Source organism: Solanum lycopersicum, chromosome 2, assembly GCF_036512215.1.
Source record: "Solanum lycopersicum chromosome 2, SLM_r2.1".
NCBI lineage: Eukaryota > Viridiplantae > Streptophyta > Magnoliopsida > Solanales > Solanaceae > Solanum > Solanum lycopersicum.
The window spans coordinates 34,546,631-34,618,719 of NC_090801.1; the positions used below are offsets into that span (position 1 = coordinate 34,546,631).

Here is a 72,089-nt window from a genome sequence, read left to right on the forward strand (position 1 = left end):
AATATTACGGTTCGCTTGACCATCAATTTGAGGATGACAGCCAGTGCTAATTCACTTGAGTACCCAACCATTTTCAAAAATGCCTCCAAAAATGAGAAGTGAATTAAGCACCTCTATCCGATATGATGGACAAAGGGACCCCATGTAACATCACAATCTCATTAATGTATATTCTTGTATAATCCTCCCCGGAATAAGTATACTTGATGGGGACAAAGTAAGTGGATTTTGTCAATCTATCCACATAACCCAAATTAAATCATTTCCCTCTATATTCGAGGCAACCCAACTACAAACTCCATATTAATTTCTTCCCACTTCCAAGTAGAAACATCTACTACTTGGGTTCGACCACTCGGTCATTGATGCTCGACTTTAACTTGTTGGGAATTTGGACACTTAGCTACAAACTCTTCTATGTCACTTTTTAAACCATCCCACCAATATACCTTTGTAAGATCACAATACATTTTTGTGGCACCAGATGAATAGAATATCGGGAACCATGAGCTTCTTCTAAAATTAGTCCTCTCAAATTATCATCTGGTACACACAATCTACCTTTGTACCTTAGTACATCATCCCCTCCTTGGGAGATGGACTCATTAAACTTGCTAAGCACTAATTCTTTCAAATCCATTAATAGTGGATCAAAATGTTACTTACACTTTACCTGAATGACTAATGATGACCCGGAGTTATCATGAACCATGAAACCACCATTTGGAGAATCTTTCAAGCGAACACCCAATCGAACCAATCTATGAACATCTTTCACTAGTTCTTTCTTACCTTCTCCCACATGAGACACACTACTCATGGTCATACGACTTAAGCATCTTCAAGCACGTTGACCTTGCCGAGGTGGTACAGAAGACTCATGTCGTGATCTTTCAAAAGTTCCAACCCTTTTCTTTGTCATAGATTAAAGTCTTTTTGAGTGAACACATATTGAAGACTTTTATGGTCGGTGAACACATCCACATGGACAAAATAAATGTAATGCCTCCATATTTTCAAGGTAAACACTATAGCCGCTAACTAAAGATGATAAGTTCGATAATTATATTCATGCAGCATGAGTTGTCTATAGGTATAGGCTACCATCTTACCATGTTGCATAACAAGACAACCAAAACCTACTCGAGAAGCATCGCAATACACCACAAAGCCATTGGTATCCTCCGATAAGGTCAACACTGGAGCGGAGATAAACCTATCTTTCAACAAATGGAAGCTTCTTCGACAAGACTCCGACAAATAAAATCTAACACTTTTTTAAGTCAAGATAATCAAAGGAGAATAAGTAGATGCACACCCATCCACAAGTCTTCTATAATACCCAGATAAACCTAAGAAAATTCTCATATCGGTTGGAGTCAAAGGTCTAGGCCAATTCTTAACATCTTCGATTTTCTTAGGATCGACCTCTATACGCTCACTTGAGATAATATGATGAAGAAATGCCTCCGATCTCAAAAAAATCAAATTTTCTATACTTCGAAAAGAGTTTATGTTTCTTGAGACCTTCAATACGACCCTCAAATTGTCTGTATGCTCACCCTCATTCTTCGAGTATACCAAGATATTATCAATGAAGAAAATTACAAAGACATTAAGGTAGTTTCGGAACACTCTATTCATAAGGTCCATAAAATTCGTCGGGGCATTAGTGAGACCAAAAGACATCACAAGGAACTCATAATGACCATACCTAGTTTGGATTGCCCTTTTAGGTACATCCTCAACTCTTACCCTAAGTTGACGATAATCAATGCACATCCTAAGGGACCCCTCCTCCTTCTTAACGAACAATACCGGAGCTCCCCGTAGATAAATACTACATTTTATGAAACCCTTGGGTAATAAGTCCTTGATTTAAATCTTTATCTCTTTCAACTACGTCGGAGCCATCAGGAAACGAGGGATAGAAATGGGATTCGTATCTAGTAATAAGTCAATAAAGTCTATTTCACATTCTGGAGTAATTCCGTGCAAGTAATTGGGAAAGACTTCTAGAAAATCCTTCACTACGGGGAACGACTCGAAAGAAGGAATTTAAGACTCGAGATCCTTGACTCTAACAATATGGTAAAGACACCGCCTAGAGATCAGTTTACAAGCTTTTAGATAGGAAATAATACGAACTCCAGGGATTAAGTTACCTCCATCTACTCTAAGACGGGTTCAGTAGGAAACTTGAACTTAACTACCCTTGATCTATAATCAATAGAAGCAAACAAGCATGCAACTAATCCATTCCCCAAATGACATCAAAATCAACCATATCAAGTTCTACCACATCCACCCATATATCTCTATTTATCAATGATATAGGACAACCCCTAAATACTTTTCTAGCAACAACGGAGTCACCATCGAGTTTTTAATCGAAAATGGTTCAATCAAAAAATCGAGTAGAACATTAAATTTTTTAGATACTAGAGAAGTTACAAATGATAAAGTAGCATAGGGGTCAAGTAAAGCATATACATCAATAATGAAGACTTGCAACATACCGGTCACCACATCGGGAGATTCCTCTTACTCACCCATAGCTCATTGACAAAGGTTGCTGAACTCTTACAGTTTTGCCTCCCTCTTCTCCCTTGGAAAGAACCTATCAAAGAAATACCTTCTAAACACCTCCAAATTTATAGCCCTATTATCTCTCTATTGGCTATACCATGTTTGAGGTACATCCTTGAGTTGATAGAAGGATAACTCACCTTTGACCCATAGAACACGGGGTCCAACTAACCAATTTTCTTGAGTAGTCATGGATTGAGATTGAGTAGTCATAGTTTGATCCAAGTTTAGAAAAGCTGACCTTATCTCTCCATCCGTCATAGGTGGAGGAATGATAGGAGGTTGGTCTTGTGGAGGAAGTTGGTTTCCTTGTGGAGGAGCTTCGTTCTCTTGGGGAGGAATTCCTGCATTAGCCAAATCTTCCTCCACTTTCCTTGTGGCTGACCTTCTTGTAGTCATCTCCTACAACATAAATAAAAGGGTTGGAAGAATAGGAGACATAAATTTACCCCTCTCGAGGCATAACTTTCAAGATTTACCAAAAAGATGAGAATTCCTAAGCACCACATATGCTCTCATTCATAGGTGTGGCATGCTTCACAACCATGTAGAAAAATCTACGTAGACGTGCTTTAGTGAGACATCAATCCCAAGATTGTTTCAACCTCATGCTATGATACCAAGTTTGTCACGACTGGGGAGCACCCACTAGACATAACCGGCGGCGGCCTCGGAGAGGACTTAAACTACCCTTAGCATTCGTCATAACATAACATAAGTAAAAAAACAGAAATTTAAAACTTTTTACTTATTAAGGTATAAATAGACTTTTCACATATCATATATGGATTTCACCTAGACTCCTCTTTATTTAAAGCTTACATAGGCTTCTCGTTTAGTCAACATAATCAATACAAAAGAATTAGTCTAATACTTTGTCTAACATTAAACCATCTAAACCGAAATACAACATTCGGGCATCGACCTCATAAAAATTCATACTGCCACATTGGGCTTACAAAAATTATCTTCAAGAATAGGGAACAAATGAATGTGTTTAGACAATAGAAATATTACTAAAGTAGAACAAATGGCACCATCCTCAAACTTGGGAACCAACTAAAAACATGGGGAAAATTCCAAGTCTTCTTGCAAAGCAACTTTGATACTTCAATGGCCCGAACCTATATTGTTTGATAAATGGGAAAGAATATGGGTAAGTACAAAACTACATGTACTAAGTATGGAAACATATGCAAGTAAAACCATTGAAAGCATGCTTAAAAGGACATTTAGTTCAAAACCATGTTAAATAACTTTCAAAAACCTTTATGCACAATTAAGAATATATACAAGAAAAAGATCACATATTCACTTAAGACAAGTCCATATACAATACAAGACCAACATCATCATAAAGTCAAATCCACATGGATATTATAAACATAAGGTCATATAAACAAGAATGACATCATATCAAGATCATATAACCATAACAACTCCAAAAATAATGACATAAAAACAAATTATGTACGAGAGTTCATATCATCACAACATAGAGACCCTTACTCACGACCCCTTCCAAAGCCTACAAGTGCAAATCTTTTATGAAGCCCTATAACCCTACATAATCAATGAAAATAAAGCAAAGGATCATAAACAGTGTCTATATTTCATATATCTTCATATAATGCATATTCATACTCATGTATATCAATTTAGACCAAGATCATGTTCATCAATGAAACTAACATCATATAGGATCATTAACATGTAAAGTCGACTTATACATTTCATTCATACCATAATTACAGAGGAAAAACATCCTAGGACTTCCCTCAAGATCAACTTGTTACATGTATAAGTAGAGTCCCATACCCCGACCTACACTAAGTAGAACCCTATAAGTCTCCCTAGTTAGTGTTCACATTATTACTTTCATTTATACTTTCCGAAACAATCGCCTTAACCGACAATAGACCATGTGTGATAAACATGGAATCCGGTATCATAAGACCCTTCACCGAAAGAAGGTGGTCTACTTGCCATGGTAGAGACACAATATGAACATAACATTTTAGCTGGATCTACTAGCTAGTATTCCATAAAGGAAACATAATTAAAGAACTAAGAGATATATATTGCACCATCATTATGCAGAATTTCATTATAGTCACCATCTCATGAGAAACTTCATGAACATAAATTCCCATATTGGGAGGGGACACCTCTCAAAACTACGTCACTTGGTGCTAAGGTAAAGTCCTTTTTTGAAATGTTTGTTAAGCCTTTCTTAATCGTCATATCTTAGTATAGGTCTTAGCAGAATAAAACTTTGTATATAATGTCATTAGATCATTAATTATTGCATGACAATGTCCTTTCATCACAACCCTTCATTTGAGATCAACACTTTATAATCATATCATAGTAAGGCACACAAGTGATTTATATTATCATCATACCCTTAACATGATCTCACAATTCACATACTCAAGTCATTTCATCATATCATCATCTTCTTAATATAATCACATAAAATACTTCAACTTCATACTATTATCAAGTGTGACTCATCATCATTGAAGTAAAGAACTTAAGATCACAAAGTCATTCCACATAGCCTTCATAATCCTCCTTGAAGATATTACTTTCAATCCAACCATATTCATCCATGAATGTACTTATTAACATCATATATTAGTAATTCATACAAGAACTAAGTCAATTGCATCATCACTAATTAATTCCACCTCAATTCATAACATAGGGTTAGGGGAAAAGGGTTCAATCATGATTTCTTCATTGAACTAGGTCAAAGACTAACAACTACCGCAATTCATACCATATCTAATCATAATCTATCAATAATAATAAATGTACACCAAAATAAAATAAATTTGAAAGATCAATTACGAAATATTAATGAAACCCATGTTTTTCACTTCTTTAGGAACCAATTTTGAAGAGCCTTTTGGGAAAAGAGATCCCAAGAGTGAATAGCTTCCATACCTTAGGATTCCTTAGTTTTTTATGAAGAAAATATTAAGACTTGAAGCCTTAGTTATCCTTGATCTTGGTCTTCAATGGAGTTTTTGAATTGACAGAGAAAGTAGAGAGAAGTTGGAGAGAATGGGGTATAGGAAATTTGGGGTGTTAGATTAGTTTAATGAGGTTTAGTCTTTATGCAGTCCAACAGCAAACTTAATTAGTCACCCCATAACCCTTAATTAATTAACTAACCAACCAACTAATTAAGTCCCTAACTTAAACTTTAACAGTGAAATCAACCCCGACAAACGGTCGGTCGATTCGACCACGGCTAGTCTTGCTGATTCGTGGTGTGGGATAAATACTTGTCATTTTGGACATTTTGGGGAAATGGTTAATTTTATACCCACGGATCCATCTACGGAGCGTTGATCAAACGACGGCTCGTCGTTTATCTCTAGATGCACACTATCCCAAATGATAGTTTTGGGTCAAATGGTAGGGTTCTCTCCAAGGACCCTTAGGGTTGTTCTTGGGGAGTCATACTCGAACATTTCGACCCTAAACACACTCTTATATGTATTTAACACGTTTTTACAAATTTTCACTAAGGGTGTGTTTGGTATGAAGGAAAATGTTTTCCATGGAAAATATTTGCCTTGAAAATGTTTTCTTGGAAAACAAGTAGATTTTAAACTTGTTTTCTCAAGTTTTGTTGGTGAGTAGAAAATATTTTCCGAAAATGATTTTGTGTTTGATTTATGAATGAAAAATATTTTTGAGGAATATCTTTTATTTTTATTAGAATACAAAATAATTTATGAAATTGAAAATATTTTTTAAAAATAATTTTCTGGGGTAGTGGTGATGGGGGGTGGGGTAGTAGGGGGGCAGAGGGAGGGGGTAGGAGTGATAAAATAAAAATTTGAAGTTGATAGTATTTTTAAAAAATAAACTTAATTTTTTGGGGGAGTGGGGGTGGGGGTGAGGGGGCTGGTAGGGGTGGGTAGGGAGGCTCTCCGGGGGAGGGGGGGAGGAGCTTAAAAATAAAATTTTGAAGTTGAAAATACTTTTAAAAAGCAAAATTAATTTTTTGGGAAGGGGGTGGTGTTGGGGGCGGGGGGAGGGGGGAGGGTGATCATAGATCGGGTGAAAGAATAAAATTTTGAAATTGAAAATATTTTTTTTAAAGTGATGTTTTCCCCCCAAAAAAATGTAATTTGAAATTGGAGGAGAGTTTTGGAAAATGTTTTCCTTAATTTTTTAAGGGAAGTCATTTTCCTTAATTTTGAGGAAAATGAATTGATTTGGAAAACATTTTCCATAACTTTTGGTCCAACCAAACATGAGAAAATTGGAAAACATTCATATGAAACACACTCTAAGTTCTCACTCTTAAAACCCCATAAAACATACCAAGGCACACTAGCACACATTTCACAATTATCCAGACGTCATGGTCGTTTCTTAACGTTTTTACTCAAACAATTCCTAATTAGTTTAATTATATTATTTAGGATTATGAATAATGTTTCAACTCTTACTCCATCATGTGAGGATCTAGAACAAGTCATGGACTTTCGAGTGTTACACACACACACACACACACACACACGCACGCACACACACACACACATATATATATCTACGATTCCTAAAGTTTTCCTAATTGATATCTTTACTTCGTTTTATAGATTTTTGTCTCATCGTAAGAATAATTGTGAGGGAGTCACATGATAGCCGACAATTCATGATCAATGAACCTTGTATGGAATCTATAGCCCACTGTCAATACAATGCATGAAATATCATAGTCTAGGCTAAAAGGTCTGTCACGGTATGCCCCCTAAGGTTCTCGTATGATCCTCTTGTAGGCATGTATCAATTATGCCAATCCACGATATGAAATTCCAACAGACTCTATCTGAATTATGTGCACAAAATAGTGTCGCACGTAGTAGTCAAAAAAATATCGACCCAACGCTACAAAATAGGCTATGATCTCAAATGCATGTAAAGACTTGTAAAAATTAGCTAATGAACCATGCAACTCATGATACAATTTTTGATTATTTTCTTTAACTTAAGAATTATATATCTATGTGACCTATATGCCTATAAATAGTTGTAGCCAACTACTTCCTTTAAATTTATGTGACATTTACACCCGCTAATTTCTAAGATTTTCAATTGAAGACATATATAATTGTCATAAACCTCAAAATTAACTAGGATAAAATAGAGCCTAAAATGAGTTTTACGTGTCAATAAGGTATTAAAATGATGAATAATAACTTTAGAAGTCAATTTTAAAGAGTTTGAATGTCAAATGTCAAAGAACGACCAAGATGTTTAGAAACTAGTGTCACATCCTTGGAGCACACCCTAGAAGTAACATGGCGTATTTGACCTCTCATAGGTCTTATACAAGCCCATAGTCATAATTCATTGCATTGTCATAAGTAAATTTACAAAAGAAAATTTATAACTTTTCATAGCACATCATATGGTAGAACATCACTTCGATTATATAAAAATATATGTCATAATACATTGTTAGACTCTAAGTATCTTGTTCCATCTTAGACTCAACATCATAGAATAGATTAGGGACACGGCCCTTTTACATCATAACATATTATTTAAGCTACTACAATACATTGAATATAAACTTGACATAGGATATCCTTGGAACATAGGGATTCTTTTCTTGAGCTTGGGAAACACATATCAAGCTCTTCATCTTAGATACATCCTTTAAGCAACCATAACCTACACTTTGTGTAAAAAGGTATAGAAGAATTGTGTTAATACAAGAATGCACTAAATATGGCAACCGTGCAAAAACATGCATTTAAAAAGGGACTTTTTACTTTGAAACCGTGCATCATGCCTTTTTGTGAAAATCTCATAAAACCATGATACAATAGCATTTATTTTATTTACATATTTCATATAGGCATATAAAAAAGTCACACATCATATAAAACCGCACATTGCATTTAAGGCACAGAATCACCACTTTACAGTAAACACATTTACAATTACAGTGAACTTATTTCATTTTCATAGTGAACTCTTTCCTTTTACATTAACTCCTTATCCTCCCATGTAACCCTCCAGTGACTCTTGGTGCAATGTATAGACAATGACCCAAAACAATATCTAAACTCAAGCATCACTTTAAGGCCACTAGAAAATCTTGCATAAAACCTTCATTAACCGAACAGATTCATTCTTAGAAGTATTTCATGCAATAAGATACATAAATCACATATGACCCAACATACTTTAAGGACCACTTAGAAAGACTCATTACAAGACCATATAAAAGTCAAGACTTCCAACACAATCATAACAAGGCAATATTCACAATAACATACTTGGACTTCACCTCATAAGCTTCATATTTAACCCTACTCATAATTCCTTCCTAAGTCTTCTTGTGCAATGTACATGTTAATCCCCATAACCTCACACATACTAAACAAACCTACAAAGAAACTACAAGCCTTAACATGCATTTCGTACATCAACAAGATCTGCATAGACACCCCTTCATGTATAGCAAGACTTTATCATATAGTCAATAATACCCATACTATGCATACAAGGTAGGGAAACATCATATAGACTCATACCATGCATATCATCACAATAAGTAGACAACACTACGTGTCATACAATGGGACTATAAACATAATCATATACATTAGAACACCTTTCTAGAACACCTTTCTAGAACTCCTTTCAAGATCCACTTGTGCATAGGTAAAGTCCCATACCCCCACCTACATTAAGAACTTCCCATAGGTTATCCTAGTTAGGGTCCTAGTCATTTACTTCCACTGTCCATTTTACTTTAAGGAAACTATAGCCTTAACCTACACTAAGACCATGGGTGCTAAAGATGGAATTTTGTGTCGTAGATCCTTACACCAACGGAAGGTGTCCTCACCTAAAAAAGGTAGAACATTATTATACGTCCTAGCATCCTAAGTGAATTCACTTTTCTAGATCCTATGTGGCAATAATATTTTATGGAAATAGGAGATAGGTCTTCCCTTTTCATACCTCTTGGTAGTTGGGGCCTCCTCTCATGAGAAAAAATGGGTGAATATTCCTCAAAAGGGAAGTCAGCACCTCATGTGGGTCCATAGATGAGTATTCCTCCGAGGGAAGTCAACACCTCTCAATGTCAAGTTCACTTAGTGTTAAGCTAAGTTCAATTAATTGAAAAAGTCTTTATTATCATTTATTTATAAAGCATAGGTTTAGGATATTGACTCCTCATATACTTTTAGCATATTCAAGCACCTATCAAGTTTTAGGGTACCCTTGAGAACACATTTCAAGTGTCGCTCTATTGACTAGATCATCATACATGTGTGTATGCATATATGTGGGCAATACTTTCACATAAGCACATTTAGACACTATTCATATTCATAACATACTCATGCATTCCTATTCATGTACATAGAAAACCAAACCTAGGAACTATCCTATCAAGGTACACATAAGCAATGCATATGCAAGGGCTAATACCCTTGACCATGCTAGTACATCTATCAAGTCATCATAGTTAAGGGATACATATTATACTTCATAAACATATAAATGACATACATAGTAGTAGACGTTAGTGCATATGAAAATTATCATTTTATTAGACATCATGAATATATACTACTTAATAAGCATGCATGAGGTTTGAGTGTGTATACATTGGTCAACATGATCATATAAAGGAAACAATCCTACATTTAGTCAGCCACCTTACAAATATCACAATATACATTTAAGCCACTTAAACCATAGAAAACTCATATATAGAGTAATAGGAACTATATACCACACACCAACCATCATAGCCTAGGATATATAACAAATTCAACATTGAATCTAAGACTCCTAATCATGCTTAATACAACACATTCATGTTAAGGTTCATAGTTAGGGAGAATACTACACAAGAGTATTCAAACATCAACATGAAGACTATACCTAGCCAGTCATTCGAATGTAGAGGAAGCATCATCAATTTAAACTAGATCATAAACTACCATTAGAGAGTAGGCACAATACTTCACATTGTGTGATCATCATAACCACACTCGCAAGGTACAATTTTCTTAAAGTCCATGATCCAAACACATAATAAAAAGGTAAACCTCGCCAACATAAGTGGACCATGTCATACAAAGCCATACAAGGCTATATTAACTAGCAGTTCTATAAGAAGAGTAAAGAAAAGATAGACAACTTAAAATTCCTCCAAGCTTTCATCATCATTGATCAATTCCCATAATTCAACATAAATACATGTATAAAATAGTAACTATAGGAATCATTGCATAAGCTAAATCATTCTTTAACTTACATAGAATAAAGATCATATTGAAGCTACATTAGCAATCTATAGAATATAGGAGAATTATAGACTATTCTCATTCAAACCATAAGACCTTGATCCACATGGATCACTCATCAACAATTCACCATCAATATACAATTTAGACATTAGATATAAGAAATTCAACAGCTTAGAATCATAATTCAATCCATAAAAAGTCATGATCACAATACCCATAATATAGGCTAATTTGAGAATTGAAGCGAACATGGGTTCATCATTAAATTGGATTGAAATTCATCTTTAAAATAGTAGATAATCATCAATTTATCATAAACATTCTCTTCAAATCACTTTGAGAAAGACCCCATGGCTAGATTGGAAATTGTGAATTTTGATGTTTGAATCATATTTGAAAATCTTTGATTGATTCATTGGATGAATGGATAACTAAGGATGATGTAACAACCTGAAAATTACTATGCTATGTAATGCTTAAACATACCCAGAATGCCTAAATTAGATTGGGTTCACACGGCTTGTTGCGCATAGAACCAGACCTCAGAACCTATGCACTAGCCAAGATAACCAACTTAATGAGTTATTTGAGCTATGCAAGGTGACAATCAACCATGTAGGACACCCGAATTGAAGAGATTCACTCGGATGAGCTTTTACCGGACTTGAAAAGGGTCATCTTAGGTTTGGAGGGTCTATGGGTAAAATGATCTTTTGCAGGCTAGGGGTAGTATTGTAATTACCCTAAGTATTTGATTAATTAATTAATTAATTTAAAGAGGAGGGCAATTCGGGTAGGGTTGGCCGAATTTAACCCTTTTTCATAAGTTAAGCTTCACTGGGGTTCGATCCATGGTGGAAGCAATGTTAAATTTATTAATTTACATTAATTAGCGGATTTAAGAAAGGGAAAAATTAATAATTTCACCTAAGCCTTTAAAAAATCAGATTTTTATTAATTTATGAGGAGTCCTAGTTTGAATAATTCCAAAACTAAATATCCTAATCCTAAGCTACCACTCATTCTCACGTCTCTCTATACTTCTACCTTGATCACTTGCACAATTATTCTTCAGTAAAAGAAAAGAAAGAACAAAAAAAAATAAAGTTCATGAAGAACTTGAGCGCTAAAACTCATAAGCAAAATAAGCTTCAAAACGAAAACCAAAAACAAAATTCTCGACGGATTGTTCTTGTGATATTGGTGGTGAGATGTCGGTTTAGTGGGGGGGGGGGGTTTGCAACATGTAGGAACATCATTGAACGACTTCAAGTATGGGTTTTCATCCCTCTTGATCCCATTACAAAGAGACCCCTAAGGTTCAGTCTATTTACAATCGAAAACAAATGTTGTCCCCATTTCATGACCCTGACATTAGATCCTTTGAAAGATTCAAGTATGTGTGGTTATGAGTTATGGTAGATGATTTCAAGACTTGTTGTGATTACGTGTTTGAATGCGTATTCGGAATTATGTAAAAATGAAAGAGGTGTTCCAAAAATGTGAAGTTCGTTAATTTGTTTATGCATGTGTGTGTTGTGAATTAGACACGGTCTGAATATTGATATTGCCATGTTTCAATGTTATAAATTATGTGTATACGAATATGTTAAAAATGTGATGATCATATGAGTTCAAAGTTGCTGAATGAATGATAATTCTTGATTGAAAGAAACCTTTAAAATGCACCTAAGGATCTCCCTAAAAACTACTCGAAATGTCTTAATGTTTAACGTGAAAGAGGGTGAGAAAATGGACTGCAAAAAGGTGACCAAATTTCCAGCTTTTCGAAAATTTGGTTTCCGCCAACTTACTTTAAAAAAATTTAGTATTAAAAAAAAATTAAAATGCATAAGGTCAGTGGGATTGAACCCAAGACCTTACCATTTTCAAGTTATAAAAAAATTAAACAATAAAATGAGTTATGTGGGGATGAAACCAAAAACCTCTTGGACGAATGTGAAAGTAAGGAAAAAATGTTAATAAAAATAGGGTGCGGTTGTTGGGAATAAATCCCACATCATCTTAGTCTAAACGAAGAAATCAAGTAGAGAAAGTAAAAGAAAGGAATGTGGGCATGGGCATTCGATCTTGGGTCCCCTTGGCCAAAATATTTAAGACAAAAAATCAAGAAAAAGAAAGAAAGGAAGTGTAAGTGTGGGGGGATGGATCTTGGCTTCCCTAGCAAATAATTTTTTGTCAAATTTTTTCTTTTAAGAAAACTAACTAAGTGTTATACAAGGGATTTGTAATAGGGTTCCCTTGCCCAATTCCGTATTGACACATAAGTCATACGTGAATAAATGATTAAATGGATGGAACCTTTAAGGATCAGAACTGAGATCTTGGCATACTTACAAGATGCATAAGTATTGTACCAATTAACCATGGGTAACTATGAATCACTTAGACAAAATACGAATGAAGCCTCATTGATTGTGTGTGTGGACTCATAAGTCCAGCATACGTTTATAAAGTATGTGAACCTAAGATGTTATGTGACGAATGATGTTACCCCAGAAGGGTTAAGTAAGAGTGTGAAACACACTAAAAGACCAAGTGCATTGGCATATGATGAAATGAACATTCGCGTAGAAAAAGGTGAGTAATTATGAAGGGCAAATGTGCTAAGGCTAATGAATGTGGTGACAATATGATAAGAGGCTAATGTGAAATAGGAGAGCAATATCAAATGAGCCCAAGTAAAAACTATCAAAACATACTCATCGATGAGAGTGTAAAGTTAATAAAGAGACCAGTCTCTATGAACGCTCTAATGAAAGTATTGAAGTTAATATATACTTAATACTAATCATGAGATGAGAAATCATCTAATGAGATATGATGTCCTCATTCTAGAATCCATCTTCTATGATGTATGAGATGAATGTAATGGAACTTTATACTGAGCACCGATAGGATAACTATGAGTGGTGATTCCTTCTTTCGGGAAGGCAGAGGTTCGTGTAATTCTCATGAGATGATATTGCCCATCAATACAGGTATGGGTCTCCTTATATCTCCTAGTCTTTGGACCTATGCAGCTAACATATACATCTAGTAGGGTTCAACTCCCTATATATGCTAGCATGTTTTGGTTTCACTTTGGCCGGTGATTCCACCTTTTTCGGTGTGGGGTAGACACTGGATTTCATGATAATTAAATTTTCCAAAGAAATAATTAGGCCAACCTTATGTAATGCACACAATGAAATGAACGATACCAAAGGTGTTTCGGTAGAATAATCAAGAGCTGAGCTAGAGTTATGTAATGACACTACGTTATTAATAATCATTGCACAGTTAACCCAATGAGAGTCTTAAAATACATCCGAGGTATAGCTGGTGTTTACACTACCCTATGAATTAAATGAAATGAAGTACGTATGAATGAATGAAGCAGATCCTGTGTTAGCTAAAGAAGGCTCCCTAGTTGAGGTCGCATATGTTGAGCACTGGTTTTGGAAAGTCCTAATGCTATGTCCATGGTTCCAGGGTCTCATGGCATATGAATGAATTAAATGAAATTATGATATGTGCTATATGCAATATGTTATGTGCTATATGAAATATGTTTTGTGTTGTGTGCAATATGTATGTATAATGATGCATGTTACTCTCATGGCATGACTTTCCTAATCCTATTTTTGCAAGTTCACTGACTTGACTTTCCATAACTCATATAGTTATGAGAGAGCTATTCTGCATGTCTATGCTGTGTGATAGCATATTCCCATACTTAGTACAAGTGTGTACTAATTCCATACATATATGTACTTTTAGGTGCAAGTGCAGCTTTACATTAGAGCTTACGAGTTGACGCAGAAGTTATCTGTACGTGGAGCTTTCATACGGATTTGGTAGGACCTCATGCTTTCGAGGATGCTTATTGATTTATTCTAGATTAGACATAGGCATGAGCTAGTGGAGTATGTTCCAATATAAATTTTAAGTAAATAAAAGTTCAAATTTTCCGCAAAAATTAACCTAGATAAAGTAACGACGACATATGTAGGTTTATCTCCGACCTTTGAGAGGTCAACGACGCCGGTCTCGTTTGGGTTCTTGATTCAGGTCATGACAGATGAAGGATAAAAATACCTTATTTATTTAATACCCATGAGAAATTTGAGAAGAAACCATGAAAAACTACCCCATAACTTGAACTTGAGTTTCCCTCTAACGGAGGTTTGAGAAATTTGGAAAAGAAGAGTGATTTGGGATTTTTGATTTTCTTTTTGGCTGTTGGGGTTTCGGCTTGGAAAAGGGGTTCAATAAGTCATAAAATCAGTTTATAACCGTCCCTTTAAGTTACAAAAATACCCCCATGATTATTGGAACTTTTAGACATGTCAAAATTGACTTAAGAATGACGCTACATGATCTGGGAGTAGGCTGCTACGGAGAAGCCTCCCCATTCTGTCCCAAATAAAATTTGAGTCGGTTAAGTGCGTTTTAGGTGCGTGTCGCGATAGCAAGGTCCAATTCTTGGACATGCTCGCTGCTTTTGGTAGACTCTATTCCAATGTTTGGGTCCTCCATTGGTGCCCTTCGGGTGGTCCTCCGAGAGTCTTACTCGAACGTTTTAACACTTAACATGTATATTTAGGTACTAGGTTCAACTACACTGACTTTAAACTCCAATAAGCACATGAAAACAAGTCCAACATACAAGGACACACTAGTACATCTAAAAGGCTAACTTTCGAACTTCTTTGATGTTCTTGAACGTTTGACCTCCAAACTTCATATAAATTAAATCACTGCATATTATCATCATTATAACTCATATAAGGACATCATGAGCCCATGACACACACATAAGCACATAAAAACACCTAAGGCCCTTAAGTGACTAGTCCGCGAACGTCTTGATCGTCCCTTGACGTTTGACTTCCAAATCACTTCAACTCAAGTATACATAGTATAAAAAACTTATTCAACATACTTTAAAACTTTTAGGAACACAAGAGGCTCAAATAACCTTAATTCTTTTTTGGGGTCTTACAACTAGTATTTTGGCGTGCTAATATGTCCTTTTTTGTTATGCATGTTTTTAGGTGTTGTTTAGAGTATAAATTCACTGAGGATGACCCTAAAACCTAGAGCTAAATTTTAAGGATCAAATATTTTGGGAACGACTCCAAGGACCAACCAAAGGGTCCTTGAGGAGGACCCTAGGTGTGGCAAGAAAGCTGCCAAGGCAGCAATCAGATAGCCTGTTATTGAAGTTACCTGCGCGTCACACATCCAACACTTAAAGAGAAATATTTTGTATTTAGATGTGAATTTTTAATGAACCATTCTTCGTTAAAATTAATTCCAGAACCAAGATTTTAAGGTGTCCTTGCGACGCGCAGTCATGTCCCAGATTTGACCGCATTATTTTAAAGTCAAATTACACTTGGTTAAAAAGGTCTAAGTAGTATAGGGGTGTTTTGGTTACTTTGGGAGTTTATTATAAAGTTTTGTGAGTCTCGTTTAATCCCAATTCACCAATCAAAATCAAAACAAAAGGTCTCCAATTCTCTTTCTCCAAAAAATTCCATTGCTGAAGCTTTGAAGCTCCAAGGAAGAAGGTTAAATTCTCCAAGTTTCAACCCTCATTTCGTGGTCTTTATACCAATAAGGTACGATTATTTCATCCTTTATTCTTCTCTCATTCATGTATCCAATCCACAGTCTTTTTCAAAAGGTTTCAAAAAGCTTAGATTCTCCTATTTCGAATTCTAAGAATGGGTCCTTGAATCAAAAGGTTTTAATGGAGGAATTATGATGTTTTCAGTATTAGTTGATGAATTTATTCTAAAAAAAACTCCATGGTCCCGTGGACATCCTAAATATCTAATTTTAGCATGTGAAGTGGGTTTGGAGAATGTGATTGGATATTGCTAGAATTGTGTTTATACTATGTTATATTATGATTATCTACTGCCAATTATTCCTAATTTTGATGAATTGTTGGGAGAATTGAATAATGTTGATGAAGGCTTGGATGAAGGGTATGTTGATTTCAATTGTTCTAGTCTTCTTGAATTGATATTTTATGGTATGGTCCACTTATGGTGGCGGTGTTTACTTGATGTATATGTGAATTCTTATTATGGACTTGAAGACGTTGAAAGTGAAGTAAAATGATGTTATGAAGTATATGTATAGAGATATCTTATGAAGTTATGAATGACTGTCTTGAAGATACTATGACTACTTAAAGTATGACGTGAATATGAAGTATGATTGTGTGTGGACTATGATTAATGTAGTATAATCATGCTTAGAAGACAATGTAATGAATGATGGTGTTTATCTAAAATGTTTTCGCACGTATACGCAATACGCACACACAAAATAAATAAGCGAATGAAGCTACTGAAAATGTAAATAATGAAAGTCTATTGAATCATTTCTCAATATAACTCTAATGAATGAAAAAGGGGATTTAAGGGTGGACTTTCTTCGTGACTAGAGATGTACTGTCTCGTAGAAACTTCACTATTCCTGAGAGTTTTCCAATGAATAAATTATAGGTTGTGATGTAGTACTTAGAAGCAATCTCTTAACCTATAGCTAATGAATATATAGAACACTTTGGTGATTTAAAACTAGCACCGAGAGGATTTGACAAAGGGGTGGATATTCTTCGTGAGTAGTGATGTTGTATCCAATGTAGCTCTTGAGATGAGTACTCTTTGTGAGGTGGGATGTAGTATTTAGAAGCAGTCTCCTTATCCCTTAACTATGCGCCCGCATAGGTCTAGATATAGGATATCCATGTAGAGGCTAAAAAAATGACCCTACCTTAGGCAAGTTGGATCCCTCATCCGGTAGGGGTTATTACTAGATTCCATGTGAAGTGCTCATGGTCTATGTCGGTTAATGCTATCCCCCAAAAATGAATGTAATGAACTAAGCCTTCCTAAGGGCGTACTCCTTAAGGTAGGTGGTGGAATGGGAAACATCTATGCATTGCACAAGTAGACATTTGAAGGGAGTCTTGGTGTGTCCCTGTAAAGAAAATGAAATGACAAGTTACTATATTATGATTAATGAAGAATATTGAATATATGTTTAATTTTAATGAAGTATATTGATCATATGTCTAATGTTGATTAAGTCTATGTAAATGACTGAGTGTGATGTGCCTAGTCTATAGTGATTGTTAAGCAGAACTAAGTGGAAGCAGTAGTATGAGATGTTACTTTCACATTGCAGTAGTGTATCTTAGGGGTTGTCTTAGAGGTTGGTCTTTATATGAAGTTCTTAAATGCATGAATGTTACTATAGTAATAAAATGTTGACTTATTGAAATGAGATGAAGTCTCTATAACATCCGCGGAGCACCACCTAGATGTAACCGGCGTCGTCGTCCTCTTTGAAGAAAACTAGCCTCTTATCTTACATCATTACATTCATAGGTCAAAAAATTCCGAAATTTCAATAACTTTTTATTACTTCTACATTGAGGTTTACATAGACGTCTATATACACATGATGTTCATATCGAGTATACATAAGCCCTTCGCATAGGAAGATTACGTAGTCTTCTACTTTTATTGCACATAGATATATATGATATAAGACATTTTTATGCTAGATGTCTCATCTCATAACCATAAGAAATAAGAGTGTATCAATTGGGAATATCCCATACATCAATGTAACAAAGCCACATATAGGCTATACAATATTTAGTACTCAAATGAAAAGAAAGAACATAGAAGTCTTTAAACTAGAACAACATCATAAGTTTCATAACGGCATTGCCCTCGGAAAGTGAGGACCTACCCAACTTGGATGAATGAGAATTTCAAGCCTTCCTTCAAAGTCATCTTAAAAGCCCATCAACGATCGGAACCTAAAATGTTGGGGGAAAGGGAGAAAATGGGGTCAGTACACCACTTGTACTAAGTATGAGACCATATGCACACATATCATGAAATCATGCTTAAAAGGGACAATTTATTAAAGTATGCAATTTACTTTGAAAAGCCTTATGAACATTCAAGAAGACCATACCAATTAATAAGACATATTCATTAAGTCAAAAACATATGCATCACAAGACAAACAATACTAAGTCTAGTCAAGTTAACATGCATTTCACATAATTGAAGACATACTCAAGGGAACTCTATCATCAAGTTATAATATCAACAAGCATGAATAAGAAGAGTTCATTACAACATAACCAAAGAAAGACAATTATGTGTGAAACCTCATTAAGTCAACAAGTGCAATGACTAAGCAAAGCCCCATAACCTTACTCAATCAAGTAAACTCAACAAGACCTATAGTGAATGTCCAACTTCACATGGTATATCATTAAGAGTACATATCATCATAATTTAGCAATGGAGATCAAAACATGTTCAGAAGTGAAACAAATTATTATGTACTATCATCAATGTGCAAGATCATCATATACATACCATGTACCCTTATAAACATATTCATATATAATAATAACCTTTTAAAGCTTCTTTCAAGGAAAACTAGTGCAAGGCATAGGTAGAGCTCCATACCCCTACCTAAGCTACGTCAACCCTCTTAAGTGACCGTAGTTGGTTTGTACTTCCTTTTAGTTTATGGAACATTTGTTTTAACTGACATATACCACAAAAGCTAAGTGTGGAATCTGGTGTTATAAAACCTTATATAGATAGAAGGTGGTCTACCGGAAAGTAAAACCAAACATAAATGTAGCTTTCTAGGTGGATCCACTGGCTAGTCTTCCTATGGGGGAAACATAGTTCAAGAACTAAGAGATAGGTATGAACTATCAACATGCCACATGGCATTTGGAGCCTCATCTCGTGGGAATCCGTAGGATGTGTATCCCTCATAAGGGAGTCAACACCTCATGTGGAACTATAGGGTGAATCTTCCTCTATGGAAAATTAACACTTATCATAGTCAAGTTCACTCGGTGCTAAGCTAAGTCCCTTTTTGAAATGTCCGTCATTAATAATCATAACTTTGTTTTAGGTCATAGGAGACTAACCCCTTGTATATTATCAGAATTAGGTCATTAGGAATTGTATGAGAATCACCTTTCAATACATTCATGTTAGTGAGATCAATACTTTTCAACATATCATAGTAATGCACATAAATGAATCAACATCATCCTTTATCATTAAAAGCTTAATTATGATCTCACAATTCATAAATTAAGACATTTCAATTAAACATCATACCAATCCTATAAATCTTAATATAAGGTATACTTCAATAAAACATCATCACTTAATCACAATTAACCATATTTAAAGTAAATAGTTCAGATTACAAGACTTACCAAGTCTCCCTCATAATCCATCATCAAGGTCTTACCACCAACCCTTAACTACAACCAATCATGGGTGTAATATCATCACACAAAAATAACCAACATGCACTAGTTCATAGCTTAAGATAAAAGACGTAGGTCAAATTCTTAATCTACTTCACAACCTAGATCAATTACTCAATCACTAGCATGATAGGACTACAATTAATTTTAATCTATTCATAATTGATACAATAACATCATAGGATTGTAACTCAACCAATAAAAAAATTAATACAACCAATTCTACACAATTTACATCAAGATCACAACCTACGGTTAAGGGGAAAAAGGTAATCTTCTATAATCTATACCAACACATAAATGAGTAGTGTAATATAGTCATAATTCATCATAATTTAATCAATACAATCCAAAGATCAATTTCGAGATTGGAAAAGACCTACATGAGAACTCATCTTTTCAAATCAATTTGAAGGAACCCTTCGGGGAAAGAAGTCCTAAAGGTAAAAGGAATGCCATACCTTAATCATTGATGAATATTGATGGAAAAACTTTTGTGATTGCATCCCTATAACCCACCTTAACCTTGTGTTCTATTGTGTTCTTCAACTTGAAAGAGAGATAAGAGAGAAGGAGGACAATTTGGGTTTGGGTATTACGAGGGCTTAGGTTAGTTTAATTAGCTTAGGGTCTTTATAAAGGTCATTAATCCACTTAATTAGGCTTGTATAAACCCCTAACAATTAACTAACCACCTATTTATTTAACCCAACCTAAGATAAAACGAGCAAAAAAACAGTTCACTCGCCAACAAGACCCCGCCTACGCCCTGTTTGTTCATCGACGGACCAAGGGACCAACCATCCTGTTGGTCCGTCATTTAATTCAAAGACTTTACAAAATCCTTATTCTTCCAAGATTCAAAGTTTCCATCGATTGATCCAATCGACGCACCGTCAATTAGATCACGAGTCGTTGAAGGAAACCATTTGTGGGCACTGCCTCAAGCATCCTTCGACCCAAACATAAAAGTTCTCCTCAAGGGACCTTGATTGATACTTGGAGAGTCGTACTCAGACTCTTCTACGATGAATCGACTCTAATACGTGTTAAACCCTTCCACCAAAATTCATCAATTTACGAATCTTAAAACATAGTCAAATATTCTAAGGCACGCTAGCACCTCATTGAACTAGTTTCTGGATGTCATGGACGTGCCTTGACGTTTTGATTCATAAACTTCCTAAATGACCTATATTCATTAAAATTTACCTTAAAACAGTGTCAAAACGTTTTGATACCTATGTTAGTCTCTAGAACACGTCTTGGACTTTTGGAGTATTACATCATCCTTGTCTTTGGTAGTCTTAAGTATCATCTAGGTGTTTATTGAAGAGGTTTTATAGGCGGTCTCTTCTTGTCTTATGCAGGTCAGTCTTAGGATAACTTTGGATATGAGGGTATAAATGAGTAATTGTTTTATTGATGAAAATAAATATATGTTGAGAATTATGAAAGTATACATTGTATGTTAGTGATGACTTATATCATGTCTTGTACACTTGATTCATGAGGTTTTATCAAAATAGCATGAAAAGCATATTTCAAAAAATATCTTTTTTAAAGTAATTGCATATTGCCATATTTAGTAGATCATTTGTTCTAAATCTATATTTTTCTATATTTCTAAAAGTATAGGTGAAAGGAAGTGAGGATTTCTATAAGTTAAATCTTGGGAAGTAGAGTTCTCTCAAGATTGAATTGTCCTTATATATTCGAGGACACGGACTATGCTAGTTTTCTTTCAATTAAAAACATGTATGTGACTATAAGTTTCTTTTATATGCAACAGTCATGACCCTATGATAATAAGATGTGTCTAAGATAGCTTATGATGATGAGAATTTGTTTCTTACATTTTATGAAAGTGTTTTCTTATTTATTTTTGTGAAAGTTTTTATCCCGCACTACTTATAATACCAATATTATGAATGAAACCTAAGAGTCTTGAACAAGACCTTCCGAAAGGTAGACTGTAATATCCCTAAAACGACTTAGGTGAAGCTAGAGACTAACATGTTTTTAATGAGGTTAAAAGGTCCTTAAATGGTTTATAATGTGTTTATGAGGCAGTGACTAAAGTATTAGGTGAATTGGAAGTCAAACGTCAAGGGACGATCAAGACGTCGACGACTAGTCGCCTATATGCCTCTTGTGTTCTTATGTGCTTAAGTGTGTGTGTTTTATGAGCTTATTAGGTCCTTATATGAGTTATAATAGTGTTTAAGGATTTGTGCTAAGTTTCACAAAGTTTTGAGGTCAAACATCCAAGATGTACAAAAACCAGTCAGAGTTGAACTAGTGTGTCATAGTGTTTTGTAGTGAAGTTTTGGGAGATGGTTTGAGGGTGAAATTGAGTATTGTTGGTTCCTACGCGTAGACTTACATGCAAAGGTTTGAAATGTTAGAGAACAACGCTGAGGGGACCAGCGGGGGTTTCACGAACCATTGTATCTCAAAATTTTCTAGAAAAAAAATTTGAAAATGCCTCCGCGGCGTGTAGAAAACTCCAAGATTTGGTCGCGTCATTTTTAAGTTAAATTTTAGTTGGTTAAAATGTCTTATAAGTGAAGGGGTCTTTAGATTAATTTGGTGATGAATTATTGACGGTTATTGAGTTCTTTTTGTACCCCTAAAGTCACGAATCCAAGCAAAACTCTCAATTCAAAATAAAACCTCTCCATTCTTCTCTCCAAAACTCACTTGTTGAAGCTTTGAATCTCCAATGAAGAAGACTGTTTTCTCAAATTTTCTCCATCAATTTCGCGGTTTCATATGATATATTAATTTATATTTTTTCATCCTTGAAACTCTCTTCATAAAGTATCCCAAAATTCAAAGAGATTTCAATGTTTTTCAAATAAGAACTTGTCCAATTTCATGATCTAGCCATGGGTTATTGCATAAAACATTTTGAATCATTGTTTATCGATTAAACTTATGTTAATTTGAACATTTTATCTAAAATCTTCATAAAACCATGCAAAAACATAATCTCTTCAAATATGCTATATTATAGATGTTGTGATCATGTCACAATGCTTATGAATTCTAGTATAGTTTTCTTTGAGCTATTGAATGATGTAACAATTGTATTGGATTAATTTATAGGTTGTCTTAGATTGATAAATCTATATTCAATTTATTTACATTCATTTAGTATTATGATTTTTGTATTGAATTGATAATCATGACAATGGGTAAAGGTCTTTTGGTATTGTATTGGATGATTTAGCTATGGATTGAAGTGGTGAGAATGAATTAGTGGAACGCTGCCCTAGTTCTCTTTATATTATGTAATTTAGGTCTTGAATTATGTTATGATTGGTATGGACCATTTATGGTGGAAGTGTTATGTGCTTTACTTGTGAATGATTTGGCCTCGTCGTCGTTACTTTATGTATTAGTATAATCGTGGCCTTGTCGGCAACTACTTGATATATTATGATGGTTTGTTTAGTTGACATATGTGAATTCTGATCATATCCATCTACTTGTGATTAAGGTGAATATATGTGTTCTAATATTGATGTTGTTGGTTGATAATGTTAGACTATAACTATATCCGTAGGTGTGTAGTCTTAGAGTTGATGCATAATTTCTTCCTACTTGGTTATAATAGTATTATGAGGGTTTTATTTATTATATTCTAGTAGTTAATAGGTTAATCTAAAGATGATGTTGGTTATTCCTATGTGCTTCTATAATAATATGCTTTATGTGGAAAATGTTTGTGTCTTGTCTTGGTAGACTTGTGTCCCTTACTTGATACATGTACATTGTGAATGTGAGATTCTTGACTTAGTATGCTAAAGCCTCTTAGTTTTGTATTTATGAATGACATGTGGTCTTGAACTTAGTGAGAAAGTCAAATTATGTGGAACCCTAAACCTAATTGAGAGGTTATGATATCCTTAAATTTGAAAGTCATAATGGTAGTATCCTTCTTGTGTGAATGGTTGACTTAAGGTTTGTTGGATGGAACGGCATGAAATTATCATTAGGAATGTCATTAAGTTGTCCTCTTTGCCATCAAAAAAGGCAGCCCTTGGGGACCTATTCGGTAGGGTGAATGTGATTGGGTTATGAACTAAATATGGTACATTTTCATGTAATCCTTCATGTGAATTACTCTATGATAACAAGGCTAGCACCGAGTGAGTATGTAAGAGAAGTATCTCTAGTTAACAATGAGTCTAGAGTGCAAATAAACCCTTCATATTCCTTAACCATGTGCCTATATGGGATGTATTCAATTTCTACCATTGGCAAGTAGAACACCCTCCATCGGAGTAGATTACAACTCTGGATTCCATGCTTAGCTATCATGGACTATGTGAGTTATTAGCTATTATCACCATATGGGATACTTACTAGTATTGGAGAAGTTTTATGAAGTTTAGGTGGTGGAATGAGACGTTATCTAGACATTCTACAATAGGCTTTGAAGATGTTAGTGAGTGAGTCCCTAGGTATTCTCCAAGACCATTACTTGAATGTCCTTATGTGATGAAGGTCTCTTTAATAAACTAATAAAGATAATGACTTAACTAAGAAAGTATATAAATGAATAAGTACCAAGCCTAGAGTAACTTTAAGAATTGCCTAGTTAAAGTGTGAAAGGGGCATAAACGATGGTCTCTTCATATCTTACCTAGGGAAGTCTTAAGAATGACTCCAGATAGGATATTAATTAATTAAATGGGAACGATCTTATTCTAGGTAGTCTAAAGGATCTCTTAAGTGTGTGTGAATGAATTGTATGGGCGGTAACTTCACAACTCACTCAAGTGAGCCTTAGAATCACTTTTGGTAGGAGAATCTCATGTTATGTGTTTTGGTATATATTGTATGTATATTTATCTTATTATAGATAGTCTTGAGGATCAATTAAGTGTGCTTAGAGAGGGTGTATGGCGGTCAATCTTTGTCTTACTTAAGTGAGTCTTACGATAACTTTTAGTGAGAGGGTTACATGTTAAAAAGGGTTCAGTGTGAAGTTGAAGAACTTCACTGTAACATTGGACTTAGTTCACTGTAATTTTCCTTAAAATATGATAAAATGTTTAAGTCTTATCTTATGTATTTCTAAGGTGCTAAATGTTGTTCTTATGCTTATACTATGATTTTTTAATCAAAAAGAGCATATTTCCATTAAGTGTCCGTTATCATGATTTTTATGCATATGTCATACTTAGTACATGTGTTCATACTAATTCCATACTTTTATCTATCTCTAAAGTTATTCATAGGTGAAGGTGCTTTTGGGAGAGAATATTTGATTATAGGAGCTATCAAGAAAGTTCAAAGTATGTCCTCATTTGACTAGAGGGCATATATGTCTTTGATTTCTTTGATTAAAGTATTGTAATAGACTTAGCAGTACTATATTGTCGATTGTATGGGTTGTGTCCCAAGTGTATTTTGAGTGTAAGATTTGATGACATGAGATTTAGTATTTCCTATGCATTTTATATGAAAGATATTTTGAAGGACTATTCGAATGTTGTGAAAGTTTAAATTCCGCACAAATTTTCATATATGTATATGCTAAGAATGTTACTGAAAGGGCTTGACAAAACCTACGAAAGGTCAAATATGTCGTGCTTCGATTCGCGAATGCCCTAACTCCTAGGGGGAACTCTCGGGTCGTTACATAAAGTATGTCGTGTAACGCCTAGGGGTACTCTTGGGTCATTACAATAGTTATGTGAAAGATATGACTACCTTGAACAAAAAAGTGTACTATTACTCTTGACCTGTAGGACTCTAACATGAGAGGGTTTATAAAATAGGAATAACTTGATTTCTAGTATCATTTAATGTCTTATTACATTTATAGAAAGAACATGTGACTTCAAGTCCTGCCATAGTGATGGAAAAGGTTTTAGACTTACTATCTTATGTCGTGTCATCAAGATCATTTTCTAACAACTCTAACTATAACATAGCATCATAAAATGGTACTAGAAGAAGCTAATCAAGAGGCACAACATCATTGAAATCACAATAGTAGTTTATGAGAGTAAAGCTCAATATTTACGACAGATAAATGACATATCGCCACACCCTTCTCTTTTTCTACTTTCTAAGGTGGCTTATAAATTGTCTACAAGTTCAACATTACTTCCAAATCCTTTTAACATAAATAATAATCCCCTCTATAATTAATATATAAAATTGAACTAATGGCTTCCAAACACCATGAGTTATTTGTTAACGGTATCAAATTCTCTTGTAAGATAATTTCTAAAGTTGGTAGAGAACTACTGTCATCAATGAAAATAAAAGAAGCTCAAATAAACATTTAAAACATACTCTTTAGTAATTTAGACATTTCATCAAACACTTGGCTAGCTACAATCTTCCAAGAACTATAAAATTCAGGTTTTTTTATATCTGGTCTTCCATTTTATGATAAGCATCTAGTTACTGCCCCAATACAATACCATCGATCCACCCCTCATTTAGTCAAAACAATAGCCAACACGCTCTTCTGCAAACTCCTCCCTCACCAACAACATCAACTACAATGAGTAAAATATGGACTCACACCTTCCTATCATGGTCCCGTGAGTCATACCCCTAAATTATACTTAAACCATCATGAAATACTATTTATGGAGAAAGAATGAAATTCATACCTCTACAAACGAGAAGAGCAATCTCTGTCTTTTTTATTCTCCAAGAACAAGCAGCTTTTTTCCTTCAAGAAAACACTTGGCTAAGTATATCTATAGGTGTATGGATAGAATGACACTTGATTCTTGAAGAAATCAACTTACCTTAAGCTTGGGAGGATTGAAGATGAGAAACACTTGAAGAAATAACTTAAAATCCGTCATTACACATTCAAGAGTATATGGGAAAAGAAATCCCTAACTCCTAATATAAAAACAACAAGCATTTCCGATTTTATTTAAAGTGCCACATTTTTCATAATGATTAGGAAGTATGTGTGTCTACCGTACAATATTCATAATATTTTACTTCAAAGTCGTATTAACAAGCAATTTATATTTGTATAAACTAGACTCAAATACCTTTTATTAGGTAGCTGGTAGTTTCTCTAACTCCCTATATATTACGAGACATGCTTGTTCAAAGTCAACTGATAAATGAGATCATTTGAAGTATCCCTTCACAAAGAACAACTTGAACCTCTTCTTTAATGATCTCTTTGGCCTAAAAAATTTGTTTCGCCTTTAAAATGACTTTATATAATTGTTACATGATATAGTTTACCATATTTTAACTATATTTCCCCGATATATCCCCTATGCATTGGTTTTTGCGAGTAACAAATATATTTAAGTTATAGGGTATTAAAGTTCTAATACAAAAATTGTAACAATCTAACCCATCGGTTCATGGGGAACCTTTTCTAACACCTATATATAAGAACCCTCAGTCTCCAAGTCAGTCACAAATCAGTCATGACATGTAGAAAATAAATAAAACATACTCTAACACTCCTATATTTTTACAAAATTATCATAAATTGATTAAAAACTAGAGGCTATTTACAAAATACACCAACTAACACTTCCCAATAATTTAGTCTAAATATGTACAAGAGCTACTATAACAAGATACATTGTATGACAAAAAATTATGACACAACTCTCACCATAAGGAAGGAAGAGTAAAAGTTTTTGTAGTTCACCATTGTTTTTACCTATGAAACATCACTAAATTTTGCAACCAGACTATGTCAAGTGGTATAACTATAGTAGATACAATAAATACAAATGACACATACTGTTATACAACATCGATCAACCCGAACCTACCACATAATATTATACAAATGATCAGGAAACATGAAACGTAAATATAACTAAAAACCCAAACCATCCATTTACCTCACTTAATATGACAATACTTTTTAAAACCAATACACTTACTCCCAACTCTAACTTTTACAGATCCACCATAATACAACTCTAAGAATTTCCAAGCCTACTTGTTATGCCACTCCATATCATATCATACCCTAACCTCTCTACCAAATAGAGAGTTTTGTGAATACCCACACACTATTTCCTCTACTAACCAACCAACTACTCTCCCTCGAATGTCAGTGCCAATATACACTGGACCATGACCCATTTTAGTAAACCTCATGCCAGACTCTTACTAAATAACCTTAATTTATATTCCCTTTATCATTTATGTTCTAAATAGTTATTAACCGTAACTAGTTCCCTTCTTGAACAAAATACCCGACTCATTCCATGAACTTGTCCTAATAACCACAACATAGACAACTCCAATCCCATATATACATAGACTAAACTCCCAGTCTATAATCTAATTTGATATGCACCACTTAAACATGTAAGAAATAATGAACTTACATACCATTAATATCGGTCAACACATATATGCCACCTGTCACAGCTTTATATAAATGACAAATTACAATTCTTACCTTAACCAATGCATGAAACATGTACCATATTGTCATAAATGCACATACACGGTCCTCTCATGGACAAACATGCACTAATTAAATTATGAATAAGTAAACCCAGTTCACTCAAGAATCAACATGTAAACATGGTTCTCTCATAAAAGCCACAAACAAATTGTTAGTGTACCGGAGTGGTAGACCAGCCAACCAAAAATAAGTTATACTAGGTATGGTATCAAAACCATCTATTAGTCTCTTTTACTAGCGTTTTACATACACAACCACAATCACAATGTACAATCACACTTGAACTATTAGTAACTAACAAATATATTTTATGATATTATCAACATAGGTCATTTCACGTTAGTCCTTAGTTTCATGTCATTCATAGTACAAGTAATACTACAAAGTAGTAGACATGCCTATTTTACATACATGGAAACGCACAACTATCCCCTACCCGAAAGATTCCAACCTGAATAATTTCTAAGAAGATTGAATCTTCCATAATTGCACCTCCCGGGATTACACCCATCAATGAAGTAAAACAACCACAATTAGTTAAAATCCATTATCAACCAAGCACCCTATCCTCTTAATCAATTGTCCAGATTGTGTGCATGAAGGGTGATACATGCAATCCCTGACTATCTACTAGATATAATGTAAGTAGAACGAGTCTAACAACTTGTTTAAGGAAAACCTAGCCTACATGAGTTCCAAAAAATTGTTGGTAAACCTCGACTGTGAGTTTCCAGCTCTGTGAGAGTAAATCGTGATGAATGAGAATCAGAATTCCTTGGGTTTTCACCTTTCTTCCACTGAAATCTCTTCCCTTCATTACACCCTTGCCTTGGATGACATATAAGGATTTTTGGAGCAGCCTCATCGATTTTCTCCTTGTTAAAGGTGGAAAAAATAAAACACGGCATAACTAGAGTCACGACTAGCGAGCACTCCCTAGACGTAATCGGCATCTTCGTCCTCAAAGAGAACTTAGACTAGCCCTTAGATTTCATCATTACATATCATATAGGTTATAAATGTGAAAAAATTGAACTTGTTCATAATGAAGTATACTTAGACTTCTCACATATCATATATAGAGTTTACATAGAATTTTCGCTTATCAAGTTACATAGACTTCTCGCTTAGGAAATATATTCATTTCATAAGATACAGTCTAATAATATTGTCTCACATACAAACATCTAATAGAGAATAACAATATTGGGCATAGCCCTTACTTCAATACAATATGCCACATATAGTCTTACAATAAAAGTCTCAAATGAAAAAGGCAGGAACACTTGTCTTTAGACATAAGCTACATTAGAGCTAGAATAGAAGAATGGCAACATCCTTAGACTTGAGGACCTACCAATAACTTGGGAAATATGTCAAAGTCTTCTTTCAAAGTGGCCTACTATACTTCAATTGCCCGAACCTACATTGTCTGGGGAAAAGGGAAGGAATGTGGGTTAGTACAAACCACGTGTACTATGTATGGAAACATATGCAAGTAAAACCATTAAAATAATGCCTAAAATGACTTTTTGTTCAAAACCATGCTAAATCACTTTGAAAGACTTTTATGCACATATAAGGGCATATACAAGTTTATAGGCATAACATTATTGAGACATGTTCATATCCAACACAAGACAACATCATTATAAATTTGTATCAACATGAATAACATCTTCATAAGATTATATCAATCATTCATGTGCTAGAGTTCATAACATCAAAGCATACAAGAGTCTTATTCACAATCTCATCTAAGGCATACAACTGCAATGCTCATGTGAAGCCTCATTACCACACATGATCAAGTAAACTATAAAAGAGACCATAACCAATGTCTACATTTCATATATCTTCATATCATGCATATTCATCATCATATATATCAACTTAGATCAATATAATGTACATCAATGAAACCAACATCATATAGAATCATCAACATGTAAAGTAAAAATATACATTTCATTCATATCATAAGTACATAAGAACAACCTCCTAGGGCTCCCCTCAAGGTCAACTTGTGCAATGCATAGGTAAAGTTTCATACTCTTACCTACACTAAGTACAACCCCTTAAGTCACCCTAATTAGTGTTCACTTTATTATTTTCATTCATTCATTTTATTTTGAGGAACAATTGACTTAACTGACAATAGACCATGTGATCTAAACATGGAATTCGGTTTCATGACACCCTTGCAAAGGTAGAATAAACACATGAACGTAACATTCAATGTTGTTTTACAAGCTAGTTTTCCTATGGGGGCAACATAGTTAAGGATCTAGGAGATATTTGTTGAACCCTGTTCATGCCCATTAGCATTGGAGTCCTCATCTCATGAGAATCATTGTGAACCTACCTTCCCACATTGGGAAGGGACACCTCTCATATCTAGTTTAGTGCTAAGCTAAAGTCTCTTTTTGAAGTGTCTTTTAACCTTTCTTCATCATCATATCTTAATATAGTACATAGGAGACTAATCCCTTGTATAATAATGTCATTATATTATTAGGTATAGAATGAGAACTTCCTTTCAACACAAACCATCATTAGTAAGATCAACACATCATCATCGTAGTAATAGGCACACAAGAGAATCACCTTCAACCTTGCATCATCATACCCTTTTCAAGATCTCACAATTAAACATATTAATTAACATGCCATCATATTCATCATACCATCATCTTCCTATTCTATTCACATATTATACTTCAATTTAACTATTATCATCAAGATATAACCATCATCATTAAAGTAAAGAACTTAAAATCGTCAAGGTCTTACCACATAGACTCCAAAATCTCCTTTAAGATCTTACCATCAAACCAAAAATATTCATCCATAAATTGAATCTACACAAGAACTAATTCAAATGCATCATCACTAATCAAATCAACCTCAATTCATAACCTTGGGTTAGAGAAAACGGTTCAATCGTGAATTCTTTCATTGAACCACGTCAAATACTAAAAACTACAACAATTAACCATTATACAATCATAATATCAATATAAAACCAAAAGAATTCAACATCTAATCAATTTGGAAGACAATTCACGAAATTAGATGAAAACTCATGTTTTTGACATCTTTAGAAACTAATTTTGAAGAGCCTCTTGCGGAAAGAGATCGCAAGAGTGAATATCTTCCATACCTTAAGATTACTCAAAGAATGATGGCTAAAACATTTAGTCTTTAATCCCTACTGGACCTTGAAGCTTGGTCTTCAATGGTGGGTCTTAGAATAGAGAGAGAGAAAGTAGAGAGAAGTTAAAGAGAATTGGGTTTGGGAATAATGAGGTGTTAAGTTAGTTTATGACTTAGGGTAAATTATATAAACTTAACTAACTTAATTAACCACCCCTTAACCCTTAATTAATCACTTAACTAATTAACCAACTAACCTATTTATCTACAAACTTGGTAGTGAACTCGAGTGACAATCGATGAATGCCCGTCTACTATACGTAAACCAATCAACAACCCCGTACTGGCACTCCGTTGTTTGATTCATAGAGTGAGTTTTTGGAGACATTTTACAAAATGGCTAAGTGTTTATAAACAACCACCATCGACAGGCCATCGACCCATTCATGGCTCGTCGATTGGTTCTGTCCATAGCCACTGTCAACTGATAGTTTTAGTGTCAAATGTTAGGGTCCTCTCCAAGGACCCTTAGGTTTGTCCTTGGGGAGTCGTACCCGGACATTTCGACCATAAACATGCTCTAATACATTTTTAACACCTTTTTACCAAATTTGACTAAATTCAAACTCTTAAAACCCCTTGAAACATACCAAGGACACTAGTTCATCATTTACAAATCTCCGTACGTCATGGTCGTTTCTTAACGTTTTAATTCTAACACTTCCTAATTAGTTTCAATACATTAATTTATTCATAGAAATAGTGTTTTAGGGATTCATTTTTCATGTGAAGCTCTAGACTAGATCATAGACTTTCGGAGTGCTATGTCTAGGATTTAATTTCGCGTCATTCCACTATATATGTTGTGTAAGAGATAAATTGCCACAATCACAGTGGAAGTTTTCCTACTATAGTGGGTTGACAGTGGCCCATTCAATTTAATATAATTAAATTTCTTCATATGCTTAAAAAATTTTAATTTGACAATATATTTTAACAATTTTGAGATTTCGCACAAGATAGTTCTGATTGACGACGATTTTGGCTAGTTATAGAAAAAGGCCAGAACTTATCACATATGTTAACAAATGCCTAGAATAGTAAACAGAGGGAAATATACGTAATTAAGTAAAAATCTAGTAATAAATTACTTAACATAGATATAGTTGCAAATATTTTTAATTTGCCACTAATGTTTCATCCAGGCGGTTATTAATCGACAGGCTCCGTGAACTCAAATTGTATCAAACGGTAACTGCCCTCTATCTTGCCAGTTTTCCTTCTTATACAAACAATATATTATATCTCTTCTTACTTCTCAATGATTTTAATCTAAAATTCACTCAAAAATATCAGTTTTTAAAGCTTCAGAGTTGTCTATTTCCTTCCTAATTATGTTTTCCTAATTTAGGTAACATATATTGAGTTTCATTTATTTTATATTTTTGTTTGTATATTTTTGTTCTTTCATTCAAATAGTTTTCGTCTACTGTCTTAATTTTAACAGCTAAATCAATATGAGCAAAGTTCTAAGGGTCGAAATATTTGATGAGTTCAAAAAAGAAAACAAACTTAATTACATCTAGTAATAATGAATAATAAATAAATTTTGATAATGATGTTGATTCTAGGTTGATGGACGATGTTGAAAAATTGAAGTATTTGTATTGTTTTAATTTATGCATTTTTATATCTTTTTATAATACTTTGTATATTTTGATGATTTCATTTGTATTAATAAAATCTCATATTATATTCTACACAATTTTATAAATTAGTTGATTCGGTGTGTATTGCAGCTCTGTTGCTTTTTGCATTAATTGTATACTTATTTGTTAGTTCTTATTTCATTATTTTTGTGATTTTAAAATTTAGACTTTATTTTTATATTTTTAGCTATTATACACAATTACTTGGTTGTATTTATGCATCAATTATATATATATTAGATGTCTAGAATTTATCGTTTGTATGTTTTTTAAAATTATTTCTTTAAATTATATGTGTGTGTGTGTGTGTATATATATATATATTTGTATATTATCAGCAAGTATTTGTATAATATCAGTATTTGCATATAATTACTTGTTTGTATATTTATCTCACTTGTGTATGTAACATGTTGAAATACAACTTGAATTACTAGTCGTGCAAAAACTTTTAACATATACAAATACAAATCATATGAAAAATAAAATTAACCCCTAAATCAATAAATTTAAAGTATACTTTTGTTGTTGTATTAGTTTGTAAAACCCAATATGCTAGAACGATCAAATTGCAGATTTCCAAAAGTTGTAGGTGTCACCGAAGGAGGCCACCTATGGATTGTAGGTTGACCCATGGACCGTAGGAGGGGTCCGTGATTGTCCACCTACAACCTGCCCATAATTCTCATAAAAGGGAATGACCTACGGTCAGACCTACGAACCTTCGGTAGACCACGAACCTTGGTCCAGGTTTGTGGATCGTGTCCCTCAGCCTCAATTTCTTAAGCCTAATAACGGAGTGACTGGATGAACTGTCGGTCATCCATGGACCATCGGTCAGGCTCGTCGTTGGCCCCGTCAAATTTTAAATTAGGGTAGTTTTAGTCTTTTCCCCTATACATTAGAGACCTAAACTACATAGTTTAATCCTTAAACTATGTCGTTTTTGTCAGTTTAACCCTAGTAAATAAATTAGAAATTACCCTAAACAATTTATTCTCCAAATATTGACTAACCCATAGAAAAAAGGAGAAGAAACAGTTCGCCAAAACTCATCCATGAATGCAACAAGTTCTCTTCAGTTCCAGCCCCAAAATCTAAAGATTTACCCGTGAAATTCTTCAGCGGGTATGTGAGATTTCACTAGTGGGTTCCTTTCACCCATTAGGTCGCTAGGATTCAGTTAGATTCTTAAATCCCTGCATATTTTTTAGACCAAGGGTTTTCGTGGTCTTTAGAGAATTGTTATGATTAAGATATTGTAGTGCCCTCATTTAGATTATAATATTTTTCTTAACCATATTTCTTGGTTCCTCGCATGAAATTTAGAATCCTAGTTGTGTAGATTCTGTTTAGTTAATGAATTATGATGTACCGTTGTTTCACAGTGTGTCCAATGCTTTTCCTTTAGAGTTGTGTGTGTAGAGCTTTTTTTGTAGTAGTTTTACATGATTTTATGTTTGTTTTGCAAGAAAGATGTCTAAAAATAAAACACAGAAGGGAGATGAAATAAAGTGCATAAGCGACCACAAAGTCCATCGGCGGTCCCTAGATGGTGACCTTCGATTGAAGTTCAGGCAATCGGAGAAACTCGGGAAAAGCTGACAGAGTGTGGGACTACGAAGAGGATCGATGGTCCGACGATTGATTGACGGACCGTTCTTTCGAATCGTTAACAAGATCAGAGATATTCCAGTAACCTAAGTTGATGAAATTCTACGGATGGAGCAATGAAAGGCATCGATGGACCGTGTTGTTTGTCCGTCGATTGAATCAGATATGATGCCATCTGAAGGACAAAAAATGATTCTAAGTTTGGACTTACGGAGGCAGTCAATAGTCCTTCGTTTCATTGACGGTCCGTTTGTGGGGGTCGTTGATTACAGCCACCTTTTTGGGGTTGGACCTTACTGGTATTGTTCTTTGTTTGTGTTTGGAAATCGCGTTATGCAAGTTTAGCAATAATTCAATTTCCGAATTTGGTTTTCAAGTGTTATCTTGTTATTTCAAGTGAGTTTTCTAGATTTTCTTCGAATTTTCAAAGTAAGTTCATGTTTTATTGTTTAACAACTATGAATTGTGTCGTTATATGCATGTGTAACTAAATCCAGAACTAGGGTTGTGGGAACCATGAGTGATTAACAAAGTAAACGTAGCATCATAACAATTCTCAAATAGGTTATTGCATGTCTTGATAATTCTTTCATTTACAAGTCTTTTTAACGAGTGCACGCGTTAAAACTAGCATTGATGCTACTTGCCGAACCAAAAAGGTAGTAATAAGAAAAGAATTATCAACATAGATTTAATGGGATACTATCTAATAGGCTAGTCTCGATTGGTGCGAAGTAATAACAAAGTGATACATCAAATATGATACTTAATATGAAGTAAAGGTAACAGTTAGTAGATTATACACACGTAGCCGGACCAAGGTACGGAGTGAAATGTCGTACCAAGGATTTAGAGATACCTAACTTATCACTTTGCATGAAAAACACTAGGTAAGAATTTTTATAGCTAGGAATACGGCGTTATGAACCTGCGGGAACACATACACCCTTGTGTCTCCCACAACTTGATAAAAATACTAAATATTTACTACTGTTACTTGTTTTACTTAGAGATATTAAAGAAGTTTGTTTCACAAAACCCCTCCTTTAATAACTTGCTTTTTTAAAAAAAAACTTGACTAAATAGAAGTAATTGTACATTGAAGATAAGTCTAAACCATTTTCCTTGTGGGATCAACCCCAACCTAATAGTTGGATTCTTTACTTGATACAACTCTTATACTTCTTTAGGGAGGTGTAATTTGAGTATATCAAATTACACTAGCTAGGACATATAGACATATATACACACCTCAGTTTTCAAATGTTTAATTATCAGTACTTTAATGTTGCATTTTCAGTTAGAATTTGAGAAATTAAAGTATCCATTATATTTAAGTTATGTTGTATTATACATATTTCCAGTTGGGAGTAGGCTTAACACCCAACAAGATTAAGGTCTCTGATACTCATAGTCCTAGAACAACGGTTTCCCGTAAGTTTATAAGTCCCCTATGTGGGAATCAGTTGATCATGACAGTCATGCCTTTATACCCCTAGCAAGGTATATTGGGTCCTCTCGAAAGGGCGTATATATCGTACTCCACGTTCGGCTCACGTGGTTTATTGTTGCTTAATTGTAGCTCCCACAATTAAATTCTAGTGCATTTGACTAGGTTTCCAATATATTGCAGCGTTGAGCAAGTTATATACTTGTTCATTGCATTCAACATAGTTCATATATAGTATATTTTAGTATCTTCATCATGTAAAAATTATATTATTTCTCATTATTTTTTGTTAAGTTATATGTTTGTTTAGTTTTATTCCATCCTTTATGCTTGTTACCTTCAAAGTACTGACACATACTTTGTGCTACATCTTTTCGTGATGTAGATACAGGTTCTCAGTAGAGGTGTCAAAATGGTCCAACCCAACCCAACCCTAACGGGCAGGAGAGTTAAATGGGTTGCGGCGAAATGGACCTTTTAGTAAAAGGGTCAATAAGATAGCAGCCCAACCCAACCCAACCCTAAGAGGGCTATAGGTCGTGGCGAGTTGTCCCTTCAACCAAAAAATGAACAATATTACTCTCTTAGAATGAGTATCAAAGAGAATTGAATGTTGACGTCTATGAACAAGACATCAATACATATAAATTTTCATTGATGAATCACACACTTCAGCGAATACATACATATATATATATATATATATATATATATACATATACATATATATATATATATATAATATTTTTAAATATTCATACCCCACGGGCTGGCCTTTGAGGTTAGCAAGGTGGGCCTACGAGGCTAGCGGGTCAAGCGAGGCTGGGCTAAAAAGCCTCCTTTGCAAATGGGCCAAAAAAATTTGGCCCAACCCCAATTAATTCAAGGGTTGTGTTGATCCGTACTTGCGGGTCAAGTCCATTTTAACGGATCTTGTGCTCAGCATCCACATCACATGTAGATCAGTTCACAATCTAAATTCAGCAGCATCAGTGGTGAGTCCTCATACTTCGAGAACAATAAAAATGTTTTTCATTTCAGTCTTTCATTTAATTTCAATGTTTTTCTAGAGTAAGCTGGGGGCATGTCTTAACATCTCTAGTTCGCTAAAGGCTTATTTAAGACATATACACATTTAACTTTAGTATTCTGAGTTATAGTGTAGTTTCCTAAACTCTTTTTTAGTATTTATATATACAAACAAGTTTTGGGTATTCCCCACCATTATTTATCTTATGTTTTAGCTTTCACACAATATCTCTTTAATTTAGTAAATTATAGTGTGCTTATGATATGTCAGCTCAAGATTATCTTGGGGTCACTCGTGATCCTAGGTCACCGTGTTTACGTCAATGGGGTATCCCGGGGCGTGACAAAGTTATACAAATTATAAAAACACAACTTATTAGAGGTATCTGTTACACATATCATCAAAATTCTAGGAATACAAATATATTTTGTTAAAAATAAAAATCAATTAGATCTACAAAAACGCAAAAAATAAAATAGAAAAATCAAACTATACAAATACAAATTAATATGATCTAAGTGAAATTTTGAAATGCCATTAACGACATAAACATAAAAAAATTAAAAAGCGGCCATAATCCCTTCGATCGAGTAGTAAAGACCAACGGAAAGGTTGAACAACACCGTGTGTTCCAAAACCTAATTGAGAAAGAGCGTTAATTGTTATGTGTTTTATGGGGAACCAAGTTTGCAGACCCATGTTTCCAATTACAACAAAATGGGATTTACTTTCAGTAACTTCTTTCACTCGTTATGTCATATCATTTTACGTTTCAACGACATTTCCACTTTTCTCCAAATGAGAAGCTTTGGCAAGACGTTCACTCACTCTCTATGATGTTTCATCTATTGTGTTCGTTGTAGTAGAGCGAATAATGAACCAATGAAAGATAGCTCCATAAAACATAATAGAAAAGAGATTGACATCCGACAACTCCTTGTCCTTTCCATTCGGAGGTGGCATTGATCCATCTAACGAGAAACTACTTCGTCTTTACTCACTTAGTGTACATAGGATTTTAGGACTTATTTTTATGTATGTGAATTGATTGGGCTAAAGAGATATAGAGCTTCTCGAAAGAGGTAGTCAAGATAATAGCTAGAAAGTTGCAATTCGGTTAAAAGTCAGTAGCACGATAGTTATTCCTCGGTCTAAGATTCCACCTTGACTCCCGGGAACCAATACATAGAGAATTCTCCCAACGATCAGAAAAATAGATTATAGTTTTGTTCTGAAAACCATTAGAATTTTCAGGTAAATTTATTCCACAAGCTGCAGGAGTTGTTGATTGATAGGTGAACCACTCTCTATACAGAAGGAGTAGTGGTCATCGATAAGGTTTTCTTACCAGTAATTTATTGTTTGAATTCCTCTATTTTATCTATTAAGGGGAAAGACATATTACTTACCATAAAAAGAAGATTGATATCACACAGAAGGCCTGATATAAGGACCGACTACTAAAGATATTGAATAAAGCATTGATAGATTTGCAGAGGAGAAAAACTTTGGTTCTTCCGAAAGGTACTTTTCATGCTAAAGTGAACTGGGCAGTACCAACTACAACTAGAAAGCGGTCATTCTTACCATTGATACCATTCATGGTTGTTTATGTTAGTAACATATCCAAAACGACTTTGTTTTACTCCTTGATTTGGTTATAGCACAAAAATACAAACAAAAAATAAAGGGATAAAAATACAACTCAATCTCATATTCATATAATTTTGAACAAAAATATAAGAACGGAAAATCAATTGGTACAAATACAATGAGTGATTTGTAACACCCCTAAAATAGTAGACCAAGATTCGCATGTAGATACATCATTGCTTAATTACTATAACATGTTTTATTCTCATTTTGGGGGACTTGGAATTTTCCGATACTTAAAACCTTGTTTAACATAAGTGTTATCATAAGTTAAGGTATTGTATGAGGGTATTTGCATAACTTGACTAATTAGAATTCCATATAAATGGAAAGTACTGGTATCAAGTATATACATGTAGGTGTATATGCATGAATTTTGGGTAGCACACGATAATTTGGGAAGCACCCTTTTAGTGACAGTTATACATGTGACTAGCCTTACTTCTGAGACTATATTTTGACACCTCTTCTAGTGAATTTCGTCCCACCTGAAGTATAGGAACCTTAGAAAATTATCTAAAGAGTTCTTATTCATAATCAAGAGAAAACCTAAAACCTTTTGGTTTGAGTCTGACACACACATTTCCTCTTGGTATGTGAGAAATCTGCTTTTGAGCTAGGTGGTGTTTGGTATTTTATGAATATCTCTTTTTATAGATGTTATTTTATAGTGAAAAAATATTATTTGTAAAACTAATTTGTATGCCCAATACTCTTATGCTTATATAAAACACTAATTTGTTGTTATTGATTAGAAAAATAGGACACAACATAGGTCAACTTCTGTCCAGCTTCTGGAATTAGAAATCATGTATGTTCAACTAATATGGTTTTGATTAAATCTTTTATGAACAAAATATATTTTGAGGTGATTCTAATTATTAGCAAGCTTGAAAGATGTACCTACATCTTTCCTAACGATTATAAAGTCTAGTTTTGTCGTTTTCCTTTACAAATCTAAATTGCAACATGAGATATTAGGTTGGCAAGAATCAATGTTCTAGGAGCATAGTCGTATTTGTAAAGGATAAACATACTTGTAATGATTATCATGCATTACTTTGATATTATTGAGATACTAGGAATTAAAGAAGTTATTTTATTGTATTTTTAATGTTGCATATACTCGTGAACTAGTTGAGGACCTTGATACGTTGGTTGGTCTAAGGTGTGAACTCTTGAAGTGGTGTTGGACTGTTTCTTTGCCTAAAGCACTGAGGTTTGTGCATAAACTTGAACTTGTAATATTTTTACACGCTTGTATATCTGAAAGTTTATCTTGGTTACCTCTTGTCACATTGCATTGTCGTGTTGTTGACATTTTTGTGTAACTCTCCCACTTCTACGGCTTGTTTGATTAATTAGCACTTTTATTGGCACTTTGTCCTTCTTGTGGGGCTATGACTTTGTCACTATTGGCATGACTCTTGATTCATCATTTTCCATCTTGACTCTGGATTTTTACTTCATTTTAAAGTAAAGGAGTTATCAATTTTTCAATACAAACTAGATAGCCAATTTTAATATAGTTCTTCGTTCTCTTGATTATTGGGATTTGACCCTTCTCGATACAGGGCGTCGACCCTTCTTGATACCTGCTCGTGCTTGGTGTGAGGAAATAATGTATATACTGGGCGAGTCTTGTTATTGAATCTCTTGAAAAATAGTGCTATGAGGATTGTTGACATTTTGGATCTTTAAGTATCCAACTTGTTAGTCTTTGTACATTGTTTACTTGATTTACTGATTATGTTTCAATTGTGCTGCCCTTGACTTCAGAATGATAACTTGGTGAATCGGAGGGCTCCAGATCTATAGTTTTTACACCACTACTATATGATTTGCGATAGTTGTTTCTATCGCAGTGAATGTTCAAGAGGACGCTTGAAGTTGGTCATTGAAGATGGAGATTATTGAAGTATTAAAGAAGATCTCACTTTCATATAGGCATATATATTTTGTATAAAACTTGGGATTTGTATAGATATATGTATTGTATATTTACATGAAATTTTGATGCCTGATTTGATTATGTCAGAATGGGTGGTAATATAAGTATGGCTATACGTTTTTATCTTTTTTGGGTTGTGTAAACCCAAGTCTTGTAATATAATAATTTACCATATGTTTTGAATGTTTGTGTGAAGCATGAACCGACTGATTTCATTATACAGAAGTTGGTATTATTCTTGTTAATTCGTCGTTAAGTATGAGGACAATATATGCATGAAAAGCTCGTCGATTATTTGCTAAACAGATTTCGGGAGGGTTTCCATCATAAGTTAAAATTTCATGCCATATCGATTTTGACTTCAAATAAATGTTTAAATGGGCAAAATGCTCATCCTTAACTAAATTATTCATTTTAAACCTAATCCCTTAACTAGAGGAAATCAATTTGCTCTTCGTTATACTCTTTAAAATGTCGCAAGTATTAAATTATGTTTCTTGTAAAGTTGTAGTATTTATAAAAAGGGTCACTACAACTGTCGGTATCAGAGCATAGGTTTGTGGTTCTAGGACTTTTGTTGTGAATTACTAGTATAGTTATTTGATTTCGTAAAGGTTCTATTTAGAGTTCATGTTCACTGATATGATTGTCATATTCTTATTACATGTGGAGTGCACATGCATCATGTATATGTCTCTAATGCAATGTGATCTTCACTTTTGAAGGAATTAATTTATGGACTCTTCTTCTTACCGACCTACGGAAGCTGCTTGTGAAGGTTTAGGTACCTCTATTTTCCAACCTCACGCACTGGAAGGGGTTAGAGAACATATCTCAAATGAGTATGTTCCAGAAACTAGTCGGCCTAAAGTAGGAAACCTTCAGCGTCTAAGAGTTGGTTCACGTCCTCACATGAGTTAGATACTCAAGCCATGAATCCTCCATTTTAACATATGGTTAAATTCTTCCACCACATTGCTGAATTAATGCATGATCCCAATGGGATTAACTTTGAGAAAATGAGAAAAATGTGTGGAGTGGAGTTTGAAGGCATTGTTGATCCCATTGATGCTGAACAATGGCTAGATCGCATGGAGATGGTGTTTGAGCAGTTGGAGTGTTCAGATGTTGCCAAATTTAAGTATGCTATTTCACTATAATAAAAGGATTCTTATGATTGGTGGGTAAGAGTTCTGGACGTCAAGGTAAAACCTCATGTTCTTACTTGGGATGATTTTCTTAATGAATTTCGTATGATGTATGTACCACCTACTTATTGTGATGCAATGAAAAGGGAGTTTTTGAATCTATCGCAATGAGTCATGTCTATTGCTAAATATGAACAAAAGTTTCTAAGGATTTCTCATTATGCTTCAGGTATTATTAAAGAGGAAAAAGATGAGTACAAGAAATTTGAAGATAGTTTTAAATGATCCCTAAGGAAGAATGTGGCGATCCTACAACATGAGAACTTTTGTAAGTTAGTGTCTGCTGCTTCTACTTGGGAGCGACTTGATAAAGAAGAAGAAAGTAGGTATGGAAATAGATTTCGAAAGCCTAGACCAGATTTTGGGGGTCCATCAAAAAGGGGAAGGTTCGATAATTCTAAGGTTGGTAGTGATAACCGACCACCGCAACAAAAGCAAAAGAGATCAGACTTTTCTACCTCTAGTACTCCAAATTATGGACAAGGCTAGCCTCACATTCCCACTTGTCCTCAATATGGAAAGAATCATTTTGGTACTTGCACAAGAGCCACTATTGCATATTTTAATTGTGGGAGCTTTGATCATAAAGTGAAGGACTTTCCTAATCCTAATAATGTTCAGTAAACTAATGGTTCGTTTCATAAGCCTTCTGTTAATCCTCCTCAAACTAAAGAAGGTGAAAGACCTAAAAACACCCAAGCAGTAGGTACAAGTGGAGCTAATAAAGCTATTGGACAAAAGGGTGTTGCACGTGCTTATGGTATGAGGCAGAGAGATGATCAAGATGGACAAGATGTGGTAGTCGGTAAATTTCACTTATTTGGCTTGTGTGTGTTTTCATTGTTTTATCTTGGTTTTACACATTCCTATATTTGTTCATCAATTGTTCTTCCAGAAAATGTGAAATTCATAAGACTTAATTATGATGTGCTGGTTGAAAGTCCATTGAGTTATCAGGTTGTGTTTTATTGTTTTATCGTGATTGTGCCTTCGTGATTCAAAACCTAGACTTCCCTGTTGATTTGGTTTAAATTTCCTTCAAGGATTTTGATCTTATTATCGAGATGGATTGACATTATAAATATCATGTAGTCGTAGATTCAAGGTCAAAGCATGTAGCTTTTAAAGATCTTACATGATCACACATCCTTGTACAATGTGAAAGATAATTGACATCTAGTATTATTTATGCGGCCTTGGAAATAAAGTTGATGCGTCAAGGTTGTAGGGCATACCTTTCTCACATACTTGATACATAGTTGAAGAGTCCTTTTGTGAATGACATATCTGTTGTATGAGATTTTGCAGAAGTCTTTCTAGAAAACCTTCCTGGATTTCCCATGGAAAGAGAGGTTGATTATCCAAGCGAGCTTATTCCTGGGTCTACGCCTATTTTCATCACTCCTTATAGAATGACTCCAGTAGAATTAAGAGAATTGAAATCTCTATCCCAAGAAATTGGTGAGAAAGGTTTTATTTGACCTAGTATTTTTCTTTAGGGAGCCCCTGTTTTATTTGTATAGAAGAAAGATGACACTCTTAGGCTTTGTATTGACTATAGATAATTGAACATAATAATAATAAAGAATAGATATCCACTACCAAGGATTGATGATTTGTTTGACCAACTGAAGGGTGCTAAATTACTCTCAAATATTGATTTAAGGTCTGGATATCACAAACTGTGTGTTAAAAAGAATGATATTCTTAAAACTGCTTTTACAACTCGACATTTTCACTATTAATTTTTGATGATGCCATTCGGATTGGCAAATGCTCTTGTGGTATTCATTGATCTAATGAATAGAGTATTCAAGCCTTATCTTAATCAGTTTGTGGTTGTTTTGATAGATGATATTTTAATATTATCCATAAGTAGTGAAGACAATGATAAACACCTCCAAATTATTTTGCATATTTTGAAGAAGAATGATATTTATGCTAATTTTTGGTTAATGAAGTGACTTTTCGGGGACATGTTGTATCAAGAGAAGGCGTGAAGGTGGATCCTAGTAAGATACAAGCATTTGTTGAATGGAGACCTCTCAAAAGTCCGACTGAGGTGAGAAGTTTCATGGGCTTAGCAGGATACTATAGAAGATTTGTGAAAAAAATCTCCAATATTGTGTCCCCTTTTATTAAGCTCTTGCAGAAGTAAGTAAAGTTTATGTGGGATTAAAAATATCAAGAGGCCTTTCAAACTCTCAAATCCTTGCTGACTCAAACACCCATACTTACTCTACCAATTGAAGGGAAAGAATATGTAGTGTACACTGATGCTTTTCACAATGGTTTAGGATGTGTTTTGATGCAAGAAGGGAAGGTAATATCTTATGCTTCTCAGAAATTAAAACCGCGTGAATTGAATTATCATACTCGTGATCTTTAACTTGTTGCTGTAGTGTTTGCTTTTAAAATATGGCGACATTATTTGTATGGAGAAAATGTCATATATTCACTGATCACACGCAAGAGCTTAAAGTAGTTGGGTACTGAAAAGGAGCTAAACCTAAGACAGCGTAGATGACTTGAACTCATCAAGGATTATGACTGGACAATTGATTATCTTCCAGGTAAAGCTAATGCGGTTGTCGATGTCTTAAGTCAATAATCCTTCACAAGCATTTGTTTGAGTCCTTTGACATTGCTTCATGAATTAAGATCCATGAATGTTTTTTTACACCTGATTCCAATGGTTTAGTTATTGCTAATTTGCAAGCAAAGCCAATATTACTTAAATAGGTGAAGAAGTACAAAAGTTAGATGAGAAACTTGTAAAATTTACTAGAGAAGTCAAAAATGGGGAAAACGTGATTTTACATCAACAAAGGATGGTATCTTACTTTATCAATAAACATTATGCGTCGCTAATGATGACAAATTGAGGAGAGAAATATTAAAAGAAGCACATTCTTCACCATATGCAATGCATTCTGGAGGTACAACGATGTACCAGACCATCAAAGAAAATTAATTGTGGAATGGTATGAAGAGAGACATTGCGTAGTTCATTTCAAAAATTTTGATTTGTCAACAAGTAAAGGCAAAACATCAAGTCCCTGTTGGTTTACTACAACCATTGTTGATGACAGAATAGAAATGGGAGAGAATAATTATCTATTTTGTTTCTAGACTTCCTCACACTCAAAGAAATCATGATGCAATATGGTGATTGTTGATAGTCTAACCAAGATTACTCACATCTTAGTAGTCAGAATAGATTACTCACTTGAACATTTAGCCAAGTTGTATATTAATGAGATTGTAATACTAAATGGGATCCTAGTGTTTATTGTATCTAACAGAGACCCAAGATTTACATCTAGATTTTGGGTCATCTTGTAGGAATCTTTGGGTACAAATTTGAAAGTTAGCACTTTGTTCCATCCTCATTCATACGGCCAGTCGGAAAGAGCGATACAAATTTTTGAGGATATGCTTGGAGCATGAATTATGGAGTTTGAGGGTAGTTGGGACAAACACTTGGCTATGATAGAATTTTCTTACAATAAAATCTAATAATAAAGTATTGGAATGCCTCCCTTCGAAGCCTTATATGGAAGAAAAGGTCTGATCTATCTTTGTTGGAGTGAAATTGGTGAAAGAAAGCTTATTGGTCCTAAAATGGTGCAACAAATAGAGGACAAGATAAAAATTAGCAAGGATTGTTTAAAGATTTCTTCGGATAGACTAAAGTTGCTAGCTGATCTAACAAGGTGTGACATTGAATATCAAGTTGAAGATAAAGTATTCTTAAAGGTGTCTCCATGGAAAAAGATAATGAGATTTGGAAAAAATGGAAAACTTAGTCCCCGATTTTTTGGACCTTATGAGATACTTGAAAGGGTTGAACAAGTTGCATATAAATTGGCTTTACCACCTGAAATAGACAAGATCCACAATGTCTTCCATGTTTCTATGCCCAGAAGATGCTGTTCGGATCCATCTCATGTTCTTCAAGTTGAATCTATTGAGGTCAATTCCAAATTGACGTATAATGAAGGACCAATCCTAATTCAAGCTCGGGAAGTACATAATCTTAGCAACAAGAGAATCCCCTTAGTAAAGGTACTTTGGAGTAACTATTCTAGAAAAGGAAGCTACTTGGGAGAGAGAAAAAGACACGAGGACCCAATATTTGCACTTTTTTCGGGACTAGAGTAAGGTTAATTTCGAGATGAAATTTATTTAATAGGGAGAGAGTTGTAACACCCCTAAAATACTAGACCAATATTTGCATGTCAATACACCATTGCTCAATTACAATAATATGTTTTATTCTCATTTTGGGGACTTGAGATTTTGTGATACTTATAATCTTGCTTAATATAAGTGTTACGGTAACTTAAGGTATTGTATTGGGGTATTTTCATAATTTGACTAATTAGAATTCCATATAAATTGAAACTATTGGTATCAAGTATATACATATAGGTGTATATGTATGCATTTTGGGCAGCACACAATAATTTGAGCAGCACCCTTTTAGTGACAGTTGTAGATGTTACTAGCCTCTCTTTTGAGGCTATATTTTGACACCTATGCTAGTAAATTTTGTCTCACCTGAAGTAAAGGAACCTTAAAACATTGAATAAATAGTTGTTATTGAAAACAAGAGAAAAACTAGGTCCTTTTGGCTTGAATACGACACGCACACTTCGTCTTGGTAAGTGATAAAATCTGCTTTTGAGTTGGGTAGTGTTTGACATTTTATGAAAATCTGTTTCCATAGAACTTAATTTAAAGATAATAATATTTTTTATAAAGCTATTTCGTATACCAACATCTCTCATGTTTATATAAAACACTAATTTTTCTGTTATGGATTTGAAATTTGGGACACAACATAGGAGAAGTTCTGTCCAGCTTCTGCAATTAGAAATCATGTATGTTCAACTTTTAGTGTTTTGTTTAGAACTTTTTGTACAAAATGTAATTTTCGGTGATTCGTAATTATTTGCAAGCTCAAGAGATGTACCTAAATCTTTCATGAAGGTTATAAATTCAGGATTTGTCGTTTTTCTTTTCAAATCTATGTTGCGACATGAGATATTAAGCTGGACAGAATCACTATTCTGGGAGCATAGTCGTATTTCTAAAAGCTAAGCATACTTGTGATGATTATCCTATTTTACTTCAACATTATTGTGATACTTGGAATTAAATAAGTTATTTAATTATATTTGTAATGTTGTATATACTTGTGAACAAGTTGACGACCTTCATACGTTGATTGATCTACGGTTTGAACTCATGAAGTTGTGTTGGACTGTTTCTTGTCTAAAGAACTAAGGTTTTTGTATGGCCTTGTACTTGTACTATATTTACCTGCTGGTGTATGTCAAAGTTTATCTTTGTACGTTGGTTACCTTTTGTAGCATTGGATTATTATGTTGTTTTCATTTAAAACATTAAAGACTCTTGTGTGACTCGTCCACTTGTACGAATTATTTGATCACTTGGCACTCTTGTTGGGACCTTGTCCTTCTTGTGCATGTGACCTTGTCACTATTGGCATGCCTTTTTGATTCTAATCATTTTAAATTTTGACTCTGAATTTCCGTCTTAAGTATGGTAGTTGTCCATTTTAAGAACGAACTAGAAAGTCATTTTTAATATTGTTCTTAGTTCTCTTAATTATTGGGCTTTGACCCTTCTCTATACAGGGCGTTGACCCTTCTTGATACATGCTCGTGCTTGGTGTGACGACATGATGTATATATTAGGCGAGTCTTGTTATTGAACCTCTTGAAAAATGATGCTATGGGAGTCATTGACAGTTGGATCTTTAAATATCCAACTTGATACTCTTTGTTTATTGTTTACTTCATTTACTGATTATGTTCCAATTGTGCTTCCGTTGACTTGAGAATGATAACTTGGTGAATCTGATGGCTCCGGATCTATAATTTTTACACCACTAAGCTATATTTTTATCGATAATTGTTTCTATCGAGGGAATGTTCGAGAGGATGCTTGAAGTTGTCCATTGAAGATAAATATTATGAAAGCCTTAATGAAGATCACTTGCATGTAGGCACATATATTTTGTATAAACCTTGGGATTTGTACATGATCTACGTGTTGTATATTTACATGAAATTTTGAGGGTTGATTTGGTCATGTCACCATGTGTTTTAATATAAGTATAGCTATACGTTTTTATATTTTTGGGGTGTGTAAACCCAAGTCTTGTAATATACTAATTTACTATAATTTTTGGAAGTTTGTGTGAAGCATGAACCGACTTATTTTGCTACACGAAAGTTGATATTAGTCTTGCTATTTTGTCCTTATGTATGAGGATAATATATGCATGGAAAGGTCGTCAATTATTTTTTAACAGATTTTGGGAGGGTTTTTCTTCATAAGTTCAAAATTTCATGCCATTAAATTTTGACCTCAAATAAATATTTAAATGGGCAAGATGCACATCCTTAACTAAATTATTCATTATGCACCAAATTCCTCAACTAGATTAAAATCAGTATGCCCTTCGTTAATCTCTTTTAATGTCGCAAGGATTAAATTAGATTTTTTTGTCAAGTTATAGTGTCTCTCTAGAAGGGTAGCTACATGATTTGTGTGATTCTTTCCGTAATTCGTGGGACTATGATTCATGGGTTTATTTCTCAAACTTGCAATGTAGATCATTATAAAAAATTACTTGGAAAACCCTATTTGTATAAATGTTTAATAGCCATGTGAGATATACAAATTGTTATATGGATAACCATTCAAACTATAAATCTAATATGTTATTATCCGAACATCAGTTAAGAAGTCTCAATATCTTTCTTCTCTTAACTATTTACGAAATTTCCTCTAAAATAAATGCCAAAACTAGCCGATAATAAACCCATTATTTGTCACCAATAGCAAAATCATTTTCTTATCGAAGTTATGGGGTCAAACATTTGCGAGGTAAGTTACGAGTTACAGTTTTACAATGTAAGTTAGAAAATTGTATTTTACTAAATTTATCTCAGTTTTATATTTGTTTGGTAAAATATTTTAGGAGTGTTCATGGATCGGTTTGTATCGGTTACTGGCTAAAATCAACATCAAAATAATTTAGTCGGTTTGAAAATTTCTAAAACCTAACCAAATAAAAAAGTCGGTTCGATTGGTATCGGTTTAATTTTGTTTGGTTCGGTTTTTTTCTTCAATTTGAAAGTAATAAATTAAATTTGTTGATAGTATAAGCGTCTCGATAGGCACAATCACCTAATACATGAACAATCCACAAGAAAATTGTTATGGAATCAATTAAACAACTATAGAGCTATTATTACACGAACAAACTGATTTAATTAAGAGAAAGTGTGACTATCTAATGTAACGTAGGGTAGGTAAAGATTAAAGTAATAGATTTTGATAACTTGGTCTTAGGGTTTTAATAGGTGGGCTAAAATTTAACTGTTAGGCTTGAAAAAATGATGTTGTTAACACCGAAGATAACTTAAATTTAACAAAGCTCTCCTTGTGGCACCACCACAAAACAATATTTCTTTATAATTTTTTTGGAAGAACCCAAGGTTTGGCTACGTGAAGCCACCACAAACAAGGATTCCTTTTGAAGTTTATTATTTTCAAAACTAGTTTTCCCCTTTCATGAAATGTTTTGACTTTTATGAAAAGTTGTGACTTTTATGAAGGGTTGTGACTTTAATGAAAAGTTGTTGTTTTTACGCAATGCTGTGACTTTTATGAATAGCTTGGGACTTTTATGAAAATGTGCGACTTTAATGAAAGGTTGTTACATTTCTAAAGGATTTTAACTTTTTCAAGGAGTTGTTACACTTTCCAATAAATCACAATAAACATTTGTTGTAACTACTCTTTGTTGTCTATAAATAGAGGAATTGCCTCTCTTTTTTTAAAAAAAATATAAAAATTATGAAATTGTTCTTCTTCTGCACAAATATGTATTTGTGTACGTTGCTGCGCTGTTAGACCATTGTATTTGTACCAATACACTGGTGAATATAATAATTTTATCTTGAGAGGATTTATTCTTTTAAACCTCGAATACTAGATGAGAATAATTTCTTTAAACTAGAAACATTGTGCATTCGGTGGGCTCAATTTTTCCTTTATATTTCATTCTATTATTACAAATCGTAGTGTTCTCTTTTACAACCAGTTTGTGCTTGTGTTATTAGTATAGCACTTTAAGATTTCGAAGAAATGCTTTACTTGAAGAAAAAATATTACTAACAATGTAGAGTGTGAATCAAAAATACAAATATTACCGAATAATCATGCGTAAGCATAGTAAAAGAGTTCAATCCCGTGTGAAGCACGAATAATTTTACCTAATATATAAATAATCATAATATTTATATATAATTTCACGTTCGGCTTTGTTGGTTTTAAACTTTTTTTAGTAAAACTCCAACAAAACCAAATAGTATCAATTTTCAAAATTTAGAAAGAACCAGACCTAGCAAAACTACACCAACTATTAGATTTTTTAATTGGTTTAGTTCATATTGCGATTCGATTTGATTTTTAACCATAAGTAAGAACAACTTTTAAAAAAATTTAAACAAAGTTCTGGAAAAACAAGTTCATTAAAAATTAGAAAAAATCACCTCTCTAATGTAAAAAGGAAATTCAAGTTTCACTTTTGCATTTTAAATTAATTGTGTCCTCCATACATCATCTTCACCATACCCCTGTAGTCCCCTCTCCTCCTTTTATATTATTTGTCTAAATGTTACACAGATACATTTAAAATGATATTTTCATACTTATTTACTAAAGATAAGAAAATATTTTTAAAAAAAAACACTTATTTTCCTTTTTTTTTTTTAATAGTTCTTACCAATCACACCGATAGGTAGAGACTTTTGAATTTTGGAAAAGAAGTTGGGGGATGTAATGATTCCCCCCCCCCCCCCCCCCCCCCCCCAAGACAAAGCATCACTCATTTGACTTGATTTTATGAGAAATGAGAATTATTAATTAGTTCCCACTCCAAGTAGTTTAGCTCTCACCAAATTTTTGGGAAAAAAAAGTAGTATTAAAATAAATAATCTTTATCTTGAAGCATACATAACATGCAAGGAACTTTGCCACCTTTTGGGACAGTTACGTATCATTTCTAAATTAGCCAACACGTTATAGGTATCTTTCTACAGATTTTGGTGGGCTCAAAAGTCCAAACACACAAATTTCATTAAGTGAGTTCTCTAAATTTTTCTAGAAAGTATCTTTTTAGAAAACAATTTTGGGAAATTATCAATATTTTTCTGTAGAATGATTTTTTTATAATTAAGTGAGTTTCTTATTTATTTTTAGTGTTTGATAATATATCGAAGAAAATATTATGGAGATGGAATAAAATGAGAAATGGGTATTCCAAGGGTAACAGGAGTGGGCTGATCAAGGGGCGGGGGGTGAGGAATTGAGTGGGTAGTAGAAGAAAATAAATTTAAACTAATCACTTATATAACTTATGTCGCTATTTATATTAGAAAAGTCATTTTCTTTATTTCTAAGGAATTTGTTTTTTTTTATAAATATTTTCTAAATATGCATTAATCAGAGATAGAAAATTTGAATAATATGTTAAGGTTGCTGGAAAAAGATTTGTGCATATTTTGAATCAGTCTACAAATACACTGATATAATGGTGTAAACTTATGGTTAATGAAGAGCTACGGTTATTTGATATTAATGGAGACTTAGGTGAAATTATGCTATAATAATTTTTTTAGACTTGTCAGAGAACTGTTGTTCTGATAGCTAAGCTTTATTTTATTTTTTGCTATTAAAATATAAGAAATATATATAATCGGAGATAATCACTCCAATATAATTTGCTATATCTTTTTAAAAGTTGATATTCTTCTCTTTTCTCAATATTATATTATTATCTCAATTTCATGATTAATTTTATTATTTGAAAAAAGGCTCAAATATGTCATTGAACTTTCAGAAAAAGGCTCATTTATGTCATTATTGTTAAAAAAATTCTCATTCATTCCATTATTTTTAACAATGATTTTGCAAAATCATTTTGACACGTGGCCAATTATAATTAGGTCACATCATCAATTTCTTTCGGTAACGTCAGAAATGATAGGTTATACGGATGTTGGATATTTGTCTGATCCACCCTAAGCTCGATCTCAGACAGACTATTTGTTTACATATGGAGGCACAACTATATATCGGCATTCAATAAAGCAAACATTGCTACTTCTTCAAATCGTACAGAAATAATAACCATCCATGACGCGTGTCCGGAGTGTGTTTGATTGAGGTCAATAACTCAACATATTCAAGAAATGTGTGGTTTCCCTATGAAAAATGATATTTCAACTACATTGTAGAAAGACAATGTTGCATGTATAGCTCATCTAAAGGGAGAATACACTAAAGGAGATAGAATAGAACATATTTCACCAAAATTCTTTTTAGTCATGATCTTTAGAAAAAAATGTGAAATAAATGTTCAACAAATTCGTTCAGTTGATAATTTGGCGGATTTGTTTACTAAAACATTACCAAACTAAACATTTGAAAAGTTGGTATTCAAGAATGGAATGTGTCGTCTCCAAGAAATTAAATGATGTATCCAACAGGGAGAGTAAACTACGCGCTTCTCTTTTTTCCCTTGACCTAAGTTTTATTGCAATGAGTTTTCCTTGCATGGTTTTTAACGAGGCATCAAATAAAATGTATAACAAATTTTTGTGTAATCTTTTGTACTTCACTAACCATTTTTTTCACGGGATTTTTTCTTAGTAAGGTTTTGACGAGACACATGATCTATCAATGGTCATTCAAGGGGAGTGTTGTAACATTTTTGTTGTTAAATGGATCACCATAACTCCTTGGTTGATTCCCTTCTTTATGAGTATTAATGTTGTTGATAATGTGGTCAAATGGATTACCATAACTCCTAGGTTAATTTCATTCTTTATTGGTAGTAATGTTGTTGATAATATGGTCATATGGATGAGCATAACTCCTAACTTTATTTCCTCCATAATGGGTAGTAATTCTCAAGGTTTAATGAAATGTTTGTGATACCCTTTAGTATTCTCAATGTAATCCTCTAAATAGTTGTATTGAGAATAATGTTGATAAATTTGAAAGAAAGAAAAATTATATTGTTCCTCTAATGTCTTTTATTCTTCTTCTCTTCTTCTCTTTTTCTTTTGTTCTTAAGTTTCACAACAGAAGTCTCATAGTTATTACATTACTTATATATATCTTTCATCTCCCCTTATATTAATCTTTGACCAATAGTTTATCATATTATTATACCACCCCTATATATGTTATAACACAATGTTAAAGTATATGACCTATATCTTTTGCAGTGTAAGATAAACATGTTATTATATATATGATTTGAGCGATTAACTATGGAATGTTAGATAAATATGTTTGATTTTTGCAAAACTGTTACATACTCAATTAGAAATCAAGGTTTCTTCTCGTCTAAATGTAAAATTGTTACATACTTTGGGGAAACATAGTCCCCTCATACTCATTTTGAAGAATTAACTCAATTTTCCTTATCGTTGTACTCATCTACTCCAATAATAAAACGAGTTATAAATAATTGTAGAAGACTGCTCAAAATACTTTCTCGAATTCTACTCTCAATCTTTACTTTAATTTGAAATGTCAATTCATGATTTATGAATAGGATATATAGAACCGATCTATGGTTAGCAAATAATTATATAGTTGGAACTAAGAAACGAACAAAGACACAAATTGGTGAACACTAGCGCGATTGGAAGAGGGTTTAATTTTTTTATCATGAAATCATTTTTGAGACAGAGGATTCCGTATCCTCCCCGCGATATGGAGAGGGTGTTACTATCAGAAGACTGAAAATATTAAGCGTCTTCACGATTCTGACCTAGGCACAATCATTTGCCACATCTTTTCTTCCTCTCCTAAACTCAACTCAACTCATACCCAAAGTAGTTTCATCGTCCATATTCTTGGACTTTCACACACCCAAAACAATTTTTATGAAAAGGATATAATAATCTATCAAGGGACTCAACTCGTTTTCATAGCCCCCACCTCAAGGACTGAAAGACTTCAATTTATCAACTTAACTCAAGAACTTAATAATAAATTTCAAGAATGAATTCATGGGCAAAAGTTTACATGATTGGCGTGAGGAAGAACAAACCCAACATTATATAATCTTACATACCTCGAAAGAACTATGTTTTTGGCAATTTTCTTGAAATCTTGAATGACTTCTTGAAAACTTTCTCGTTTCTCCTCTTGATCGTTTACCTAGTTTCTTGAACGCTTTAGACTTGAGTAAATTTTTTTTTATCATCTTTGATTCTCTAATTTGGTGAAAGAATGTGTAGGCCTAGTGGATAAGGAAAACACCCCATCCTTAAAATGGATGACTTTCCTTATCTGGACAGTCTATACCCAACGACCTTATCTCCCTCAACCAATCACAAAATTTAGCAAACTTTGCGTTGGAAAGATGACTCCATGATCTTCTGTTTATCATCTCATGGGTTACCTAACACATCTTGTATTGAATGTTATCCTCATTTTGAGTTCTCCCAAAACTCAAAATTAAAGAGTAACTTGAACCGAATCTCAATTTAGCTCCTTTCCAATTTCATTCTTTTTAGATTTAGCTCTTTCTAAGACAGAGATGTTACAATATATTAGTTGAAGGAAAATTACTATGCATAATGAATGTGTGCTCTAAACTAAACCTCCACTTAGTAAAACATTAACTTTTACTCCATAGTCGTAGTAGTTTCATACATAAACTATGACAGCTTGATGAAAATAAAATACCACTGCTCACACACAATAATAAAGTTGTTGATATGATCTTTAATAACTAGCACGCGTTATGGTCTTGTGCTATCCTGATTTTATGAGTGCCTTTGAGAATAAACCTAGTTCTCCATTATATCACTTGGACCATGTTTATTAAAACAAAATTAGTTAATGGAGTTTGTAACTTTTTAGTAAACAATAATTCTATAAAGAAAAGAAAAAGAAAATAGTAAAGAAACCGATGGAAGCAATCGTGGTAACATGCCCTAAGGGTCTCGTTCAAGGAGTAGGTTCAATTACTAAATTACCTCTGCACATTTTTTAAAAATTAATAGCTGTATGTGAATGATAGAAATTCAAATGATTTTCCAATCATTGTAGGTGATGATTGCTAATCTATTGGGGTAGTAGGCTTGTAAGGAAATTGTATGTTTTAAGTCGTTCTTTCAAATTTCTTTCTTCTATCAATAAATTCCATGCTTATAATATTGTAAGGGATCGTTTTGTAGAGTGTATTAGTAAAATAATGCATGCATTAATTATATGCATTAGTCATCCCTTGTTTGGTGCATTTTTTCATGGTATGTATAGCTAATGCCTGCATTAAGTATATATTATATTGTGTATTGAGGAGTGTATTACAATTACCTATAAATCCATGATATTAGTAATGAAAACGATTAATACATGCATTAATATTGTTAAAACTCAATTAAAACTCAAAAGTACTTTTACATCTTTTCCACCAAATTGTGAAGGATACTTTTGTAAACTAAATATTTTTATATAATGCATATTATTTTTAATATGCCAAACCAAACAATGCAGAAGAAATAATCTATGCTAACCAATACACATATTACTAATTCTAGCATTATTAATTCGCTCCATATGGTATTATTTTTATACACTCTACCAAACGATCCCTAAATTCATCCTGTTAATGTCATTACATCACATGGTTAGGGAAATTTTGGGTTCATAATTGTTGTCACTTCTTTCATAATTAGTAACTTCAATTTTAAATATTATTATTTTGTTGTCATATTACAAATTAAGTTGGTATATTGAAATAGGTAGATAAATATATGATGTATTATATATGGATACCACTAAAGTTATGATAATTGGAATGAATTGAGACTTACTTCTGGGCTTGAAATTTAGGGATTTGAGTATAATGTTGGGTGAGTTTTTGGGTCTAAAGTAGATATACAGTAGTATGAATGCTTATGGACTCATTTATTTCAAAATTATGCATTCTTGATAGAATAGAAGTGCATTAAAGAAACGAAAAAATTGGTAAATTAGCTTGCGTGACTTCAGTTCTTTGGTTGAGACATGTTATGTGACAGAGAGACTCTTAATAGTGATTGATACTCATGACATCATACTATGAAATTTATTGTGTTGTTAGTCTATAATCTCAAGACCACGAAATCCATACTCTTGAGCTTATTCTATTATGTGATCCCATGAATAAGGAAAAATTGATGAAATACAGTTAAGGAAGTTTAAAGATATGAAAAAGAATGATAATTTACTATATTATTGGATCGATGCCAAGATTTGACATAATATATTTTTCATATATCATTTTAACTTGCATGAACTAGTTTACGACATTTTGGTGATTTCTAAACAATTAACTTTAGGGTCAAAACAAATTTATTTTAAAGGTTAATTAAGTTATGTAAATTTTTAACGAAGTAATACTAAAATGAACTACAATTAAGGTAAACTAACTTACATGGTTCTAGGTAAGGTTTCTAGTTTATTAATAAAATAATTACCAAAACTTTGGTTGATAAAAATAACTTGATTAGATAAAAAAAAAAGATTTTTGAGTATTTTATAAGTTTGAATGAAACACATGTTTTAAAAAAAACAAGGAATAGGGCAATGAGCTGGTATATAAATTAACTAAAGTAGTCATGTCTTATTTTAAGTGGGAAGAGTTCAACCCCAAAGTTGATTTATCGTTTTAACCCTACCGTTTACATAAATATTACTCCATCGGCTTATAAAAGAATGTTATCATTTCTTTTTTAGTCTGTTTTAAAATAATGACCTCCTTCCCTATTTGGTAACATTTTAATTTCAGTTTGCCACGTGGCATGTTTAAATCTACAAGATTGAAGTGCAATTTAGTACATTTGACATAACTTTAATTTAGGACCACAAGATTCAAAAGTTTTCTTTTTTTTTTCTAAACATCGTGTCAAGTCAAAGCAGGTCATTTTTTTTTAAATGAGCGAGTAATTTATTATAAATTAAATTTGCTCATAATCTTTGACCTAATTTAATTCTCCAAAAATGCCTAATGGATCACTGTAACAGTTATTTCTCAAGCGATAAACCTTTTTTGGCTCTCAAGTTCATCCGATCGTAACCTTTTCAGATACGTCATTCATCTATATATATCTCTCCAACAAAATGTTATTGTCAATAAATCTGTTACTCTTTTCTGTGCATCAATTGCGTAAACCATTTTCTCCTCTTTATTTATGACGAGCTGCTCTGTTTTTCCTGTTTACTGTGTATGTCTTTATCTAGCTTATGTCATTTCATTGTCTTTATCATGAGTTGCTAAATGTTCTAAAGTTTGAGTCTTTGTTAAGGAAATATTGTCTGAATGCACTTTTTATTGAATATTTCATATAGTAGTTTAAATAAAATATGCAATGGTTGAATATGTGCAAGACAATATTAATATTTTCCCTATTTGTCTAAATAGATAAAATGATATTGTTTTTAGCAAACATGGATTCTTAGAGAGATAAATTTCAGGAGTATGAGTCTTTACTTTTATATATTCCATTTTCTATTGTTGAAGGGAAATTATAGATCCTATTACTTTTTTTGAACCAGTAAATAAAACAATAGTGTCATTTGGCCACCATCTGAAAATCATCTAACGTATATTAGTGTAATGCTCAAAAACAACATCTGTGGTATTGGCCATGTCACAGAACTAATACTCAATGAGTACATTTTTAATTAGATAATTTAACTGGTCATAATTGGTCAATTGTTTGAGCATGAAATGTTCTACATTTAAAAATTTATCTAAAAGTATCCTTTGTTGGTAAGAAATGTCAAAAACATTTCAGTTTGTTGGTCAGAAAAGGGAATTGAAAGTAAATGGTCTATTATCGTTTTCCCATTACAAATTGAATATATATAAGTTTTATGTGTTGAAATAGTTGACATTGTGAGTGGTCTAATAAAAAATATGATTGTAATTTTGCTCTATAATTAGTTCGATATCTATTCTGGATCTCACTGGCGGGACTACACTAAGTATGTTATTGTTGATCAGTTAGATAAATAGATGATCCTTCCTTTTTGTCATTTTTTTGGTTTTGTGGGTGATTGATATTTGTTTTTATATTGGTTATGGATGATTAACATAAGCAAAGAATGTGAAAGATCATTCTTTTTTGCCGGTTTTATAAATATTTCTCATTTTTTGTTTTTATTTATGCTTGTGTATAGTTTTTTGATCTATGAATTGGAGATTTCAGAATTTGAGTTCTGCAGTTATCTTTTCGAAAGTGATTAGACCTTGGTACTTCCTTTTTTTGGTATAAGTTTCGCTTAAGTAGATAAGCCAATAAGCCAAAGAGGTGTAACGATCCGGGAGCACCCCTTAGTCGCCATACGGTGCACTCGGCCTCTCGGAGGTCTTATACAAGGCCTTAGACATTTTTCATAAGAATAGTATAGAAATTTAAAAATTTTCACAATAAAGACGATAAGGAAAACTCTTTTATAAAACAAAAGAAAACTAAGTCTCATTATTAGCCATTTTAGACACAACCCATACATTAAAATAAACTTATTGTCTAATACATAGTCTTTAATGAAACAAAACCAGAAACATAGTCCATATCCTCGATCATATGAGGACAAACCAATCTTGAGAGAAATATAATTTCAAAGCTTCAACTTTTAAGAATACTTTATTGCCACCACCTACACTTGTAGACATAGAGAAATATATAGAATTAGCACAATTAATGCACTAAGTATGTTGAACATGCAAGAAAATCATGCAAAAGGGAACATTTACATAAAGATATGCTTGCATGCTATTTTGATAGAATCCTTAATCATAAGATCTTAAGAAACATGATACAAGTCAACAATAACATATAAGACATATTTCCATATTTAGCAAGTAAGACTTTTCATCATTAGACTCTCCACCAAAAGTTACTCTAAGACCCACTAAAGTAAGACATGAAGAGACTGCATATACACTCTCTTCAATCACATCTAAGTGATCCTCAAAGCTACCCTAGATAAGAACCTTTGTATACAACATACCTCTACTAGGTGAACATTACTCAACAAAGCCATTTAATAGACCACTAATAAATTATGGGACTTCACATAATGGTCTTGGAAGACTAAGGATCTAATCCTAGAATCTTTAAAGCCTGCTCGTGCTATGTGAAGATAGTGTCCCATTCTACTACCTACACATTGTAGAACATATCCAATAACTAGATTCCACATCCATATGATGAGAATAGGTATTAATCGACATAAACCATACTATTTAGGTATGTAATCCGGCGTCATAAGACCCCACACCGTGGAAGGTATTTTAGTTGACAAGGGTAGAACAAGGACACATCCCATGTAGGCACAAGGTTTAGGGGATATCAAAATGTTTATTTGTATTCTAGCATCATACTCAACTAGAGATACTCTTACAAGCATATACACTCACTGCTTTGACTTAGTTCTCATAGAGTAATTTCATTCACATAAGTGTATTAGAGAAGGTACATGTAACATTTCAAAATTTCAATATGAGTCGTAAGTCATAACATTGGGACAATGAGGTCTAAGCACTGTTTTTAAGTCAATATAAATGAATTTAGGTCATTTAGGGTATTTAATATCCAAAACATTCAAGAACGTCCATCACGTCTAGAAAGTTGGTTTGCAAGGGTACTAGTGTGTCTTAGTTTTTTTTACTAGATTTTAAGAGTCAGAATTATACGAAATTTTTTCAAAATATGTGTAACACATGTCAGGGATGTTTCATGGTCGAAACGTCCGGGTAATACTACCCATGGACTAACCAAGGGCCTTTGAGGGGGACCCTTATATTTGAGAAAACACTGCCTGGCAGTGTGCAATCACGACTAAGAAGACAGGGCGTGTGTTGATAAACGGGGCGTCAATGACTCCTTCGTCCCACACTTGGACATGGTGAGGAAGCCTATGCCTGCACAAGTCTCTTAACTCATCAAAAAATTGCAGGATCGAGGTGTAAGGGCCCGTCGACTTACAGAAGGCCTGTCGATCGGGGTTCTGTTTGTAAGGGGTGGAATTCTGTAATATTTTAAGTGTTAAGTCAATTGATTAGTTAATTGATTAGGGGTAAGTTAGGGGATAAGGGGTGAATACTTAACTAACTAAAAACCCATATAAAAGCCCCAACCCCCAATTAGTCTAATTAGACTTTAAAAATCAAACTCTCTTCCTTCTCTCTTCTTTCTCTCTCTAATTGGAAGACTCCATAGAAGCTAAGTTTGGGAGGTGAATTGGGGTCTGAAAAAGGGTGGATTCATCTTAAATTCTCATAAAAACATTAAGGTATGGGATCTTTTCACCTTTGAGACTCTTCCCTCAAAGGGTTCTTTCAAAATAGTTTCCAAAAGTTGAGTTTCTTATGGGTTTCATTCAATAAAGAAATTGAAGTTATAAATTGAGTTGTTAATGATTTATTTAGGTTTAATTGAGTATATTGACATATTATTTAACTTAATTGTAATACTTATTAGTGGCTTGAAACAAATTGAAGAGCATGATCCTCAACCCTTAACCCTAGATTATAATGTTGACCTATATTGTATTGTGGTTATCAAATTGAGTTAGTTATCGATTAGATCTCTTTATTATGGTGTTATTATCAATAAATTAAGTTGAATTGTTGTCCTATTATGAAAATCCTTGAGATGTGATCTAGGGCATAAAACCTATAGTGAAGTTGGCTTATGTATTTTGTCTTAGACTATAACCCATTGTTGAATTGTGTTATAGAGATGCTATTAGCGTAGTTATCTTATTGTTATCATTGTGTGACGATGATACTCCCCTAGTGGGTTAAGTTGTGGGTTGATAGTAAGAACTTTATGATTAACTATGGAGGAGGCTTGGTTAGTCTTGAAATTCCTATTTCCTACTTCAACTTGTGATTACTTATAATTATGACCTGGTATTATGTTGGAGTTTGCCTTTTCTAGGGTTGATAGGATGGTATGATGATTGAAATGAAATGTCTTATTCTTTGGTTTTGAGGTTGCTTAGACTGTACAGGTTATAAGGATGATTATGTGTATCAATGTGCCTTATTGTGATGTGATATGTAAAGTGTTAACCTCTTTTATATGAATTATAGGGAAAGGACTGTTACTCATGCAATTCTTGTTGAGTTACGCTGATGATTATTATAAAAGGTCTAGGCTCTATTACCTAAACTAAGTTATGATTTTTAAATCAAGACTCAAAAAAATTTCAATAAAGGCAAATAGCGTAGAACTGAATGATCTTGTACATGAGGGAGTTACACTTTCCCTAGTAGGGAACGTAGGGTTCACTACGTTCTTCACGGGGAGGATATCCTCATGACCCAACATAGGGTGTAGAGTTTATATTTCCATGATCCCCCAAGCTCCATAAACTATGTTTTCACCAAAGGATACTAGCTAGTAGATCAACCTAGAAAGCTATGTTATGTCAGGTTTTACGTTGGCGGGTAAACCACCTTCCATCGGTGAGAGTTCTTATGACACCGGATTCCATATTTAGCTCATGTGTTCTATGTAGGTTAAGGAAAGTTTTCCCTAAACTAAAATGAAGTAATGAAGTATAAACTAACTAAAGTGACTTGAGGGGTTTGGATTAGCTTAGGTAGGGTATGGGACTCTACCTATGCCTTGCACTAGTTTGCCTTGATAGGATATTTAGGAAGTTAATATTACATATATAGATGATGATAAATTTAAGTGACTCTATATGATTGTTGTGATGCTTATGAACATGCAATTGGTCCTTGTTATAAAGGTATGAACTAAGGAGTATGTGAAGGCTATGTTATGTGCAGTATGATACTATCTATGGTTCTTGTTGTGTTGCTTGATCTAGTGAGGTTATGGGCTTTGCTTGGTCGTTGGAATTGGTGACATTATGAGGATTTTCGTTAGTGTCTTACTTTTCTATTTATGTGATAAACTCTTATTCGTGATGTTATGCTATCTCTTGATAATGGAGTTATATGAGATCATGGGTTTCAATGATTGATATGCATATGATTTATTTGACTTGTTGAACATATATAAATGATTAATATAGTTTGATAATTGTTCATAAATCATTAAATACATAAATTATCATGCTTTAAATAAAATGTCCTTTTTAGCATGTTTTGGGTGTTATATGTGCATATGGTCTCATACTTAGTACATGTGGAGTACTAACCCCATTTTCTTCCCTTTACCCCAACATTTTAGGTTCCGATCATTGAAGGGTTTGGAAGGAGAACTTGTTGAAGGCTTGGATATCTCTTTCATTCAAGTGGGTAGGTCCTCACTCTCAGAGGGCGATGCCAATTATCTTGCTTATGAAGTTACTTTGTTATATGTTTAAGACTCCTTATGTTCATTCTATTTCTATTGTGTACGACTTGTATAAGACTATATGTGACTTCTTTACTTTTGATGTAGGGCTATGCCCATATTTTGACAATCGATTTGTTGGTATAAGATGATACAATCATTGAGACTTTATTCTATCTTATATATCTATGTCCAATAAAAGGAGAAGGCGATGTAACCTTCCTATACGAAGGGTCTATGTATATTCAATACGAACATATATTATGTGTATGTAGAGGTTTATGTAAACCTCCAAATAAATATTAATGAAAATTTTTAGTTCTTTCGTATTTTAAATCGATGAATATGATGATGTAAGACTAAGAGTCTAGTCCTAGTCCTTAGAGAGGAAGCCGACGCCAGTTACGTCTAGGGGGTAAACCCGGATGTAACAGTACCATTATTAACTCCTATCAACTCATAATACCATTTCCAAGGATGGGTCCACTAGGGATTCCAACGAAGGTCTATTTGGATAGCTCTTATGACTTCCTTAAAGATGATCTCATGCCATTCCGGCCAACCTGCCTCTAAGTTCATCATTCCACCCAAGAAGGAGGCACCATTTAGGTCTATCCCTTCAATACTTCTTAATTAACCTTCTTTTCATATTCAAGGTTTGTCATTCTTAACCTTCTTTTCATATTAAAGGTTTTACATTAGTCATTCATAGAAGGGTACCTACTTTAGGTTTACCGATCCTAGACTTTCATTCATACACTCATTCAATAAAATTCAAGTACCATGTAGGGAAAACTAACTCTACCAACACAAGATCATATAGAAAACACGTGAGAATATTCACCTTATACATTCACTCATATTATATCATGATAATACCACAATTCACATAATAATGCCGACAAGACCATATTCATAACATTCATAACGATTAAACAACGCCACCATAAGTGGACCATACCAATCAATAGCAATTTGATATAAATTCTACATTAAATACAAGAATTAGTTCAACTTACCACATTCTAATAACTACAATCATTATTCCTTAATATCTCAAACAATTCTACACATTAATAAATCATATCAATTACAAAATCCATAAGATTAGACCATCAATTCATCCATATCAATGAGTCAACAAAAACAATATAGATATCAATACCATAAATAAAAATATGAACGATTCCAATAATGATCAACATATAATTCAATAGCCTATAGCACTCTACACATGAATTCAACATAGTTATATCATAATCAATATACCCACTTAAAAGGCAGAATTATGAATTCAAGGAATAAATTGGTTCATGGAATTTTTTATCATAAAACCATTAATTAACATTTAATACTCCATAAATAAATAATTAAAACCTGATGATTCAAGACATCCTGCTTAGAACTCAAAATTGTGTTTTAGTGTTTTGGAGATCCTTTGAAATGCCATTGAAATTGGCTCCTTCAATGAGAGAAGAATAAAGGCTGAAATCACCATACCTTATTAGTAGGAATACCATGAAATTTCGGTTGAAAACTTGGAGAATTTCACATTCTTCTTTGAAACATGAAGGTTCTTCAACGGTGGATCTTGACTAGAGAGAGAATCTAGGAGAAGCGAGAGCTTACAAGTTCTTTTGATTCTCATTGAGAGTTGGGGTTTTTGATTAGAGTAATGGGTTTTTAATGACCTAATATCAACATATAATACACCCCCAAAATACCCAAAAAACCCCTGCATTGATTTGACCTTTTTGAACAAGTAAAACTTAGCATAAATATTTGAAATTATCGTTGGGGAACAAGTCCACGTCGCGGAGATGTTACCTCAAGATTTTTGAAAATAATTTTTTGGACGGTAGAGTCTGCGGCATGTGCGCGATACAAACCAAACTTTTGGCCCATAGGGGATCTAGTCTGCGACGTGGACATGCTCCTGGCATGACAAAAGTTTGTTGCCTTGGGAAGCTTGTTGGCCAATAGTTCGGGTCCTCCTCAATGATCCTTAGGTTTGCGGATTCATAATCGGATGTTTTGGCCCTAAATATGTACCCATATATGTTAGGCTGATCCCCAGTGATTTAGACTCTATACAACACGTAAAAACATATACAACATACAAGATCACACTAACACATATCAGACTAGTTTACGGATGTCTTTGTCGTCCTTCGATGTTTGGCTTCCAAATCATTAAAACTAACTTCTAAAGCTATTGTCGTCTAGAAACTAAAATGTCCAAGAGCGCCCATGACGTTCGGAAACTAGTTCTAGGAGGTACTAGCATGCATTAACCTATTTTATGAACTTTTGTGAGAGAGTGTATAACATTTGTTTAGGATGATTCGTGGTAAAAACGTCCGGTAAGACTCTTCAAGGATCAACCAAGGGTCTTTTAGGAGGATCATAGCAAGCAGCACGCAACACTACCCGGACAGTGTATAACCACGAAATGCAAAAGACAATTCGTGTATGGACAGAGGCGGACATGAAGTCCCGTTACCCTAATCTAGTTGATAACTAAGGTTAGTAGTTCTTACTAATAATAAAAATCATAACAAAAATTAAAGTTACTTTAATTTTTGTTAAAATCCTGCAAAAATATGCATTTTGATATGATAAGTCTTAATAAAATGATATGTGGTATGTTGATAAGTTGAACTTTGACATAATTGACTCATGTAAAGCATGTCGTTATTGTTGTGAAGATTTTTCCTCATAACGTAATGTTGAGCCTTATATGTGGTAATTAAAGTTTTGAATTGTCTTGTGTAAGTGATATGATTGATGTTGTTATGTATTGTTGGTTGGGCTGATAGTCTTGAGTCTATTCCCTCCTTCTAAAGATTATTAGTGTCATTCAGGGACAAGTATTCTGAAGGGGGAATAATGTAATGTTTCAAAAATCCAAGACATGTCTTAGAGTCTAACATAGATGTAATGAGGTCTAGACACTTTTTAAAAACTATTTTAATGTTTATAGGTTATTCATGAAGTCTAGAAACCAAAACGTCCAAGAACGTCCATGACGTTCGAAAATTAGTTCTAGTGGTACTAGCGTGCTTTAGCCTGTTTTACGAACTTTTACTAGTTGGAAATTCATGAAATGTTATGAAAGAGTGTCTAACATGTGTTTAAGCTGATTCTTGGTAAAATCTTCCGGGTGCAACTCCCCAAGGACCAACCAAAGGCCCTTGAAAAGGATCCTAGCACGTAGGAGGCAACACTGCACAGGCAGTGTACAACCACGAGATGCAAAGGACGGGTAATGTATTGATCGACGTGGCGTCGATGCCAAACGTCGACAAACACATAGAAAAAATTATGGAAACCTAGTCCGGACAAGTCTCTGACCAAAACTACGATTGTGCATCATGGAGGGAGGCTTGATCGTCGATGGACCAACGATCTGTCGATGGGACACCAATTTTCCTGCACTTTTTAAGTTAGACTCATTTAATTATGTAAGGGGTTAGGTGGTTAATTAGGGGTTTAAGGGAGTCTAATCAAGTTAATTAACTCCCCATATAAACACCCCAACCTCCCATTAATTAAATTACAACTCTCGAAAACACATCCTCTTCCTTCTCTTTTCTTTTTCTCTCTATTGGAGAAACCATTGAAGACAAGCTAGGGGAGGGATTTTGGGGATGTAAACGTACTAATTCACAATCAATTCTTCATAAATTAACAAGGTATGGGATCTAATTCACATTTGAGACCTCTTTCTCAAAGGGTTCCTTACAAAATTGATTTCCATTGATGAGTTTTCTAGTGGGTTTTCATCCAATACGAAATTGATGTTCTGAATTGATTTTATTATATTTTCTATTATATAATATGAATTTATTAACATGTATTCTAACCTAATATTGATATATCTTGACTGTTTGGTCTTGGTTGTAGAACATGACCCTTGACCCTTAACCCTAGGTTTGATTTTTATATAAATTAGGATTAACTTGGTTATGGATTGAATTGATATTATATGATGTTCTTATATCAATAATTAACAAATTAAAGATATTTGTAGTCTTTTGTGCTAGTTATTGAGAAGATGATCTTGGTTAGAAAGTGAATTTACCTAAGTATCTTGTCTTAAGTGATGATCTAGTATTGAGTTGTGCTATAATGTTTATCCAAGTCTTTTAGTCATGTTTATTAATGGCCTATGATGATTTACACCCAAGAATTGGGTTGAATGGGGGTTTATAGTAAGACCTTGATAATGAACTATGAAGGAAACTTTGTAAGACTTGTGATGTCTATCCTTTACTTCAAATTATGGTTAATTGTGATTAAGTCATGATGATGTATCGGAGTATGCCTTGCATTAGGATTGATAGGGTGGTATAATGTTGAATTGAAATGTCTTGATTATGATTGTGAGGTTGATTAAGATGTAAATTTAATAGGGATGTTGATGACTACCAATGTGTCTTATTATGATATGAAATGCTAACATGCTTATATCACTTATATAAATTGTAACGAAAGGACTTATAGTCATGCAATTGTTATTGAGGTATGATGATGATAATTTTATAAAAAGGTTAGATCCTATGACCTATGCTAAGCCATGATTGATAATAAAGGTTTAAAAGACATTTTAATAAAGGGACGTAGCTTACCACTGGGTGAACTTGACAATGAGAGGTGATGAATTCTCATACAGGAAGATTGACCCTATGGTTCAAATGTGGTGTTGACTCCCCTAATAGGCATACTCATTCAATGGATTCCCATGAGAGGATGTCCCAAATTCCAAGTGGTATGTAGAGGGAGAATACCTATCTCTTAGTTCTTGAACTATGTTTCCCCAATAGGAAGACTAGCTAGTGGATCTACGTAAAAAATTATATTAATGTTTTGTTTTACTTTGACCGATAGACCACCTTTCATCGGTGTATGTTTTTAAAAAACCGGTTTCAACACTTAGCTCATGTGGTCTTTGTCGGTTAAGGAAAGTATTCCCTAAATTAAATTGAACAAATAAAGATGAACTAACTGAGGTTACTTGAGAGGTTTGACTTAGCCTAGGTAGGGGTATGGTACTCAACTATGCTTTGCACTACTTTGGCTTGATGGAAGCTTTTGGAAGTTTATATTATTTATATGGTAATGAATGAAAAAGATGATAGTATGATGACTTTACATTTAATAATATATTTGGTGATTGATACTCTTATGAACATGTAATTGGTCTATGTTGTTAAAAGTATGATGTTGTATATCCGTAAAAAGGTTATGTAATGTGAAGTTGAATATTTTCCATAATTCTTGTTATATCACTTGATTGAGTAAGGTTATGAGGATTTTCTTTGTTATTGCACTCGTTGGCTTTATGAGGATTCATGGGAAATAGTCTTGCATTATTATGATATGATGAACCTTTATCCATGCTTTATTATGTAATTACTTGATGGTAGGGTTATATTGGATTTTGGGTTAAGGTATGTTAACAACTATGTTATTTGCTTTGACTTGATGAATATGCCTTTTATATTTGTATGATTTCCTTTGTTATGCATAATATTTTTCAAAGAATAAAATGACATGTTTTGATAAATGTACCTCTTCATTGGCATGGTTTTAAAGTATGTGTGCATATGGTCTCATACTTAGTACAAGTGGCGTACTAACCCTATTTCTTCCATTTTCCCAAACATTTTAGGTTCCAGTCATTGAAGTGTTTGGAAGGCAACTTGAAGAAGGCTTTGATTCTTGATCATCCAAGCAAGGTAGGTCCTCATTGTGCGAGGGTGATGTCAATATCGAGCTTATGGTGTTGATTTTTTTTAAGACTCTTACATTCAATCTCTTTTTATTTGAGTACGGATTTTTCTAAAGCCTATATGTGGCTTTGTTTACTTTGATGTCGGGTTATGCCTAAATTACTAGGCTGGCTAGATGGTTTAATGTAGGGTTATGCCTATATGTGTGTGTGTGTGCGCGCGCAATAAAAGTAAAAGGCTATGTAACCTTCCTATACGAATGGTCTATGTATACTCGATATATATATTATGTCTGTGTGTGCACAATAAAAATAGAAGGCTATGTAAACTTTCTATATGAAGAGTCTATGTATACTTGATATATATATTATGTGTATGTAGAGGTCTATGTAAACCTCCAAGTAGAAGTAAAGAAAAGTTTTAAATTTTTTGCTAAATTTGACCTATGAATGTAATTATGTAAACTAAGAGGCTAGTCTTAGTTCTCAAAGAGGACTACAACCCCGTTTACGTCTAGGGGGTAAACCCAGATGTGACAACTTTCTCATCTTGATAAAAACAAACGTTTACTTTTATTCACTTGATAATTGCACTGTTACTGGAATTTGTTTCACAACCCCCTCCCCTTTATTTACTTGTTTCGAAAAGACATTAACTAATCGACCATAAATGTTGGTTAAACTTAAGTCTAAACTAGTTTCCTCATAGGATAAACCCTGTGACATCTCGAGACCATAGCTTCGAATATATGGAACTCTCAGAGTGCAACTATCATACTTGACATCTCGGAGGTCATGTACATACCCTTTCGTATTGTTCATCACATATAAATATATGAAAAGTAGTGCAGAATTAAAATGTTAAATTCAATAAGTCTTTAAAAACTCTTCTATATGAAACTGATAGGAAATACTAAGTCTCATTTCATTAAATATTAGACAGATGAGTTCTTTGGGATACACCCATATGCAATAGAAATATAGTATTACTTAGTCTAATACAATACTTTGATAAAGGAAATAACAGGCATCTATGCCCTCTAGTCAAATGAGGATATACTTCACTTCACTTGAATGATGTCATGATCCAATTCTTCATTCCCAAATGCTCCTCACCTACCAACCACTATAGTGTTATAATAGCATGGAATAAGTACAACCACTGGTACTAAGTATTGCACAATACATAAAAATCTTGAAAATGGACATTCATTGGAAATATACATCCTTTTCATTTAAAAATCATAATATAATCATAACAATAACATTTAACAACTTATAAACACATAAGATACCATTTAAGCAATTTAGTATATTTTTAAGATCACTTTACAGTGAACCAATTCACTATACAGTGAAGTGCCTTAACTTCAATTTAGAAACTTCCTATCATGTAATCCCCTCACTAAAAGCTATCTTAATAGTCACTTAAGGAAGACAAACAGAGACCTCCCATACACCCTCTCTAGGAACACCTAAATTATTGTTAAGACCACCTATAATGAGAAAAACTCACTTATAATACATCATACTCATGATCATGAGATCCTCCTACTAAAGATGATTCTATGTATCACTTGAGTGAGTTGTGAAGCGACCGTCCATACAATCCCTTAGACACACACTTAATAAATCCTATATATTACCTAGGATAATATCATTCTCACTCAATAAAACAAAATATAAATAATATGACATTGTCCTTCAAAAGGCTATCAAAAGAATTAATCAAAGTAAATCAAGAAGATAATGTCTATGATTGTATTCTTCAATATTACCTAAGTAATCCTAAAGATTACCTAAGGCTTAGGTCATGTCTACATAATAAACTCCTTCCCTAATTAGATTCATTCTTAAGACTTATCTAGGTAAGGTACAATGTGATCATCACACCTTAACTTCACAACCCTTAACTACTCTAGATAAGTACTTATTTATTTAACATGCTTTCTTAACTTAAGTCATTACATTATAATTCATTCATGTAAGACTCTTTCATCACATAAGGACATTAAAGTAATGTTCTTGGACAAGACCTAGGGACTCTCACTAACATGTTTAAAGCCTATTGTGAAATGTCTAGGTAGCATCTCATACAAACACCTAAATTTCATAAAACTTCACAATTGCTAGTAGGTATCCCACATCATGAGAATAGTAAATACCCGACATATACCATGGTATCAAATAATGGAATCCGTAGAGGTAGCCTATACTTCGATAGAGGGTGTTCTACTTGTCAAGGTAGAACTTGGATGCACCCTATGTAGGCACTTCATTATGGAATATGAAGGGTGTTACTTCCCTTACCATAATCACTCGGTTCTTTGTTCTCATAGAGTAATTTACATTAAATGTTCATATAAAAGGGTTCCATATCAAGTTCATAGCCCATTCATAGTTACCCTACCAAACAGGTTGAGTAGAGCTAACTTACAATGGATACAAGTAGCTTAGATTGATATGATGTCGTTCCAGCCAACCAACCTTCAGTCCATCATTCATTATAAGAAGGATAGCATTACGACATTGACTTCAAGGTTAATAACCTTATCACTAGGGTCTAGGATTCACATAAAAGGACCTTGTTAACATCATTCAAGTTCTCATGTCATTCATACATATAAGACTAAGATGCTTTAGCTTCCTAAGTCAAGAACTCTCATATTCACATTCATATACACATAAAGTAAGTTACACTAGTCTACCACACAAGACATACTAGGACTTCACTTTATCACATATTTCATATCATATTCAACAAGTACATAGGCACAACCTTCATCACCTTTATATCATCCTATACACTACTATAACATTATCAAGATAGCCATCATAAAAATCAATAACCAATTAGGAAGAACCATGTATCAGCCCTAGGAATACACACATTATGTCATAGTCATAATCTAACATGATTTTCTAATATCAATAGAAGAACCCATACTCTCAGTTACTTCACATGTAGATAGATATGATCATACTTCACATATATCAACTTCACCAATCATCATAGTACTTCATGTAGTGTGGACAAGGACATGATCATCATAATACATAAAGTAATGCCGAAAAGGCTACATCAATTTCAAATAAAGCACATAGCACTACCAACATAAATGGAATCAAAACATAATTAAAGTCTAATTAACATGAAATTAAGAGAATTAGGGCAGTGTACCGCCAATCAATCCCCAACACTTCAATCCAATGCTAAATAAGCCAATTCAATACCATAAGGCTCTTGCCCATGGCCATGAACATCAATTCAATACATAAACTATAATAATCTATGAATGAAGGTCATTTTGAATATAAATTTGTCAATCTAAGACAACCGATATATCAATTGAATACAATTCTGACATCAATAGCCCATTGAAAACTACATTAGAATCATAAGAATTAAGTCCAAATCACTTGACCCGTAAAGTAGTAAAAAACTATGGTTCATCAATT

At 33.5% G+C, this 72,089-nt stretch overlaps 1 protein-coding gene and 1 long non-coding RNA gene across 2 annotated transcripts; one reads left to right on the forward strand and one right to left on the reverse strand.

The window, feature by feature from the left end:
* Nucleotides 1-18,427: 18,427 nt before the first annotated feature.
* On the reverse strand, nucleotides 18,428-31,990 carry LOC104645507 (uncharacterized). Its single transcript, XR_739350.4, has 4 exons — nucleotides 31,854-31,990; nucleotides 30,048-30,122; nucleotides 26,892-26,953; nucleotides 18,428-18,750 (listed from the first exon to the last, which is right to left on the reverse strand). It is a non-coding gene; the product is annotated as an uncharacterized lncRNA (long non-coding RNA).
* Nucleotides 31,991-46,085: 14,095 nt separating this feature from the next.
* LOC104645519 (uncharacterized) lies at nucleotides 46,086-46,625 on the forward strand. The gene has a single exon (XM_010317280.2). It carries the CDS (start codon nucleotides 46,086-46,088, stop codon nucleotides 46,623-46,625), a length of 540 nt encoding a protein of 179 aa, XP_010315582.2.
* The last annotated feature ends 25,464 nt before the right edge of the window (nucleotides 46,626-72,089 follow it).

Excerpts from the sequence above, each read along its gene's own strand:
- LOC104645519 (XM_010317280.2), top strand. The coding sequence starts at position 46,086 with ATGGTGCAACAAATAGAGGACAAGATAAAAATTAGCAAGGATTGTTTA.